Below are 72,089 nucleotides of genomic sequence, written 5' to 3'. Positions count from 1 at the left end.
CTTTAAACCCTACCTTCTATCCTACCTTCATACCCTACTGTCACCCTACCTTCAAACCCTACCTTCTATCCTACCTTCATACCCTACTGTCACCCTACCTTCATACCCTACTGTCACCGTACCTTCAAACCCTACTGTCACCCTACCTTCATACCCTACTGTCACCCTACCTTGTACCCTACTGTCACCCTACCTTCATACCCTACTGTCACCCTACCTTCATAAGCTACTGTCACCCTACCTACATACCCTACTGTCACCCTACCTTCAAACCCTACTGTCACCCTACCTTCATACCCTACTGTCACCCTACCTTCATACCCTACTGTCACCCTACCTTCATACGCTACTGTCACCCTACCTACATACCCTACTGTCACCCTACCTTCAAACCCTACTGTCACCCTACCTTCCACCCTACTGTCACCCTACAGTACCTTCATACCCTATTGTCACCCTACCTTCATACCCTACTGTCACCCTACCTTGTACCCTACTGTCACCCTGCAGTCACCCTGCTGTCACCCTACTGTCACCCTACCTTCTACCCTACTGTTACCCTACAGTACCTTCTACCTTACTGTCACCCTACCTTCATACCTACTGCCACCCTACCTTCATACCTACTGTCACCCTACCTTGTACCCTACTGTCACCTTACCTTGTACCCTACTGTCACCCTGCTATCACCCTACCTTGTACCCTACTGTAACCCTTCCTTCTACCCTACTGTCACCCTACCTTCATACCCTACTGTCACCCTGCAGTCACCCTGCTGTCACCCTACTGTTACCCTACCTTCCACCCTACTGACACCCTAATGTCACCCTTCCTTCTACCCTATTGTTACCCTACAGTACCTTCTACCCTACTGTCACCCTACCTTCATACCTACTGTCACCCTACCTTCATACCTACTGTCACCCTACCTTGTACCCTACTGTCACCCTGCTGTCACCCTGCGGTCACCCTACCTTCTACCCTATTGTTAACCTACAGTACCTACATACCCTACTGTCACCCTACCTTCATACCCTATTGTCACCCTACCTTCATACCCTACTGTCACCCTACCTTGTACCCTACTGTCACCCTGCAGTCACCCTGCTGTCACCCTACTGTCAACCTACCTTCTACCCTACTGTTACCCTACAGTACCTTCTACCTTACTGTCACCCTACCTTCATACCTACTGCCACCCTACCTTCATACCTACTGTCACCCTACCTTGTACCCTACTGTCACCTTACCTTGTACCCTACTGTCACCCTGCTATCACCCTACCTTGTACCCTACTGTAACCCTTCCTTCTACCCTACTGTCACCCTACCTTCATACCCTACTGTCACCCTGCAGTCACCCTGCTGTCACCCTACTGTCACCCTATCTTCCACCCTACTGACACCCTAATGTCCCCCTTCCTTCTACCCTATTGTTACCCTACAGTACCTTCTACCCTACTGTCACCCTACCTTCATACCTACTGTCACCCTACCTTCATACCTACTGTCACCCTACCTTGTACCCTACTGTCACCCTGCTGTCACCCTGCGGTCACCCTACCTTCTACCCTATTGTTAACCTACAGTACCTACATACCCTACTGTCACCCTACCTTCAGACCCTAATGTCACCCTACCTTCAAACCCTACCTTCTATCCTACCTTCATACCCTACTGTCACCCTACCTTCAAACCCTACCTTCTATCCTACCTTCATACCCTACGGTCACCCTACCTTCATACCCTACTGTCACCCTACCTTCAAACCCTACTGTCACCCCACCTTCTGCCCTACTGTCACCCTACCTTCTGCCCTACTGTCACCCTACCATCATACCCTACTGTCACCCTACCTTCTGCCCTACTGTCACCCTACCTTCTACCCTACTGTCACCCTTCCTTCTACCCTACTGTCACCCTATAGTAACTTCTACCCCACTGTCACCCTACCTTCTACCATATCTTCATACCCTACTGTCACCCTTCCTTCTACCCTACTGCCACCCTACCTTCTACCCTACTGCCACCCTACCTTCTACCCCACTGTCACCTTACCTTCATACCCTACTGTCACCCTACCTTCATACCCTACTGTCACCCTATAGTAACTTCTACCCCACTGTCACCCTACCTTCATACCCTGCTGTCACCCTACCTTCATACCCCACTGTCACCCTATAGTACCTTCTACCCTACTGTCACCCTACCTTCATACCCTACTGTCACCCTACATTCAGCCCCACTGTCACCCTACCTTCATGCCCTACTGCCACCCTACCTTCTACCCTACTGCCACCCTACCTTCTACCCTATCTTCATACCCTACTGTCACCCTACCTTCATACCCTACTGTCACCCTACCTTCTACCCTACCTTTACACCCTACTGGCACCCTTCCTTCGTACCCTACTGTCACCCTTCCTTTGTACCCTACTGTCACCCTACCTTCATACCCTACTGTCACCCTACCTTCATACCCTACTGCCACCCTACCTTCTACCCTATCTGCATACCCTACTGTCACCCTTCCTTCTACCCTACTGTCAACCTACCTTCTACCCTACCTTTACACCCTACTGTCACCCTTCCTTCTATTCTACTGCCACCCTACCTTCTATCCTACCTCCATACCCTACTGTCACCCTACCTTCCACCCTACTGTCACCCTACAGTACCTTCATACCCTACTGTCACCCTACCTTCTACCCTACTGTCACCCTACCTTCATACCCTACTGTCACCCTACCTTGTACCCTACTGTCACCCTGCAGTCACCCTGCTGTCACCCTACTGTCACCCTACCTTCTACCCTATTGTTACCCTACAGTACCTTCTACCTTACTGTCACCCCACCTTCATACCTACTGTCACCCTACCTTCATACCTACTGTCACCCTACCTTGTACCCTACTGTCACCCTGCTATCACCCTACCTTGTACCCTACTGTAACCCTTCCTTCTACCCTACTGTCACCCTACCTTCATACCCTACTGTCACCCTGCTGTCACCCTACTGTCACCCTACCTTCCACCCTACTGACACCCTAATGTCACCCTTCCTTCTACCCTATTGTTACCCTACAGTACCTTCTACCCTACTGTCACCCTACCTTCATACCTACTGTCACCCTACCTTGTACCCTACTGTCACCCTGCTATCACCCTACCTTGTACCCTACTGTAACCCTTCCTTCTACCCTACTGTCACCCTACCTTCATACCCTACTGTCACCCTGCTGTCACCCTACTGTCACCCTACCTTCCACCCTACTGACACCCTAATGTCACCCTTCCTTCTACCCTATTGTTACCCTACAGTACCTTCTACCCTACTGTCACCCTACCTTCATACCTACTGTCACCCTTCCTTCATACCTACTGTCACCCTACCTTGTACCCTACTGTCACCCTGCTGTCACCCTGCGGTCACCCTACCTTCTACCCTATTGTTAACCTGAAGTACCTACATACCCTACTGTCACCCTACCTTCATACCCTATTGTCACCCTACCTTCATACCCTACTGTCACCCTACCTTGTACCCTACTGTCACCCTGCAGTCACCCTGCTGTCACCCTACTGTCACCCTACCTTCTACCCTACTGTTACCCTACAGTACCTTCTACCTTACTGTCACCCTACCTTCATACCTACTGCCACCCTACCTTCATACCTACTGTCACCCTACCTTGTACCCTACTGTCACCTTACCTTGTACCCTACTGTCACCCTGCTATCACCCTACCTTGTACCCTACTGTAACCCTTCCTTCTACCCTACTGTCACCCTACCTTCATACCCTACTGTCACCCTGCAGTCACCCTGCTGTCACCCTACTGTCACCCTACCTTCCACCCTACTGACACCCTAATGTCACCCTTCCTTCTACCCTATTGTTACCCTACAGTACCTTCTACCCTACTGTCACCCTACCTTCATACCTACTGTCACCCTACCTTCATACCTACTGTCACCCTACCTTGTACCCTACTGTCACCCTGCTGTCACCCTGCGGTCACCCTACCTTCTACCCTATTGTTAACCTACAGTACCTACATACCCTACTGTCACCCTACCTTCATACCCTACTGTCACCCTACCTTCAAACGCTACCTTCTATCCTACCTTCATACTCTACGGTCACCCTACCTTCATACCCTACTGTCACCCTACCTTCAAACCCTACTGTCACCCCACCTTCTGCCCTACTGTCACCCTACCTTCTGCCCTACTGTCACCCTACCTTCATACCCTACTGTCACCCTACCTTCTGCCCTACTGTCACCCTACCTTCTACCCTACTGTCACCCTTCCTTCTACCCTACTGTCACCCTATAGTAACTTCTACCCCACTGTCACCCTACCTTCTACCATATCTTCATACCCTACTGTCACCCTTCCTTCTACCCTACTGCCACCCTACCTTCTACCCTACTGCCACCCTACCTTCTACCCCACTGTCACCTTACCTTCATACCCTACTGTCACCCTACCTTCATACCCTACTGTCACCCTATAGTAACTTCTACCCCACTGTCACCCTACTTTCATACCCTGCTGTCACCCTACCTTCATACCCCACTGTCACCCTATAGTACCTTCTACCCTACTGTCACCCTACCTTCATACCCTACTGTCACCCTACATTCAGCCCCACTGTCACCCTACCTTCATGCCCTACTGCCACCCTACCTTCTACCCTACTGCCACCCTACCTTCTACCCTATCTTCATACCCTACTGTCACCCTACCTTCTACCCTACCTTTACACCCTACTGGCACCCTTCCTTCGTACCCTACTGTCACCCTTCCTTTGTACCCTACTGTCACCCTACCTTCATACCCTACTGTCACCCTACCTTCATACCCTACTGCCACCCTACCTTCTACCCTATCTGCATACCCGACTGTCACCCTTCCTTCTACCCTACTGTCAACCTACCTTCTACCCTACCTTTACACCCTACTGTCACCCTTCCTTCTATTCTACTGCCACCCTACCTTCTATCCTACCTCCATACCCTACTGTCACCCTACCTTGTACCCTACTGTCACCCTACCTTCATACCCTACTGTCACCCTACCTTCATACGCTACTGTCACCCTACCCACATACCCTACTGTCACCCTACCTTCAAACCCTACTGTCACCCTACCTTCCACCCTACTGTCACCCTACAGTACCTTCATACCCTACTGTCACCCTACCTTCTACCCTACTGTCACCCTACCTTCATACCCTACTGTCACCCTACCTTGTACCCTACTGTCACCCTGCAGTCACCCTGCTGTCACCCTACTGTCACCCTACCTTCTACCCTATTGTTACCCTACAGTACCTTCTACCTTACTGTCACCCCACCTTCATACCTACTGTCACCCTACCTTCATACCTACTGTCACCCTACCTTGTACCCTACTGTCACCCTGCTATCACCCTACCTTGTACCCTACTGTAACCCTTCCTTCTACCCTACTGTCACCCTACCTTCATACCCTACTGTCACCCTGCTGTCACCCTACTGTCACCCTACCTTCCACCCTACTGACACCCTAATGTCACCCTTCCTTCTACCCTATTGTTACCCTACAGTACCTTCTACCCTACTGTCACCCTACCTTCATACCTACTGTCACCCTACCTTCATGCCTACTGTCACCCTACCTTGTACCCTACTGTCACCCTACTTTGTACCCTACTGTCACCCTGCTGTCACCCTGCGGTCACCCTACCTTCTACCCTATTGTTACCCTACAGTACCTACATACCCTACTGTCACCCTACCTTCAAACCCTACCTTCTATCCTACCTTCATACCCTACTGTCACCCTACCTTCAAACCCTACCTTCTATCCTACCTTCATACCCTACGGTCACCCTACCTTCATACCCTACTGTCACCCTACCTTCAAACCCTACTGTCACCCCACCTTCTGCCCCACTGTCACCCTACCTTCTGCCCTACTGTCACCCTACCTTCATACCCTACTGTCACCCTACCTTCTGCCCTACTGTCACCCTATCTTCTACCCTACTGTCACCCTTCCTTCTACCCTACTGTCACCATATAGTAACTTCTACCCCACTGTCACCCTACCTTCTACCATATCTTCATACCCTACTGTCACCCTTCCTTCTACCCTACTGCCACCCTACCTTCTACCCTACTGCCACCCTACCTTCTACCCCACTGTCACCTTACCTTCATACCCTACTGTCACCCTACCTTCATACCCTACTGTCGCCCTATAGTAACTTCTACCCCACTGTCACCCTACATTCATACCCTGCTGTCACCCTACCTTCATTCCCCCACTGTCACCCTATAGTACCTTCTACCCTACTGTCACCCTACCTTCATTTTTTTTATTTTTTTTATTTTACCTTTATTTAACCAGGCAAGTCAGTTAAGAACACATTCTTATTTTCAATGACGGCCTGGGAACAGTGGGTTAACTGCCTGTTCAGGGGCAGAACGGCAGATTTGTACCTTGTCAGCTCGGGGGTTTGAACTCGCAACCTTCCGGATACTAGTCCAACGCTAGTGACAGTAGGGTATGAAGGTAGGGTGACAGTAGGGTATGAAGATAGGGTAGAAGGTAGGGTGGCAGTAGGGTAGAAGGTAGGGTGACAGCCCCACTGTCACCCTACCTTCATGCCCTACTGCCACCCTACCTTCTACCCTACTGCCACCCTACCTTCTACCCTATCTTCATACCCTACTGTCACCCTACCTTCATACCCTACTGTCACCCTACCTTCTACCCTACCTTTACACCCTACTGTCACCCTTCCTTCGTACCCTACTGTCACCCTTCCTTTGTACCCTACTGTCACCCTACCTTCATACCCTACTGTCACCCTACCTTCATACCCTACTGCCACCCTACCTTCTACCCTATCTTCATACCCTACTGTCACCCTTCCTTCTACCCTACTGTCAACCTACCTTCTACCCTACCTTTACACCCTACTGTCACCCTTCCTTCTACCCTACTGCCACCCTACCTTCTATCCTACCTTCATACCCTACTGTCACCCTACCTTCATACCCTAGTGTCATCCTACCTTCATGGGCAGTCTGTCAGGGTGCATCTTCAAGCAGTAGATGTCAAATCAAATCAATAAAATTATTTGGAAATATACACATGGTTAACAGATGTTAATGTGAGTGTAGCGAAATGCTTGTGCTTCTAGTTCTGACCGTGCAGTAATATCTAACAAGTAATCTAACAATTTCACAACAACTACTACTTTACACACAAGTGTAAAGGAATGGATAAGAATATGTACATATAAATATATGGATGAGCAATGGCCATGCGGCATAGGCAAAGTGCAGTAGATGGTATAGAATACAGTATAGAGTATGTTGCCCTGCTGCGCCGAGCGAAGAGGGAGCAATCCCTTTATACTAGACAGAGGAATCCACCATCCGGTGCATCGAACACCTGTTGAAGGAGGTGATGTTGGAGAAGGGTAAAGACTTTCTCGCCGTTCCCCTGCTGGACAGGGTTAGGCTGGAGAACATCTGTCCAGAGGCGGCATGTGAAGTGCATCCAGCAGGCTTGGGCTGTATACTGTATACCGGGGTATTTGGAAATAGCCACGGGATGGTTTTTCAACCGTCAATACTTTGTAATAATTTGTAGCTATTCTTTAAGTAAATACCAGCAGTAACTTGTGCAATACGTTAGGAGATAAAGCAGATTGCGCTCTTAATTTCACTGGTCACATTATTTTACATTATAAAGCTCACCGTAGTTCCCCAGAACAGTCACGTGTTTGTTTGAAAACATCACAACAGGAGAAAGCGGGAGCAGGTGAGTCCAGCTGTGTATTGACAGAAGTCGTGTTTTATATTGATTATTCTAATGTTTATCATCGTATAAATAACGTAGCTAGCTAGATTTCCTAATATTTATCTTAAAGTTAATCTTGCAATTTACTGGAGAAAAATAGGCTGGCTACACTGAGGAACATACCAGAGAAAAGTAGCTACACATCAGTCAAAGTGCTGTCTTCTCATCCAAGTTTACATGTGCAACTGAAGCACAAAATTGCTCTGATCCCAAGCAGAAATGACAACAAGAAGCATTTTAGATCTGCGTTCACACAACGCAGCAAGATATTTCGTGTGTGTTTTATATTTTTTCCCTGAGTGAAAAACAGAGAATTCTGCTTTAACATGACCCCTAAGTTTAACTTGCTATCTAAGTAAGTGGCTGAATTAATAAGGTGATGGAGCATCATATTGTGTAAGCTTTCTGACATATTTAAGTCAAAGTTTAAGTTTAAGTCATATTTAAGTCAAAGCCCTTTGGATGAGTTATTTGTACATCTGACTATCTTGACTTTTCTCTCGGTTCTCTGCCCGTCTGCTCCTTATCCCTGTTCCCCTCTTCTCCGAGCAGAGCAGGCAGGCCCTGTAGCCTAGCGACTCCAACCTCCACACAGACACTGCGTGGAGACATTCTGCTTCAGAGCCAGTGCTGTTCTTCCTTCAGACAAAGAATGAGTCAAAACGTTGTTCATTTGCACGTCTCTCGTTCACATTTGCTTGTAAATGTCCAAACTCACCAAAAATTACATTTGGTAGTTCCTTCCTATATACACTACATGAACAAAAATATGTGAACACCTGCTAGTCGAACATCTCATTCCAAAATTGGCTACTTAATGTAATGCATTAATATGGAGTTGGTCCCCCCTATGCTGCTATAACATCCTCCCCTCTTCTGGGAAGACTTTCCAGTAGATGTTGGAACATTGCTGCGGGGACTTGCTTCCATTCAGCCACAAGTGCATCAGTGAGGTCAGCACTGATGTTGGGCGATTATGTCTGGCTCACAGTCAGCGTTCCAATTTATCCCACAGGTGTTAGATGGAGTTGAGGTCAGGGCTCTGTTCAGGCCAGTCAAGTTCTTACACAATGATCTCGAAAACCATTTCTATATGGACCTTGCTTTGTGCATGGGGCTTTGTCATGCTGAAACAGGAAAGTGCCTTCCCCAAACTGTTGCCACAATGTTGGAAAAACAGAATAATCTAGAGTGTCAGTGTATGCTGTAGCATTAAGATTCCCCTTCACTGGAACTAAGGGGCCTAGCCCGAACCATGAAAAACAGCCCCCGGCCATTATTCCTCCTCCACCAAACTTTACAGTTGGCACTATGCATTGGGGCAGGCAGCTTTCCTCCTGGCATCCGCTAAACCCAAATTTGTCCGTCGGACGGCCAGATGGCGAAGCATGATTCATCATTCCAGAGAATGCGTTTTCACTGCTCTAGAGTCCAATGGTGGTGAGCTTTACACCTCTCCAGCCGACGCTTGGCATTGCGCAAGGTGATCTTAGGCTTGTGTGCGCCTTCTCGGCCATGGAAACCCATTTCATGGAAACCCATTCCACAAACAGTTATTGTGCTGACGTTACTTCCAGAGGCAGTATGGAACTCGGTAGTGAGTGTTGCAACGCTTCAGCACTCATGGTCTCGTTCTGTGAGCTTGTGTAACCTACCACTTCGCGGCTGAGCTGTTGTTGCTCCTAGATGTTTCCACTTTGCAGTAACAGCACTTACAGTTGACTGGGGCAGCTCTAGCAGCATCCTATGACAGTGCCACGTTGAAAGTCACTGAGCTCAACAGTAAGGCCATTCTACTGCCAATGTTTCTCTGTGGAGATTGCATGGCTGTTTTCTCGATTCTATACACTTGTCAGCAAGCGGTGTGGCTGAAATCGCCGAATCCACTATTTTGAAGGGGTGTCCACAAACTCCCTTTCCTAAATACGTATATACAAAAATAAGTGTCTGTTTCACCTGCCTTCTGCTTGTCTCTACCCCCTCCAGGTGTCGCCCATTTCCCCCCGTTATTCCCTGTGCATTTATACCTGTGTTTCTGTTTGTCTGTTGCCAGTTCATCTTGTTAAGCCTACCAGCATTTTCCCCTCTAGTCCCTGTTTTCTAGTTTTGCCGGTTTTGACCATTCTGCCTGCCGTTCTGTACCCTGTGACACTGCCCTGGATTACTGAACTCTGCCTACCCTGACCCTGAGCCTGCCTGCCTGCCGTTCTGTACCCTGTGACACTGCCCTGGATTACTGAACTCTGCCTGCCCTGACCCTGAGCCTGCCTGCCTGCCGTTCTGTACCTTTCAGACTCTGCCCTGGATTACTGACCTCTGCCTGACCCTTGACCTGTTGTTTGCCTGCCCCGTTTTTGTAATACACTTTTGTAACTTCGAACTGATAGTAAGAGAGGAAAATAATAGTTCAGGTGCAAACTGTAGGGAATGGTGGATAATTAGAACGGTCTGTTATAGCAACCCACAATCTGAAAATATTATAGAGAACCTGACTGAATATCTACATATATTAATTGTAACAGAAGTAGATAACGTTAGTGTTTACAACCGGACAGGGAGGGCTAGCTAGCTAGTTAGCTGACAGCTACTAGGAGAGCTAAACAACTTTCTGAAGCATTATTAAACCTGGTCAGAGATATTTCACGTTGTGATGATTATTAGCCAGAGACAGCTAGCTACTCCTACAGAGAACACATTCACGTTACCTGTAATGAAGTACTGCAAATGTTCAACGTGTTTTAATATGCCTAAATACCTCCCTGCACGTTCTCATTCTCCCTCTAAAAAAGCTGCAGATTAGGAGCAACGTTCAAAGGGGTGGGTGTGTCCTCAACATGCAGCAGGCAGCCAAGTTTACTGTCGCTCAGTCAGAATGTACATTAGCGTTTCACCTTTTTTTCCCCTACCCTTGCCACACGTGTTAGATATTATGCACATTGATAGCATTTATCATAGTAGCAATCTAAATGATCAAACTGAAAAGATGCGAGGAAAAGAGGCTATTTGTCAACTATAGCGGTCAACAATACGCGCGGCCACGCATCAGGTAGTGGTCAGGGGCCAATAGTCAACCATTTTAAAACATTATTTAAAAAAAAAATCATTGCCAACTACAAATTTAACCTGCCACATGAGTGTGTCTACGCCACATAGCGGCAAACATGACAAAACTATTTAAATTATTTCAATTTTGTTAAAAAATACTTTTAAAGGAGTGCTGTACTGTACATGTATGCACTGAATGTCATCATGTGGTTCTACGTACCTATCTTGACTCAATGACTAGCATTAAGGTAGCATTAATGCACAGTCTTGCTACTGGTACGTAGGCCAGCATCCCATAGTCGCCTCTTCACTGTTGACGTTGAGACTGGTGTGCAGGTGGTGTGCAGGTACTATTTAATGTGTGCAGGTACTATTTAATGATGCTGCCAGTTGAGGACGTATGAGGCGTCTGTTTCTCAAACTAGACACTCTAATATACTTGTCTTCTTGCTCAGTTGTTCACCGGGGCCTTCCACTCTTTCTATTCTGGTTAGAGCCTGTTTGTGCTGTTCTGTGAAGGGAGTAGTACACAGCGTTGTACGAGATCTTCAGCTTCTTGGCAACTTCTTTCATGGAATAGCCATTTCTCAGAACAAGAATAGACAAGTTTCACAAGAAAGTTATTTGTTTCTGGCCATTTTGAGCCTGTAATCGAACCCCAAAAATTCTGATGCTCCAGATACTCAATTAGTCTAAAGAAGACCAGTATTATTGCTTCTTTAATCAGGACAACTGCTAACATAATTGTAAAAGGGTTTTCTAATGATCAATTAGCCTTTTAAAATGATCAACTTGGATTAGCTAGCACCACATGCATTTGGAACACAGTGAGTGATGGTTGCTGATAATGGGCCTCTGTTCGCCTATGTAGATATACATTTAAAAAATCTGCCGTATCCAGCTACAATAGTACTTTACAACATTAACAATGTTGACACTGTATTTCTGATCAATTTGAAGTTATTTTAAGGGACAAAAAATGTGTTTCCCTTTCAAAAGCAAAGACATTTCGAAGTAGCCCCAAACCTTTGAACGGTAGTGTAATTTTAACAGCTAACATTTTGATGGCAATAATAAATAGATATGCCGATAGTGGACAACCTTGTCTTATTTTCTATTTCTGAGATGTAGCCATTATTTACTATTTTACAGCTAGAGTTACTATACATAACTTTAACCCATTTTATAAGAGATTCTCCAAAATGGAAATATTCTTGGCATTTATATATAAACTCCAGTCGTACTTTATCAAAAGCCTTTTCAAAGTCATCTTTGAAAACCGGGACTGGTTTCTCTGATATTTCATAGTGTTCCAATACTTGTCTTATCTCCAGTGTATCATCCATGTAAAAAGCCTGTCTGATTAGGATGAATAATATCTGACAAAACCTTTTTAATTCTATGCGCTCAGCAGCTAGCTAGAATCTTTGCATCACAACACTGAAGTGTAAGAGGCCTACAGTTTTTTCAATGGACTGGATCTTTATACTGTATATACCTCTCACAAGAATTATGTTCTCAATGTTCATTCAGTTAACTACTCAGCCTGAAACACAGAATTTGTAAGAAACTGGTTGAAATGAATCAGACGGAGGCCCAGCTACAATAGTCAGAAAGTTTATTTACGAGAGCGCTCCTCTGTTGTACAAAACCAGTCATTTTATACTGGCTTCTCACGCAAACACATTCACACTAACATTAGCACACAATGTCCTGCTACCCAGCCGACAAAGATTAGGGATTGTGAGAATCACTCCACGTTCTTTCCCAAATCTCTCAGTGGCCCCTAACGAATTCTGTTTTCTGTCTGTTTTTAAGACACTATAAAGACATAAACATTAGCTATATTGTTTTACCCTAATTCTGACTAGAACTACACATTTATTGGTTATAATTTTATACATTCTAATCAATTCCATACAATTATATGGTTTCAGGGTGGAATACTCTAGTCATTCAATTAACAGATAAATCCCATTAACAATACCACTTGGATCCTGTTTCAGTAATAATGAAATTGAACACTGTGTCCGATAATCTACCATTTATATATGTCATGTGTCAGTGTGCAGCAGGTAGGACGGAGTGAGGCGCAGGACACAGAACTGAGTAAAAACCTACTTTACTTGCAAATAATCACAAACTAATTCCATACAGGGAATAATAATCCAGCTCAACACAAAAGAGCGACCACATAACAAAGAACAAACACTCACAAAACCATGTGGGAACCAGAGGGTTAACTAGGGAATAAATGATGACATAATGGAAACCAGGTGTGTGCAATCAAGACAAAACACATAGAAAGAGAAACGTAGATCGGTGGTGGCTAGAAAGCCGGTGACTTCAACCACCGAACATCGCCTGAACAAGGAGAGGCACCAACTTTGGCGGAAGTCGGACAATATAGGAGTGGTTAAAACATGCTAATAATAATCCTCTGAGTATATAAAAGTGGTATTCCTCCACTGGTTTGCCATGTTGTTTATTAATCAGGGTCTTGATATGCCACACCTGTCAGGTGCATGGATTATCTTGGTAAAGGAGAAATGCTCTGTAAAAGAGATGTAAACTAATTTCTGCACAAAATTTGAGAGAAATAAGCGTTTTATGCGTGTGGAACATTTCTGGGATCTTTTATTTCAGCTCATGAAACATGGAACCAACCCTTTACATGTTGCATTGATATTTCTGTTCAGTATAGAAATTCTCAAGATAATTGATTCAACAACCATCTACCAATGTTGTTTTGGTTTAATTAATTACTTTCATTGTGCTTTAACCAGAAAATGAAGAGCTATATATGGAAGTGTATTTAAGTAAGCTGACCGGTCTGGGTGATGGTGGACTAGCCGACAGGCCTGGTGGTGGTGGACTAGCCGACAGGCCTGGTGGTGGAGGACTAGCCGACAGGCCTGGTGGTGGAGGACTAGCCAACAGGCCTGGTGGTGGAGGACTAGCCGACAGGCCTGGTGGTGGAGGACTAGTCGACAGGCCTGGTGGAGGAGGACTAGCCGACAGGCCTGGTGGAGGAGGACTAGCCGACAGGCCTGGTGGTGGTGGACTAGCCGACAGGCCTGGTGGTGGTGGACTAGCCGACAGGCCTGGTGGTGGTGGACTAGCCGACAGGCCTGGTGGTGGAGGACTAGCCGACAGGCCTGGTGGTGGTGGACTAGCCGACAGGCCTGGTGGTGGTGGACTAGCCGACAGGCCTGGTGGTGGTGGTGGACTAGCCGACAGGCCTGGTGGTGGTGGTGGACTAGCCGACAGGCCTGGTGGTGGTGGTGGACTAGCCGACAGGCCTGGTGCTGGTGGACTAGCCGACAGGCCTGGTGGTGTATAACAGGTGTTGTATAACCTTTTTATTATCATCAATAGTGCTGAACATATGCAGAAATGTTCAGATCTGTTCTACACAACACAACTTATGTCCTAAACTTTGTCAATTGTCTTTCATTTGTTTCCTGTATATGTGATTGTACAGGTGGCCCAAGGTCCTTCAACTCTGTTCTGATTCTTCTTTAAACCAAGAGACGGAGGGGAGGGACTTTGGATCTTCTCTGATACATTCTGGGACAATCACAAACATCAATTGGATTTCCTTGTTTCCTTACATGCTCTCTCCTCACCCCTTTCTTAAACCTATTGGATGAGAAGGACCGTGAAAAAAACAGGGATAAAAAGGTTGAGAAAGAGCCCTGAGTTGTGTTTAGTGTGGGCACAATGCTGCATCATGTAGAACAGATGAGTGTCTGTAGAATTATGGAAGGTGTCAGTTCAATTTATTCTAGTTCTTGCGCTCAAAAAACAGCACCCCAGAATCTTCACACAGACAAGTGCAGCCCATCACCTGTAATGTAAGAGTGAGAACAGAGCGAACAACAGCTGTATCTCGATCGAATTTCCTTGATTACTCGCTTCCTCTCTCCTCCTTCTCACAAAACACATTGGAGGAAGCTCAGATAGTCTGCTCCAATGTGCTTTGAGAAGGAGATAAGGAGGGGAGATATCAAGGATATTACAATTGAGATTCATTACCACACACAAGAGAGGGTCAGCTGGGAGCACATTAAAGAGGCCCACTGATTATGTAGGGATTTTACATTTGAGTCATTTACGAGACGCTCAAATCCAGAGCAACTAACAGTCGTGAGTGCATACCCCCCCCCCCCCCGTGTCCCTGCTGGGTTAGAAGTACATGTGATGTAAAACACGTAAACAACAATTCTCTGAATTTACCATGTTCCTGTTTTGCCCTTGTAACATCAAATATAGTTCAGCATCAAAATTCACCATAATAAGTCAACTCACTTGAATTGCTACATGGTTGTTATGGTGTTATCAATATCTAACTATATAGAGACACAGGGAACAGTGGATCATGTTAACCCTTGCTTAATTACAATTGAACCATTTCAACTTTAAAATGTAACTTTAAAACCCTAACTCACATCTCTCTCAAAACTCTCACACCTTATCTACACATTTCCCAAAAAGAGAGAGGAACTTGTAACCTCTCTTGGCAGCCTCTTCCTCCCTCTTCTCCTCTTTCTCCCGAGCCTCATTGTCCCTCTTCTCCTGTCTCTCTGAGGAAATGCAGAAGGTCATTGTTCCTCTTCTTTGGCACAGGGCTAGCTTTCTCCCTAGCCTCCTGAGCCAAAGGGGAGACCACCACACCACCTCTGAATTAATGGTTGAGGCGACCAGAACGGGAGGTGCAATAGAGGGCCTCTCCCAATAGTCTCATCCATTTATATATAAAGCTCCCCCTTAGAAGTTCCTGTCCCAGTCGGTGGGATTCTCAATGTCTAAAAACACAGTAGTGTTAAGATACACTACACTTTTATCCCTGTCCATATTTCATGAAATTTGATATCCTTTGAACACGTAGTATGTAGAGCTCAGACATCATGTAAGCAATAGCTAAATCCATACCTTGTACTTTTTATTTAAATGTTCCCATTGTTTTCCTTTGCCCAGGCAGCAGTCAGCTTCCCTCCCAGATGGAATTTGCTCAAACTCTGAAACAGATAAAGCACATGATACACAAGAGCAACTTATTAATGTGATAATCAGTATTAACACAATTTAACAGTATTGTATATTTGGAATTGACTGAGTCATTGATCACACATCACCTCTCCACTCACCGGACCCTTTTGATCACTCGACTAAGCATGCCTCTCCTTAATGTCAATATGTCTTGTCCATTTCTGTTCTGGTTAGTGTTTATTGGCTTATTTCACTGTAGAGCCTCTAGTCCTGCTCACTATACCTTATCCAACCTATTAGTTCCACCACCCACACATGCAATGACATCTCCTGGTTTCAACGATGTTTCTAGAGACAATATCTCTCTCTTCATCACTCAATACCTAGGTTTACCTCCACTGTATTCACATCCTACCATTCATTTGTCTGTACATTATACCTTGATGCTATTTTATCGCCCCCAGAAACCTCCTTTTACTCTATGTTCCAGACGTTCTAGACGACCAATTCTCATAGCTTTTAGCCGTACCCTTATTCTACTCCTCCTATGTTCCTCTGGCGATGTAGAGGTGAATCCAGGCCCTGCAGTGCCTAGCTCCACTCCTATTCCCCAGGCGCTCTCTTTTGACGACTTCTGTAACCGTAATAGCCTTGGTTTCATGCATGTTAACATTAGAAGCCTCCTCCCTAAGTTTGTTCTATTCACTGCTTTAGCACACTCTGCCAACCCGGATGTTCTAGCTGTGTCTGAATCCTGGCTTAGGAAGACCACCAAAAACTCAGACATTTTAATTCCAAACTACAACATTTTCAGACAAGATAGAACTGCCAAAGGGGGCGGTGTTGCAATCTACTGCAAAGATAGCCTGCAGAGTTCTGTCCTACTATCCAGGTCTGTACCCAAACAATTTGAACTTCTACTTTTAAAAATCCACCTCTCTAAAAACAAGTCTCTCACCGTTGCCGCCTGCTATAGACCACCCTCTGCCCCCAGCTGTGCTCTGGACACCATATGTGAACTGATTGCCCCCCATCTATCTTCAGAGTTCGTGCTGCTAGGCGACCTAAACTGGAACATGCTTAACACCCCAGCCATCCTACAATCTAAACTTGATGCCCTCAATCTCACACAAATAATCAATGAACCTACCAGGTACCTCCCCAAAACCTTAAACACGGGCACCCTCATAGATATCATCCTAACCAACTTCCCCTCTAAATACACCTCTGCTGTCTTCAACCAAGATCTCAGCGATCACTGCCTCATTGCCTGCATCCGTAATGGGTCAGCGGTCAAATGACCTCCACTCATCACTGTAAAACGCTCCCTGAAACACTTCTGCGAGCAGGCCTTTCTAATCGACCTGGCCGGGGTATCCTGGAAGGATATTGATCTCATCCCGTCAGTAGAGGAAGCCTGGATATTTTTTAAAAATGCCTTCCTAACCATCTTAAATAAACATGCCCCATTTAAGGAATTTAGAACCAGGAACAGATATAGCCCTTGGTTCTCCCCAGACCTGACTGCCCTTAACCAACACAAAAACATCCTATGGCGTTCTGCATTAGCATCGAACAGCCCCCGTGATATGCAGCTGTTCAGGGAAGCTAGAAATCATTATACACAGGCAGTTAGAAAAGCCAAGGCTAGCTTTTTCAAGCAGAAATTTGCTTCCTGCAACACTAACTCAAAAAAGTTCTGGGACACTGTAAAGTCCATGGAGAATAAGAACACCTCCTCCCAGCTGCCCACTGCACTGAAGATAGGAAACACTGTCACCACTGATAAATCCACCATAATTGAGAATTTCAATAAGCATTTTTCTACGGCTGGCCATGCTTTCCACCTGGCTACTCCTACCCCGGACAACAGCACTGCACCCCCAACAGCAACTCGCCCAAGCCTTCCCCATTTCTCCTTCTCCCAAATCCATTCAGCTGATGTTCTGAAAGAGCTGCAAAATCTGGACCCCTACAAATCAGCCGGGCTAGACAATCTGGACCCTTTCTTTCTAAAATTATCTGCCGAAATTGTTGCCACCCCTATTACTAGCCTGTTCAACCTCTCTTTCGTGTCGTCTGAGATTCCCAAAGATTGGAAAGCAGCTGCGGTCATCCCCCTCTTCAAAGGGGGGGACACTCTTGACCCAAACTGCTACAGACCTATATCTATCCTACCGTGCCTTTCTAAGGTCTTCGAAAGCCAAGTCAACAAACAGATTACCGACCATTTCGAATCTCACCATACCTTCTCTGCTATGCAATCCGGTTTCAGAGCTGGTCATGGGTGCACCTCAGCCACGCTCAAGGTCCTAAACGATATCTTAACCGCCATCGATAAGAAACATTACTGTGCAGCCGTATTCATTGATCTGGCCAAGGCTTTCGACTCTGTCAATCACCATATCCTCATCGGCAGACTCGACAGCCTTGGTTTCTCAAATGATTGCCTCGCCTGGTTCACCAACTACTTCTCTGATAGAGTTCAGTGTGTCAAATCGGAGGGTCTGCTGTCCGGACCTCTGGCAGTCTCTATGGGGGTGCCACAGGGTTCAATTCTTGGACCGACTCTCTTCTCTGTATACATCAATGAGGTCGCTCTTGCTGCTGGTGAGTCCCTGATCCACCTCTACGCAGACGACACCATTCTGTATACTTCCGGCCCTTCTTTGGACACTGTGTTAACAACCCTCCAGGCAAGCTTCAATGCCATACAACTCTCCTTCCGTGGCCTCCAATTGCTCTTAAATACAAGTAAAACTAAATGCATGCTCTTCAACCGATCGCTACCTGCACCTACCCGCCTGTCCAACATCACTACTCTGGACGGCTCTGACTTAGAATACGTGGACAACTACAAATACTTAGGTGTCTGGTTAGACTGTAAACTCTCCTTCCAGACCCATATCAAACATCTCCAATCCAAAGTTAAATCTAGAATTGGCTTCCTATTTCGCAACAAAGCATCCTTCACTCATGCTGCCAAACATACCCTTGTAAAACTGACCATCCTACCAATCCTCGACTTTGGCGATGTCATTTACAAAATAGCCTCCAATACCCTACTCAACAAATTGGATGCAGTCTATCACAGTGCAATCCGTTTTATCACCAAAGCCCCATATACTACCCACCATTGCGACCTGTACGCTCTCGTTGGCTGGCCCTCGCTTCATACTCGTCGCCAAACCCACTGGCTCCATGTCATCTACAAGACCCTGCTAGGTAAAGTCCCCCCTTATCTCAGCTCGCTGGTCACCATAGCATCTCCCACCTGTAGCACACGCTCCAGCAGGTATATCTCTCTAGTCACCCCCAAAACCAATTCTTTCTTTGGCCGCCTCTCCTTCCAGTTCTCTGCTGCCAATGACTGGAACGAACTACAAAAATCTCTGAAACTGGAAACACTTATCTCCCTCACTAGCTTTAAGCACCAACTGTCAGAGCAGCTCACAGATTACTGCACCTGTACATAGCCCACCTATAATTTAGCCCAAACAACTACCTCTTTCCCAACTGTATTTAATTTTTATTTATTTATTTATTTTGCTGCTTTGCACCCCATTATTTTTTATTTCTACTTTGCACATTCTTCCATTGCAAAACTACCATTCCAGTATTTTACTTGCTATATTGTACTTACTTTGCCATCATGGCCTTTTTTGCCTTTACCTCCCTTCTCACCTCATTTGCTCACATTGTATATAGACTTGTTTATACTGCATTATTGACTGTATGTTTGTTTTTACTCCATGTGTAACTCTGTGTCGTTTTATCTGTCGAACTGCTTTGCTTTATCTTGGCCAGGTCGCAATTGTAAATGAGAACTTGTTCTCAACTAGCCTACCTGGTTAAATAAAGGTAAAATAAAAATAAAATAAATAAAATAAAACATGTCAGAAACAATTTCCTCAGATCGTTAATTTGAATGTGTTAGCTAGCTATAAAACTTGGTTAGCTATTTGTTAAGCACATGTAAAAACATAGTTACTTACATTTGAAATACACTGTCAAGTTAGAGTTCTGCACTTGTTGTCATCACTTCTCTCTGTCAGGTCATCTTTTTGAAGTGAGAGGACGGGAGTCGGTAGACGAGAATCACCTCAGCTATGTAAACAGGAAGCTCTTTTCTCATCTCCAACTACAGACGAGAATCACCTCAGCTATGTAAACAGGAAGCTCTTTCCTCCTCTCCAACTACAGATGAGGATCATCTCAGCTATGTAAACAGGAAGCTCTTTCCTCCTCTCCAACTACAGACGAGAATCACCTCAGCTATGTAAACAGGAAGCTCTTTCCTTCTCTCCAACTACAGACGAGGATCATCTCAGCTATGTAAACAGGAAGCTCTTTCCTCCTCTCCAACTACAGACGAGAATCACCTCAGCCCTCCTAGCTATGGTAGTCACTCATCACTAATAAGCTGCCAGGAGGCTAATGGCGATACAGAAGAGACACAAAATAATGACATAAAGCAAACTTTATAATTATAACTTAGCTATATGTGAATCGTAATCTAGCTAGACCAGCTAGTTGAACATGCAAACTACCTAAAAACTAATGTTATGCAAAGGCAACTACCTAAAACTAATGTCAGCTCCTTATGTAATAATGCCTTATGACAAAAACTACACAATCTGTCCAACTAAAACGATGAATCACATGTGCATACATTTTGTAGGTTTCTAAAAAATTGTATAAATTCACTTAGTCCACTATAACAACAGGTTCAAGTGTAGCCAGAGAAACTAGCTTGGAAGATAAAACTGCTTTGAACATGCATCAACCCCCTGACCCTGTTTCTAGAGTTCTGACTTCATCTAGCTAAGGCTGCTATCTATTGGAAAGCAATGGTAACTACACCAAGCAGCTAGTTGGAGATCTTAGACCAGTCTCTAACCTTTTCCAGCATGAGAGCTACGTTTAACACTTCCACTTTTTATATTTGTGGGTCATTAAGATGCATAACCCATTTATTTCGAAGCAGACAAGCATTGCATTTATCTTCACACCATATTGTCAACTATCTGTGTCTATATGTGTTGTTTTTGTCGCACTGCTTTGCTTTGTTTTGGCCAGGTTGCAGTTGTAAATAAGAAGTTATTCTCAACTGGCCTACCTGGTTAAATAAAGGTGAAATATATATATATATATATTTTAAATAACACCTATGTACCATTGATTGGTACAACGCTGGTCAACGTTGCCATGTAGGAGCTTAGATCAGAAACACCACAGCCGTGTTCAAATATTCATACTAACAGTACTATTTGTGACATGAGTATATAGTATGCTTATTGGTCATAGTATGGATATAGTTAGTATGCCAAAAGTTCCCAGATGTCGTACTAAATTAGCCAAAATATGAAGTATACAAGCAGTGGACACTATTTTCGTGCTTTTAGGGCCCATAATGCAATTATAAAGAAAATGGGTGTGGCTTCACACCGTTTTCAGTTTTGAAGAAAATGGCGGAAAAATATGCAGCTGAAGTCTGACGAGAGCGGATACAAATTCATTGCTTTAACTAATTATGACAAATGTTCAGAAAATGTTGAGCAATGTAATAAAGTAATGACTTTTCAAATCAGTTACATTACATGTTATGTTGACTGACAATTTGTTAGCTACGCTATCCTTACGAACCGCATAGCAATAGAGCAGTATGTACTGGCATGTTAGCTAGTTACCTAACGCTAGTTGGCTACTAATACATCGAACTTGCCAGGCAGTATATTAACTATCTGCTACCTAACTACCCAACGTTAATTGACTTGATTATTCACATCATTCTTAGCTAAGTGGTATAGTCATTGTGCTTTTAAATGGACATTGTTAATTCTGGCTATCTACTCCCATTTCAGAGCACTCTCGTCTGTGTGCCAGAGCTCGGCCAAAAAAAGTGTAATTAAATTGTTGCCAGCAGCACAATTACAGTCTCCAATGCTCTGGATAACATGAAGACAGCCTAACATGCTCTGCTTGGGTGAATAAAATGGTCAGAGTGGGGTGTTCTGTCATTTGTGTCTGGAAGTAGCTAGTCAACTTTAGCCAGTTAGCTTGGGTGCTTGACTGCCATTGAACGCTCGGATCAAATCAAATCATATTTTATTGGTCACATACACATATTTAGCAGATGTTGTTGCGGTTGTAGCGAAATGCTTGTGTTCATAGCTCCAACAGTGCGGTAGTATCAAACAATTCACAACAATACACACAAATCTAAAAGTAAAATAATGGAATTAATATATAAATTATAGGACGAGCAATGTTGGAGTGGCATTGACTAAAATACAGTAGAATAGAATACCGTATATACATATGAAATGAGTGAAACAGTATGTAAACATGATTAAAAGTGACTAGTGTTCCATTATTAAAATGACCAGTGATTCCATGTCTATGTATATAGGGCAGCAGCCTCAAAGGTGCGGGGTTGGGTAACCGGGTGGTAGCCAGCTAGTAATGGCCATTTAACAGTCTGATGGCCTTGAGATGGCCTCAAAGTCTGATGTCCTTGAGATAGAAGCTCCACACTGTCTGAATGGGTCGAGGTACTTCAAGCTTTCCACCTTCTCCACTGCAGTCCCGTCAATGTGGATAGGGAGGTGCTCCATCTGCTTTTTCCTGAAGTCCACGATCAGCTCCTTCGTTTTGTTGACATTGACGGAGAGGGCCCTCACCCCCTCCCTGTAGACTGTCTCGTTGTTGTTGGTAATCAGGCCTACTATGGTTGATTGATGATGAGCTTGGAGGATACTATGGTGTTGAAGGCTGAGCTGTAGTCAATGATCAGCGTTCTTACATACTGTAGGTATTCCTATTGTCCAAGTGGGATAGGGCAGTGTGCAGTGTAATGTCGATTGCATCGTCTATGTGTCTATTGGGGCGGTAAGCAAATTGAAGTGGGTCTAGGGTGTCAGGTAAGGTAGAAGTGAAATGGTCCTTAATAACTAGCCTCTCAAAGCACTTCATGATGACTGAAGTGAGTGCTACGGGGCGATAGTCATTTAGTTCAGTTACCTTTGCTTCATGGGTACAGGAACAATGGTGGACATCTTGAAGTAAGTGGGGACAGCAGACTGTGATAGGTTGAGGTCACGGCTAGGGATGCCTCCTGGGCCAGCAGCCTTGTGAGGGTTAGCACGCTTAAATATCTTACTCACGTCAGCCACGAAGAATGAGAGGCCACAATCCTTGGGAGCGGACCGCGTCAATGGCACTGTGTTATCCTCAAATCGGGCGAAGAAGGTGTTTAGCTTGTCTAGGAGCAAGATGTCGTTGTCTGCGGCGTGGCTGGTTTTCCCTTTGTAAACCTTGATTGTCCGTAGACCTGCCACATATGTCTCATATCTGAGCCCTTGAATTGCAACTTCACTTTGTCTCTGTACTGACGTTTTGCCTGTTTGATTGCCTTACAGAAGGAAGGCATATTCCCAGTCACCTTGCCGTGGTTAAATGCGGTGGTTCACACTTTCAGTTTAGCGTGAATGCTGCCATCTATCCATAGTTTTTGGTTTGGGTAGGTTTTAATAGTCACACTGGGAACAACATCCTCTATACACTTCCTGATGAACTCATTCACCGTGTCCGTGTATACATCAATGTTATTATCCGAGGTTACCCGGGAACATATCCCAGTCCACGTGATCAAAACAATCTGGAAGCATGGATTCTGATTGGTCAGACCAACGTTGAATAGACCTTAGCATACTTCCTGTATAAGTTTCTGCCTATAGGAAGGAAGGAGCAAAATAGAGTCGTGATCTCATTTGCCAAAGGGAGGCCGGGGTAGGGCCTTATAGGCATCCCGTAAAAGAGAATAGCAGTGGTCGAGTGGATTCCCAGCGCGAGTACTACAGTCAATGTGTAGGTAGAACTTCGGTAGTGTTTCCCTCAAATCTGCTTTGTTAAAATCCCCAGCTATAATAAATGCTGCCAGTGTAGTTCCGTGAGGGCCGCCGTGGTATCGGCTTGAGGGGGAATATACACGGCTGTGACTATAACACTGGTGTAGAGAGAAGTAGGCAGTCGCAGGTTTATAACTACCGAGTTTATTGAAGCACCATAGATCAAAGCGGGACAACACCCAAACACAGTTGTGATGAAAACATGTCTTCATAAACAAAAAGGCCCAGGGACCCAAAGTGTAAAATATAAAGTACTCAGGAAATAGTAGGAGAAATTCCTCAAGAAAACAAGTAACATTTGCAACGACCGATAAAGACAAATGGCAGAGGGGGTATATATATACAGTGGGGATTGGAACTAGGTGTGTATAGTGAAGAGTGAAGGGCGTTTGCCAGCAGTAGGTTCGGCAACAGCTAGAAGGACGGCGATGCCGAACGCCTGAGCTAGATAGGAGGTGGAGCCAAAGCAAAGGCTGATGTGACAAGAATAGCATTTTCTTTGGAGGTAATACTGTCTGCATTTGATTGTGCGGTGTTCTAGGTCGGGTGAGTTTCTGTACATTACCACAATCACACCATGAGTGGTTAATCATGAAACAACTCCAGATTGTATTTACACACTCAAAATTGTTAAATGTCTAGCTAGTCATTTGGTATGCTAACAAGCTAGCAAGAGGTTGCATAGCAACAGCATTTACTTCCGGTAGACAGGCAAAGCGCTAGTATGCTGAACTGAAATGATACCGTTTGTTTATAGTATACTAAAATAAAGGAAATGTTTACAGTATGTACAGTGGGGCAAAAACGTATTAAGTCAGCCACCAATTGTGCAAGTTCTCCCACTTAAAAAGATGAGAGGCCTGTAATCATAGGTACACTTCAACTATGACAGACCAAAAAAAATTATAATATTTTTTTAAATCCAGAAAATCACATTGTAGGATTTTTAATGAATTTATTTGCAAATTATGGTGGAAAATAAGTATTTGGTCACCTACAAACAAGCAAGATTTCTGGCTCTCACAGACCTGTAACTTCTTCTTAAAGAGGCTCCTCTGTCCTCCACTCGTTACCTGTATTAATGGCACCTGTTTGAACTTGTTATCAGTATAAAAGACACCTGTCCACAACCTCAAACAGTCACACTCCAAACTCCACTATGGCCAAGACCAAAGAGCTGTCACAGAACACCAGAAACAAAATTGTAGACCTGCACCAGGCTGGGAAGACTGAATCTGCAATAGGTACGCAGCTTGGTTTGAAGAAATCAACTGTGGGAGCAATTATTAGGAATTGGAAGACATACAAGACCACTGATAATCTCCCTTGATCTGGGGCTCCACGCAAGATCTCACCCCGTGGGGTCAAAGAACGGTGAGCAAAAATCCCAGAACCACACGGGGGGACATAGTGAATGACCTGCAGAGAGCTGGGACCAAAGTAACAAAGCCTAATCAGTAACACACTATGTCGCAAGGGACTCAAATCCTGCAGTGCCAGACGTGTCCTCCTGCTTAAGCCAGTACATGTCCAGGCCCGTCTGAAGTTTGCTAAAGAGCATTTGGATGATCCAGAAGAAGATTGTGAGAATGTCATATGGTCAGATGAAACCAAAATATAACTTTTTGGTAAAAACTCAACTCGTCGTGTTTGGAGGACAAAGAATGCTGAGTTGCATCCAAAAAACACCATACCTACTGTGAAGCACGGGGGTGGAAACATCATGCTTTGGGGCTGTTTTTCTGCAAAGTGACCAGGATGACTGATCCGTGTAAAGGAAAGCATGAATGGGGCCATGTATCATGAGATTGAGTGAAAACCTCCTTCCATCAGCAAGGGCATTGAAGATGAAACGTGGCCGGGTCTTTCAGCATGACAATGATGTCAAACACACCGCCCGGGCAACGAAGGAGTGGCTTCGTAAGAAGCATTTCAAGGTCCTGGAGTGGCCTAGCCAGTCTGCAGATCTCAACCCCACAGAAAATCTTTGGAGGGAGTTGAAAGTCCGTGTTGCCCAGCAACAGCCCCAAAACATCACTGCTCTAGAGGAGATCTGCATGGAGGAATGGGCCAAAATACCAGCAACAGTGTGTGAAAACCTTGTGAAGACTTACAGAAAACGTTTGACCTCTGTCATTGCCAACAATGGGTATATAACAAAGTATTGAGCTAAACTTTTGTTATTGACCAAATACTTATTTTCCACCATAATCAGCAAATTAATTCATTAAAAATCCTACAATGTGATTTTCTGGATTTTTTTTCTCATTTTGTCTGTCATAGTTGAAGTGTACCTATGATAAATTACAGGGCTCTCTCATCTTTTTAAGTGGGAGAACTTGCACAATTGGTGGCTGACGAAATACTTTTTTGCCCCACTGAGTTACATTTTGCCTAGTTAAATAAAGGTTAATTAAATGTAGTATATACTCATTAAGTATGTGGTATACAGTATGTTAGTATGGGTATTTGAAAACAACTCACATCTTTTCCTCCTTGATGGATTTCACCATGAATGCCTTTGCAGCCTTGAAGAATTATTGTTTGAATCTGAGCACTCCCTCCTTTGTTGTAGCCTGATGTCTTTTCCCCGAATGATTGTGGTCCAAGGCAGCCCCTTGGAGTCTTACAACCATCCCCTTGCTGGTTGAACTTGTTCCTCTTGGGCACTTATTTAGTGTACAGGGCATGAACACTCATGTTCACCTATGAATGAAAATATATATTAAATATAACTAGAGATTAATAAATAGGCTACTATGATTATACCGTTACTCAGATGAGAAATAAACAAAACATTTTTTTTTTAAAGTTTGTGCTTATTAATTTATTTAAAATGTTGTGATATATACTTTATATGGGGCGGCAGGTAGCCTAGTGACCGAAAGGTTGCTAGATCGAATCCCCGAGCTGATAAGGTAAAAATCTGTAGTTCTGTGCCTGAACAAGGCAGTTAACCCACTGTTCCTAGGCCGTCATTGTAAATAAGAATTTGTTATTAAACTGACTTGCCTAGTTAAATAAAGGTTAACTAAAAATATACAAAAGTATGTGGACACCGCTTCAGATGAGTGGATTCAGCCATTTCAGCCACACCTGTTGCTGACAGGTGTATAAAAATGAGCACACAGCCATGCAATCTCCATAGACAAACAATTGGCAGTAGAACGGTCTTACTGAACAGCTCAGTGACCTTCAATGTGGCATCGTCATAGGTTTGTCAAATTTCTGCCCTGCTAGAGCTGCCCCGGTGCTATTATTGTGAAGTGGAAACTTCTAGGAGTAACAACGGCTCAGCCATGAAATGATCGGCCACACAAGCTCAAAGAACGGGACCACCGGGTGCTGAAGCGCATAAAAATCATCTGTCCTCAGTTGCAACACTCACTACCGAGATCCAAACTGCCTCTGGAAGCAATGTCAGCACAAGAACTGTTCGTCGGGAGCTTCATGAAATGGGTTTAAATGGCTGAGCAGCCGCACACCAGCCAAAGATTACCATGCATAATGCAGAGTGTTTTAAAGCTCACCTCCATTGGACTCTGGAACATTGGAAACATGTTCCTTGGAATGATGACTCATGCGTCACCATCTGATGAATCTGGGTTAGCGGATGCCAGGAGAATGCTACCTGCCCGAATGCGTCGTGCCAACTGTAAAGTTTGGTATAATGGTCTGGGGTTGTTTTTCTTGGTTCGTGCCCCTTAGTTCCAGTGAAGGGAAATCTTAACACTACAGCATACAATGACATTCTAGACGATTCTGTGCTTCCAACTTTGTGGCAACAGTTTTGGGAAGGCCCTTTCCTGATTCAGCATGACAATGCCCCCGTGCACAAAGTGAGGTCCATACAGAAATAGTTTGCCGAGATTGGTGTGTAAGAACTTGACTGGCCTGTACAGAGCCCTGACCTCAACCCCATCAAACACCATTGGTATGAAATGGAACACAGACTGCGAGCCAGACCTAATCGCCCAACATCATTGCCCGACCTCACTAATGTTCTTGTGGCTGAATGGAAGCAAGTCCCTGCAGCGATGTTTCAACATCTAGTGGAAAGCCTTCCCAGAAGAATGGAGGCTGTTATAGCAGCAAAAGGGAGACCAACTCTATATTGATGCCCATGTCTTTGGAAGGAGATGTTCGACAAGCAGGTGTCCACATACTCTTGGACATGTAGTGTATTTACAGAGATCCTTTAGCAATCTCAAGTTGGGGATGATGTTTCTCACTTTCTCAAAAGCTGGTGATGCTGTGATCAGCCAGGGTCGTGTTTCTTCCTCTTCAGGTGTGTAGGGGGAGAGGTCTGTTGCGGGTGCTCATATGTGATGTGGTGAACTACAGTGATCCCCTTTTCCTTCGCCAGCTGGACTCTTACACCAGCAGTGGTGGCACAGTATCCCAAGTGGTGTGTGATTGCCCTCACCCATGGCAGTACCTGAGACAGACCAGGAACAAATGAGACACCCAAGTCATTGACTTGAACTATCGCCTCTGCCTGAAAATTAATTTGTAAAAAACAAATAGAACCAAATTAATTTCTACAGTATATTGTGACAAGTTGGGGGGTTCTGAGCTTACTATAATATATTTCAAAGTACCTCTGGCTTCGCGATGGCCAACAGCTGTTTCCTCACACCTTTCGCATTGTGCCACAGGTAGTACTCATGCCAGATATGAGGATTGGAGTCCCTCAAGAACACCCTCACACTTGGATGCCTGTCAGGTGGTCAGAGTTTAAACTACGCATCCATGGGCCTGTTAGGATGATAATAAAAAGCATTGTTACTAAAGGTACCTAATGTAGGCCTACACATTGCATAACGATATACATTTTTTTAAATAAAGAACATGCTTATAGCTTACCTCAATATGTTGCAGGCATCTCTCTAAACCCTCTGTCTCCAACCAGTAGCTGTTCTTCACATCGGTCCCATGTCTCCTGGGTGAGGATCAGATGAGAAGCAGTCCAGGATGGTGTAGGAGCCACTGTGTAGGAGGCACAGTGGCCTCGCGCATCTCAGCGTGCGTCTCCGGATACAATCAGTGGTCTGTCACCAATTGAAGCCAGAATAGCCTCCGTCTGCAGGGTCCACATGTGGTTTTAACCTCTGGCACAAAGTAGAGGTGATGTATGTTGGTGAACTGTCACCACGACATGGACACCAGGCTGAGGAGGTGACACGTTTCTACAAATGTGGCATGGGACCAGCCAGTAAGGAAAACTGCTGATGGCACCAAAATATTCCCTGCGAACAACTTTCCCACTCTGGTCTGGGACTCCCACTTCCCCCATTGGCTCACAACACACTGTTTCCATGGTGATGGCTTCTAAACAGCTTCTACCCCAAGCCATAAGACTCCTGAACAGCTAATCAAATGGCTACACAGACTATTTGTATCCCCCCCCCCCCCCCCCCCACACACACAGACTTCTACGCTGTTGCTACTCTGTTATTATCTATGCAAAGTCACTTTAATAACTCTACCTACATGTACATATTGCCTCAATTACCTCAACACCGGTACCCCCCCACATTGACTCTGTACCGGTACCCCCTGTATATAGCCTCCACATTGACTTTGTACCGGTACCCCCTGTATATAGCCTCCACATTGACTCTGTACCGGTACCCCCTGTATATAGCCTCCACATTGACTCTGTACCGGTACCCCCTGTATATAGCCTCCACATTGACTCTGTACCGGTACCCCCTGTATATAGCCTCCACATTGACTCTGTACCGGTACCCCCAGTATATAGCCTCAACATTTACTCTGTACCAGTACCCCCTGTATATAGCCTCCACATTGACTCTGTACCGGTACCCCCTGTATATAGCCTCCACATTGACTCTGTACCAGTACCCCCTGTATATAGCCTCCACATTGACTCTGTACCGGTACCCCCTGTATATAGCCTCCACATTGACTCTGTACCGGTACCCCCTGTATATAGCCTCCACATTGACTTTGTACCGGTACCCCCTGTATATAGCCTCCACATTGACTCTGTACCGGTACCCCCTGTATATAGCCTCCACATTGACTCTGTACCGGTACCCCCTGTATATAGCCTCCACATTGACTCTGTACCGGTACCCCCTGTATATAGCCTCCACATTGACTCTGTACCGGTACCCCCAGTATATAGCCTCAACATTTACTCTGTACCAGTACCCCCTGTATATAGCCTCCACATTGACTCTGTACCGGTACCCCCTGTATATTAGCCTCCACATTGACTCTGTACCAGTACCCCCTGTATATAGCCTCCACATTGACTCTGTACCGGTACCCCCTGTATATAGCCTCCACATTGACTCTGTACCGGTACCCCCTGTATATAGCCTCCACATTGACTCTGTACCGGTACCCCCTGTATATAGCCTCCACATTGACTCTGTACCGTACCCCCTGTATATAGCCTCCACATTGACTCTGTACCGGTACCCCCTGTATATAGCCTCCACATTGACTCTGTACCGGTACCCCCTGTATATAGCCTCCACATTGACTCTGTACCGGTACCCCCTGTATATAGCCTCCACATTGACTCTGTACCGGTACCCCCTGTATATAGCCTCCACATTGACTCTGTACCGGTACCCCTGTATATAACCTCCACATTGACTCTGTACCGGTACCCCTGTATATAGCCTCCACATTGACTCTGTACCGGTACCCCCTGTATATAACCTCCACATTGACTCTGTACCGGTACCCCCTGTATATAGCCTCCACATTGACTCTGTACGGTACCCCTGTATATAGCCTCCACATTGACTCTGTACCGGTACCCCCTGTATATAGCCTCCACATTGACTCTGTACCGGTACCCCCTGTATATAGCCTCCACATTGACTCTGTACCGGTACCCCCTGTATATAGCCTCCACATTGACTCTGTACCGGTACCCCCTGTATATAGCCTCCACATTGACTCTGTACCGGTACCCCCTGTATATAGCCTCCACATTGACTCTGTACCGGTACCCCTGTATATAGCCTCCACATTGACTCTGTACCGGTACCCCCTGTATATAGCCTCCACATTGACTCTGTACCGGTACCCCCTGTATATAGCCTCCACATTGACTCTGTACCGGTACCCCCTGTATATAGCCTCCACATTGACTCTGTACCGGTACCCCCTGTATATAGCCTCCACATTGACTCTGTACCGGTACCCCCTGTATATAGCCTCCACATTGACTCTGTACCGGTACCCCCTGTATATAGCCTCCACATTGACTCTGTACCGGTACCCCCTGTATATAGCCTCCACATTGACTCTGTACCGGTACCCCCTGTATATAGCCTCCACATTGACTCTGTACCGGTACCCCCTGTATATAGCCTCCACATTGACTCTGTACCGGTACCCCCTGTATATAGCCTCCACATTGACTCTGTACCGGTACCCCCTGTATATAGCCTCCACATTGACTCTGTACCGGTACCCCTGTATATAGCCTCCACATTGACTCTGTACCGGTACCCCCTGTATATAGCCTCCACATTGACTCTGTACCGGTACCCCCTGTATATAGCCTCCACATTGACTCTGTACCGGTACCCCCTGTATATAGCCTCCACATTGACTCTGTACCGGTACCCCCGGTATATAGCCTCCACATTTGAACTCTGTACCATGTACCCCCCGGTATATTAGCCTCCACATTGACTCTGTACCGGTACCCCCTGTATATAGCCTCCACATTGACTCTGTACCGGTACCCCCTGTATATAGCCTCACATTGACTCTGTACCGGTACCCCCTGTATATAGCCTCCACATTGACTCTGTACCGGTACCTCCCTGTATAATAGCACCTCCACTTGACTCTGTACCGGTACCCCTGTATATAGCCTCCACATTGACTCTGTACCGGTACCCCGCTGTATATAGCCTCACATTGACTCTGTACCGGTACCCCCTGTATATAGCCGCCACATTGACTCTGTACCGGGTACCCCCTGTAATATAGCCTCCACATTGACTCTGTACCGGTACCCCCGGTATATAAGCCTCCACAATTGACTCTGTACCGGTACCCCCTGTATATAACCCTCCACATTGAACTCTGTACCGGTACCCCCTTGTATATAAGCCGCCAACATTGACTCTGTAACCGGTACCCCTGTATATGGCCCTCCACATTGACTCTGTACCGGTACCCCCTGTATATAGCCTCCACATTGACTCTGTACCGGTACCCCCTGTATATAGCCTCCACATTGACTCTGTAACCGGTACCCCTGTATATACCTCCACATTGACTCTGTAGCCGGTACCCCCTGTAATAGCCTCCACATTGACTCTGTACCGGTACCCCCTGTATATAGCCTCCACATTGACTCTGTACCGGTACCCCCTGTATATAGCCTCCACATTGACTCTGTACCGGTACCCCCTGTATATAGGCCTCCACATTGACTCTGTACCGGTACCCCCTGTATATACCTCCACATTGACTCTGTACCGGTACCACCCTGTATATAGCCTCCACATTGACTCTGACCGGTACCCCCTGTATATAGCCTCCACATTGACTCTGTACCGGTACCCCCTGTATATAGCCTCCACATTGACTCTGTACCGGTACCCCCTGTATATAGCCTCCACATTGACTCTGTACCGGTACCCCTGTATATAGCCTCCACATTGACTCTGTACCGGTACCCCTGTATATAGCCTCCACATTGACTCTGTACCGGTACCCCCTGTATATAGCCTCCACATTGACTCTGTACCGGTACCCCTGTATATAACCTCCACATTGACTCTGTACCGGTACCCCCTGTATATACCTCCACATTGACTCTGTACCGTACCCCCTGTATATAGCCTCCACATTGACTCTGTACCGGTACCCCCTGTATATAGCCTCCACATTGACTCTGTACCGGTACCCCCTGTATATAGCCTCCACATTGACTCTCGCTACCGGTACCCCCTGTATTATAGCCTCACACATTGACTCTGTACCGGTACCCCCTGTATATAGCCTCCACATTGACTCTAGTACGGTACCCCCTGTATATAGCCTCCACATTGACTCTGTACTGGTACCCCTGTATATAGCCTCCACATTGACTCTGTACGTACCCCCTGTATATAGCCTCCCCATTGACTCTGTACCGGTACCCCCTGTATATAGCCTCCACATTGACTCTGTACGGTACCCCCTGTATTGCCTCCACATTGACTCTGGTAACGGCATGTATATAGCCTCCACATTGACTCTGTACCGGTACCCCCTGTATATAGCCTCCACATTGACTCTGTACCCCCCTGTATATAGCCTCCACATTGACTCTGTACCGGTACCCCCTGTATATAGCCTCCACATTGACTCTGTACCGGTTACCCCTGTATATAGCCTCCACATTGACTCTGTAACAGGTACCCCCTGTATATAGCCTCCACATTGACTCTGTAACCGTACCCCTGTATATAGCCTCCACATATGTACCGGTACCCCTGTATATAGCCTCCACATTGACTCTGTACCGGTACCCCCTGGATATAGCCTCCACATTGAACTCTGTACCTGGTACCCCCTGTATATAGCCTCCACATTGACTCTGTACTGGTACCCCCTGTATATAGCCTCCACATTGACTCTGTACTGGTACCCCCTGTATATAGCCTCCACATTGACTCTGTACCGGTACCCCCAGTATATAGCCTCAACATTTACTCTGTACCAGTACCCCCTTATATAAGCCTCCACATTGACTCTGTACCGGTAACCCCCTGTATATAGCCTCCACATTGACGCTGTACCAGGTACCCCCTGTATATAGCCTCCACATTGACTCTGTACCGGTACCCCCTGTATATAGCCTCCACATTGACTCTGTACCGGTACCCCCTGTATATAGCCTCACATTGACTCTGTAACCGGTACCCCCTGTATATAGCCTCCACATTGACTCTGTACCGGTACCCCCTGTATATAGCCTCCACATTGACTCTGTACCGTACCCCTGTATATAGCCTCCACATTGACTCTGTACCGGTACCCCCTGTATATAGCCTCCACATTGACTCTGTACCGGTACCCCTGTATATAGCCTCCACATTGACTCTGTCCGGTACCCCCTGTATATAGCCTCCACATTGACTCTGTACCGGTACCCCCTGTATATAGCCTCCACATTGACTCTGTACCGGTACCCCCTGTATATAAGCCTCCACATGACTCTGTACCGGTACCCCCGTAGATAGCACTCCACATTGACTCTGTACCGTACCCCCTGTATATAGCCTCCACATTGACTCTGTACCGGTACCCCCTGTATATAGCCTCCACATTGACTCTGTACCGTACCCCCTGTATATAGCCTCCACTTGACTCTGTACCGGTACCCCCTGTATATAGCCTCCACATATGACTCTGTACCGGTACCCCTGTATATAGCCTCCACATTGACTCTTGTACCGGTACCCCCTGTATAAGCCTCCACATTGACTCTGTACCGGTACCCCTGTATATAGCCTCCACATTGACTCTGTACCGGTACCCCCTGTATATAGCCTCCACATTGACTCTGTACCGGTACCCCCTGTATATAGCCTCCACATTGACTCTGTACCGGTACCCCCTGTATATAGCCTCCACATTGACTCTGTACCGGTACCCCCTGTATATAGCCTCCACCATTGGACTCTGTACCGGTACCCCCTGTATATAGCCTCCACATTGACTCTGTACCGGTACCCCCTGTATACCTCACTAACCCCCTGTATATAGCCTCCACATTGACTCTGTACCGGTACCCCCTGTATATAGCCTCCACATTGACTCTGTACCGGTACCCCCTGTATATAGCCTCCACATTGACTCTGTACCGGTACCCCCTGTATATAGCCTCCACATTGACTCTGTACCGGTACCCCCTGTATATAGCCTCCACATTGACTCTGTACCGGTACCCCCTGTATATAGCCTCCACATTGACTCTGTACCGGTACCCCCTGTATATAGCCTCCACATTGACTCTGTACCGGTACCCCCTGTATATAGCCTCCACATTGACTCTGTACCGGTACCCCCTGTATATAGCCTCCACATTGACTCTGTACCGGTACCCCCTGTATATAGCCTCCACATTGACTCTGTACCGGTACCCCCTGTATATAGCCTCACATTGACTCTGTACCGGTACCCCCTGTATATAGCCTCCACATTGACTCTGTACCGGACCCCTGTATATAGCCTCCACATTGACTCTGTACCGGTACCCCCCTGTATATAGCCTCCACATTGACTCTGTACCGGGTACCCCCCTGGATATAACCTCCACAAGTTGACTCTGTACCGTACCCCCTGTATATAAGCCTCCACATTGACTCTGTACCGTACCCCCCTGTATATAGCCTCCACATTGACTCTGTACCGTACCCCCTGTATATAGCCTCCACATTGACTCTGTACCGGTACCCCCTGTATATAGCCTCCCATTTACTACGTACGGTACCCCCTGTAATATAGCCTCCACATTGACTCTGTACAGGTACCCCCCCTGTATATAGCCTCCACATTGACTCTGTACCGGTAACCCCTGTATATAGCCTCCACATTGACTCTGTACCGGTACCCCCTGTATATAGCCTCCACATTGACTCTGTACCGGTACCCCCTGTATAGAGCCTCCACATTGACTCTGTACCGGTACCCCCTGTATATAGCCTCCACATTGACTCTGTACCGGTACCCCCTGTATATAGCCTCCACATTGACTCTGTACCGGTACCCCTGTATATAGCCTCCACATTGACTCTGTACCGGTACCCCCTGTATATAGCCTCCACATTGACTCTGTACGGTACCCCCTTGTATATAGCCTCCACATTGACTCTGTACCGGTAACCCCTGTATATAGCCTCCACATTGACTCTGTACCGGTACAACACCCTGTGATATAGCCTCCACATTGACTCTGTACCGGTACCCCTGTATATAGCCTCCACATTGACTCTGTACCGGTACCCCCTGTATATAGCCTCCACATGACTCTGTACCGGTACCCCCTGTATATAGCCTCCACATTGACTCTGTACGGTACCCCCTGTATATAGCCTCCACATTGACTCTGTACCGGTACCCCCTGTATATAGCCGTCCACATTACTCTGTACCTGGTACCCACTGTATATAGCCTCCCATTGACATTGACTCTGTACTGGTACCCCTGTATATAGCCTCCACATTGACTCTGTACTCGTACCCCTGTATATAGCCTCCACTTGACTCTTAACCGGTAACCCCCTGTATATAGCCTCCACATTGACTCTGTACCGGTACCCCCTGTATATAGCCTCCACATTGACTCTGTACCAGTACCCCCTGTATATAGGCCTCCACATTGACTCTGTACCGGTACCCCTGTATATGCCTCCACATTGACTCTGTACCGGTACCCCCTGTATATAGCCTCCACATTGACTCTGTACCGGTACCCCCTGTATATAGCCTCCACATTGACTCTGTACGGTACCCCTGTATTATAGCCCACATTGACTCGGTACCGGTACCCCCTGTATATAGCCTCCACATTGACTCTGTACCGGTACCCCCTGTATATAGCCTCCACATTGAACTCTGTAACCGGTACCCCCCTGTATATAGCCTCCACATTGACTCTGTACCGGTACCCCCTGTATATAGCCTCCACATTGACTCTGTACTGGTACCCCCTGTATATAGCCTCCACATTGACTCTGTACTGGTACCCCCTGTATATAGCCTCCACATTGACTCTGTACCGGTACCCCCTGTATATAGCCTCCACATTGACTCTGTACCGGTACCCCCTGTATATAGCCTCCACATTGACTCTGTACCGGTACCCCCTGTATATAGCCTCCACATTGACTCTGTACCGGTACCCCCTGTATATAGCCTCCACATTGACTCTGTACCGGTACCCCCTGTATATAGCCTCCACATTGACTCTGTACCGGTACCCCCTGTATATAGCCTCCACATTGACTCTGTACCGGTACCCCCTGTATATAGCCTCCACATTGACTCTGTACCGGTACCCCCTGTATATAGCCTCCACATTGACTCTGTACCGGTACCCCCTGTATATAGCCTCCACATTGACTCTGTACCGGTACCCCCTGTATATAGCCTCCACATTGACTCTGTACCGGTACCCCCTGTATATAGCCTCCACATTGACTCTGTACCGGTACCCCCTGTATATAGCCTCCACATTGACTCTGTAACCGGTACCCCCTGTATATAGCCTCCACATTGACTCTGTACCGTACCCCCTTATATAACCTCCACATTGACTCTGTACGGTACCCCCTGTATATAGCCTCCACATTGACTCTGTACAGTTACCCCCTGTATATAGCCTCCACATTGACTCTGTACCGGTACCCCTGTATATAGCCTCCACATTGACTCTGTACCGGTACCCCCTGTATATAGCCTCCACATTGACTCTGTACCGGTATACCCCCTGTATAAGCCTCCACATTGACTCTGTACCGGTACCCCCTGTATATAGCCTCCACATTGACTCTGTACCGGTACCCCCTGTATATAGCCTCCACATTGACTCTGTACCGGTACCCCCTGTAGATAGCCTCCACATTGACTCTGTACGCGGTACCCCCTGTATATAGCCCTCCACATTGACACGTACCCCCCCTGTAAATAGCCTCCACATTGACTCTGTAACCGGTACCCCCTGTATATAGCCTCCACATTGACTCTGTACCGGTACCCCCTGTATATAGCCTCCACATTGACTCTGTACCGGTACCCCCTGTATATAGCCTCCACATTGACTCTGTACCGGTACCCCCTGTATATAGCCTCCACATTGACTCTGTACCGGTACCCCCTGTATATAGCCTCCACATTGACTCTGTACCGGTACCCCCTGTATATAGCCTCCACATTGACTCTGTACCGGTACCCCTGTATATAGCCTCCACATTGACTCTGTACCGGTACCCCCTGTATATAGCCTCCACATTGACTCTGTACCGGTACCCCCTGTATATAGCCTCCACATTGACTCTGTACCGGTACCCCCTGTATATAGCCTCCACATTGACTCTGTACCGGTACCCCCTGTATATAGCCTCCACATTGACTCTGTACCGGTACCCCCTGTATATAGCCTCCACATTGACTCTGTACCGGTACCCCCTGTATATAGCCTCCACATTGACTCTGTACCGGTACCCCCTGTATATAGCCTCCACATTGACTCTGTACCGGTACCCCCTGTATATAGCCTCCACATTGACTCTGTACCGGTACCCCTGTATATAGCCTCCACATTGACTCTGTACCGGTACCCCCTGTATATAGCCTCCACATTGACTCTGTACCGGTACCCCCTGTATATAGCCTCCACATTGACTCTGTACCGGTACCCCCTGTATATAGCCTCCACATTGACTCTGTACCGGTACCCCCTGTATATAGCCTCCACATTGACTCTGTACCGGTACCCCCTGTATATAGCCTCCACATTGACTCTGTACCGGTACCCCCTGTATATAGCCTCCACATTGACTCTGTACCGGTACCCCCTGTATATAGCCTCCACATTGACTCTGTACCGGTACCCCCTGTATATAGCCTCCACATTGACTCTGTACCGGTACCCCCTGTATATAGCCTCCACATTGACTCTGTACCGGTACCCCCTGTATATAGCCTCCACATTGACTCTGTACCGGTACCCCCTGTATATAGCCTCCACATTGACTCTGTACCGGTACCCCCTGTATATAGCCTCCACATTGACTCTGTACCGGTACCCCCTGTATATAGCCTCCACATTGACTCTGTACCGGTACCCCCTGTATATAGCCTCCACATTGACTCTGTACCGGTACCCCCTGTATATAGCCTCCACATTGACTCTGTACCGGTACCCCCTGTATATAGCCTCCACATTGACTCTGTACCGGTACCCCCTGTATATAGCCTCCACATTGACTCTGTACCGGTACCCCCTGTATATAGCCTCCACATTGACTCTGTACCGGTACCCCCTGTATATAGCCTCCACATTGACTCTGTACCGGTACCCCCTGTATATAGCCTCCACATTGACTCTGTACCGGTACCCCCTGTATATAGCCTCCACATTGACTCTGTACCGGTACCCCCTGTATATAGCCTCCACATTGACTCTGTACCGGTACCCCCTGTATATAGCCTCCACATTGACTCTGTACCGGTACCCCCTGTATATAGCCTCCACATTGACTCTGTACCGGTACCCCCTGTATATAGCCTCCACATTGACTCTGTACCGGTACCCCCTGTATATAGCCTCCACATTGACTCTGTACCGGTACCCCCTGTATATAGCCTCCACATTGACTCTGTACCGGTACCCCCTGTATATAGCCTCCACATTGACTCTGTACCGGTACCCCCTGTATATAGCCTCCACATTGACTCTGTACCGGTACCCCCTGTATATAGCCTCCACATTGACTCTGTACCGGTACCCCCTGTATATAGCCTCCACATTGACTCTGTACCGGTACCCCCTGTATATAGCCTCCACATTGACTCTGTACCGGTACCCCCTGTATATAGCCTCCACATTGACTCTGTACCGGTACCCCCTGTATATAGCCTCCACATTGACTCTGTACCGGTACCCCCTGTATATAGCCTCCACATTGACTCTGTACCGGTACCCCCTGTATATAGCCTCCACATTGACTCTGTACCGGTACCCCCTGTATATAGCCTCCACATTGACTCTGTACCGGTACCCCCTGTATATAAGCCTCCAGCATTGAACTCTGTACCGGTACCCCCTGTATATAGCCTCCACATTGACTCTGTACCGTACCCCCTGTATATAGCCTCCACATTGACTCTGTACGGTACCCCCTGTATATAGCCTCCACATGACTCGTACCGGTACCCCCTGTATATAGCCTCCACATGACTCTGTACCGGTACCCCCTTAGATAGCCTCCACATGACTCTGTACCGGTACCCCCTGTATATAGCCTCCACATTGACTCTGTACCGGTACCCCCTGTATATAGCCTCCACATTGACTCTGTACCGTACCCCCTGTATATAGCCTCCACATTGACTCTGTATCGTACCCCTGTATATAGCCTCCACCATTGACTCTGTACCGGTACCCCCTGTATATAGCCTCCACATTGACTCTGTACCGGTACCCCCTGTATATAGCCTCCACATTGACTCTGTACGGTACCCCCCTGTATATAGCCTCCACATTGACTCTGTACCGGTACCCCCTGTATATAGCCTCCACATTGACTCTGTACCGGTACCCCCTGTATATAGCCTCCACATTGACTCTGTACCGGTACCCCCTGTATATAGCCTCCACATTGACTCTGTACCGGTACCCCCTGTATATAGCCTCCACATTGACTCTGTACCGGTACCCCCTGTATATAGCCTCCACATTGACTCTGTACCGGTACCCCCTGTATATAGCCTCCACATTGACTCTGTACCGGTACCCCCTGTATATAGCCTCCACATTGACTCTGTACCGGTACCCCCTGTATATAGCCTCCACATTGACTCTGTACCGGTACCCCCTGTATATAGCCTCCACATTGACTCTGTACCGGTACCCCCTGTATATAGCCTCCACATTGACTCTGTACCGGTACCCCCTGTATATAGCCTCCACATTGACTCTGTACCGGTACCCCCTGTATATAGCCTCCACATTGACTCTGTACCGGTACCCCTGTATATAGCCTCCACATTGACTCTGTACCGGTACCCCTGTATATAGCCTCCACATTGACTCTGTACCGGTACCCCCTGTATATAGCCTCCACATTGACTCTGTTACCTGTACCCCCTGTATATAGCCTCCACATTGACTCTGTACCGGTAACCCCTGTATATAGCCTCCACATTGACTCTGTACCGGTACCCCCTGTATATAGCCTCCACATTGACTCTGTACCGTACCCCTGTATATAGCCTCCACATTGACTCTGTACCGGTACCCCCTGTATATAGCCTCACATTGACTCTGTACCGGTACCCCTGTATATAGCCTCCACATTGACTCTGTTACCGGTACCCCCTGTATATAGCCTCCACAGTTGACTCTGTACCGGTACCCCTGTATATAGCCTCCACATTGACTCTGTACCAGTACCCCCTGTATATAGCCTCCACATTGACTCTGTACCGGTACCCCCTGTATATAGCCTCCACATGACTCTGTACTGGTACCCACTGTATAGAGGTCCTCCACATTACCTGTACGGTACACCCTGTATATAGCCTCCACATGACTCTGTACCGGTACCACCCTGTATATAGCCTCCACATTGACTCTGTACCGGTACCCCCTGTATATAGCCTCCACATTGACTCTGTACCGGTACCCCCTGTATATAGCCTCCACATTGACTCTGTACCGGTACCCCCTGTATATAGCCTCCACATTGACTCTGTACCGGTACCCCCTGTATATAGCCTCCACATTGACTCTGTACCGGTACCCCCTGTATATAGCCTCCACATTGACTCTGTACCGGTACCCCCTGTATATAGCCTCCACATTGACTCTGTACCGGTACCCCCTGTATATAGCCTCCACATTGACTCTGTACCGGTACCCCCTGTATATAGCCTCCACATTGACTCTGTACCGGTACCCCCTGTATATAGCCTCCACATTGACTCTGTACCGGTACCCCCTGTATATAGCCTCCACATTGACTCTGTACCGGTACCCCCTGTATATAGCCTCCACATTGACTCTGTACCGGTACCCCCTGTATATAGCCTCCACATTGACTCTGTACCGGTACCCCATGTATATAGCCTCCACATTGACTCTGTACCGTACCCCCTGTATATAGCCTCCACATTGACTCTGTACCGGTACCCCCTGTATATAGCCTTCCACATTGACTCTGTACCGGTACCCCCTGTATATAGCCTCCACATTGACTCTGTACCGGTACCCCCCTGTATATAGCCTCCACATTGACTCTGTACCGGTACCCCCTTGTATATAGCCTCCACATTGACTCTGTACCAGGTACCCCCTGTATATAGCCTCCACATTGACTCTGTACCGGTACCCGCATGTATATAAGCCTCCACATTGACTCTGTACCGGTACCCCCTGGTATATAGCCTCCACATTGACTCTGTACCAGTACCCCTGTATATAGCCTCCACATTGACTCTGGTACCAGTACCCCCTGTATATAGCCTCCACATTGACTCTGTACGGTACCCCCTGATATAGCCTCCACATTGACTCTGTACCGGTACCCCCTGTATATAGCCTGCCACATTGACCTCTGTACCGGTACCCCCTGTATATAGCCTCCACATTGACTCTGTACCGGTACCCCCTGTATATAGCCTCCACATTGACTCTGTACCGGTACCCCCTGTATATAGCCTCCACATTGACTCTGTACCGGTACCCCCTGTATATAGCCTCCACATTGACTCTGTACCGGTACCCCTGTATATAGCCTCCACATTGACTCTGTACCGGTACCCCCTGTATATAGCCTCCACATTGACTCTGTACCGGTACCCCCTGTATATAGCCTCCACATTGACTCTGTACCGGTACCCCCTGTATATAGCCTCCACATTGACTCTGTACCGGTACCCCCTGTATATAGCCTCCACATTGACTCTGTACCGGTACCCCCTGTATATAGCCTCCACATTGACTCTGTACCGGTACCCCCTGTATATAGCCTCCACATTGACTCTGTACCGGTACCCCCTGTATATAGCCTCCACATTGACTCTGTACCGGTACCCCCTGTATATAGCCTCCACATTGACTCTGTACCGGTACCCCCTGTATATAGCCTCCACATTGACTCTGTACCGGTACCCCCTGTATATAGCCTCCACATTCCCATTGACTCTCTTACCGGTACCCCCTGTATATAGCCTCCACACTGACTCTGTTTACCGGTACCCCCGTATATAGCCTCCACATTGACTCTGTACAGTACACCCTGTATATAGCCTCCACAGTTGACTCTGTTACCTGGTTACCCCCGTTTATATAGCCTCCAACATTGACTCTGTACCAGTTACCCTATGTATGATAGCCTCCACATTGACTCTGTACCGGTACCCCTGTTATATAGCCTCCACATTACTCTGTTACCGGTACCCCCTGTATATTAGCCTACCACATTGCCCTCTGTACCAGTACCCCCTTGTATATAGGCCTCCACATGACTCACTTTGTACTCAGGTACCCCCTGTATATAAGCCTCCACATTACGACTTCGTACCGGATACCCCCTGTATATTAGCCTCCACATTGACTCTGTACGGTACCCCCTGTATATAGCCTCCACATTGACTCTGTACCGGTACCCCCTGTATATAGCCTCCACATTGACTCTGTACCGGTACCCCCTGTATATAGCCTCCACATTGACTCTGTACCAGTACCCCCCTGTATATAGCCTCCACATTGACTCTGTACCGGTACCCCCTGTATATAGCCTCCACATTGACTCTGTACCGGTACCCCCTGTATATAGCCTCCACATTGACTCTGTACCGGTACCCCCTGTATATAGCCTCCACATTGACTCTGTACCGGTACCCCCTGTATATAGCCTCCACATTGACTCTGTACCGGTACCCCCTGTATATAGCCTCCACATTGACTCTGTACCGGTACCCCCTGTATATAGCCTCCACATTGACTCTGTACCGGTACCCCCTGTATATAGCCTCCACATTGACTCTGTACCGGTACCCCCTGTATATAGCCTCCACATTGACTCTGTACCGGTACCCCCTGTATATAGCCTCCACATTGACTCTGTACCGGTACCCCCTGTATATAGCCTCCACATTGACTCTGTACCGGTACCCCCTGTATTATAGCCTCCAAATGACTTCGTAACAGGGTACCCCCTTTGTAATTAGCATTTCCCACATTGACTCATGTACAACGGTTACCCCCGTGATATAGCCTTCTCCCACATTGACTCCCCCTGTACCGGTACCCCCTGTAGTAATGCTCTCCCACTGACTCTGTACCGTACCCCCTGTAATAAGCCTCCCACACTGCTTCTGTACCGGTACCCCCCGTTATATAGCCTCCCCATTGACTCTGTACCGGTTACCCACTGTATATAGCCTCCACATTGACTTTTTCTGTACCGGTACCCCCTGTATTAAAGCCTCCACATGACTCTGTACCGGGTACCCCCTTGTATATAGCGCTCCACACTGACTCTGTACCGGTACCCCCTGTATATAGCCTCCACACTTGACTCTGTACCGGTAACCCCTGTATATAAGCTCCACATTGGACTTCCTGTCCCGGCTACCCCCTGTTATATAGCCTACCACACTTGACTCTGTACCGGTACCCCCATGTATTATTGCCTCCCACACTGACTCTGTTACCGGTTTACCCCCCTGTATATAGCCTTCCACACTTGACTCTGTACCGGTACCCCCTGTATATAAGCCCTCCACCTTGACTCTGTACCAGTTACCCCCTGCTATAATAAGGCCTCCACATTGACTCTGTACCGGTACCCCCTGTATATAGCCTCCACATTGACTCTGTACCGGTACCCCCTGTATATAGCCTCCACATTGACTCTGTACCAGTACCCCCTGTATATAGCCTCCACATTGACTCTGTACCGGTACCCCCTGTATATAGCCTCCGCATTGACTCTGTACCAGTACCCCCTGTATATAGCCTCCACATTGACTCTGTACCAGTACCCCCTGTATATAGCCTCCGCATTGACTCTGTACCGGTACCCCCTGTATAAAGCCTCCACATTGACTCTGTACCGGTACCCCCTGTATAAAGCCTCGCTACAGTTATTTTACTAGTGATCTTTAATTATTTGTTACTTTTATTTTCATATTTTAATTAACACTTATTTTTCTTAACTGCATTGTCTTAAGGATCTGCCCCTTTTTTTACATGTTCGCCTCCTAAAATGACATCCCCAAATCTAACTGCCTGTAGCTCAGGACCTGAAGCAAAGGATATGCATATTCTTGCTTGTGGAAAAGTGAAATGAATGTAGGAGAATATAACACATTAGATCTGGTCAAAGAGAATACAAAAGAAAAAAACATACGTTTAAAAAATAATAACTGTAGCGTAATATTTGAAATGCAAGAGAAAGGCCATAATGAATTATTCCAGCCCATGCACAATTTAGACTGGCCACTAGATGGCAGCAGTGTATGTGCAACGTTTTAGACTGATCCAATGAACTATTGCATATCTATTCAAAATGTTGTATCAAGACTGCCCAAATGTGCCTAATTGGTTTATTCATACATTTTCAAGTTCATAACTGTGCACTCTCCTCAAACAATAGCAAGGTATTATTTCACTGTAATAGCTACTGTAAATTGGACAGTGCAGTTAGATTAACAAGAATATAAGCTTTCTGCCCATATCAGATATGTCTCTGTCCTGGGATTTTTTTTGTTTCTTACATCCTCATGCTAATCACATTAGCGTACGTTAGCTCCCAAGCACGGGACACCGGTCCTGTAGAGGTTTTAAGGGGTTGTAAGTAAGCATTTCACTATAAGGTCTACACTTGTTGTACTTGGCGCATGTGATTTTTTTTTTGTTGATGTGACCCTAGATCAGCTAGATGCAGGCAAGAGTGTGCCAGGCGGTATTGAATGTGTCACTGACTGTTTCTTTGATTACTCAAAATTATATTTTTTATTTAACCAGGCATGTCAGTTAATAGCAAATTCTTATTTACAATGACACCCTACCCCGGCAAACCCAGACGACGCTGGACCAATTGTGCGCCGCCCTATGGGACAACCAATCACGGCCTTATGTGATACAGCCTGGATTCAAACCAGGGACTGTAGTGATGCTTCTTGCACTGAGATGCAGTGCCTTAGACCACTGCTGTGCAACTCATGGAGCCCTCTTGATCTGCGCACCTACTTTGTAAACTTTCATTCATAAGCCAGGTTGTAGCAACCTCATGATGGGTATAGGGAAAATTTGAGTATCATGTAGTAGCCGAAACCTATGGATGTTACATAGAGCTGGGTGAATGGAATATGAACGACAGTAACCTAAACCTATGGATGTTACTTAGAGCTGGGTGAATGGAATATGAACGACAGTAACCTAAACCTATGGATGTTACATTGAACTGGGTGAATGGAATATGAATGACAGTAACCTAAACCTATGGATGTTACTTAGAGCTGGGTGAATGGAATATGAACGACAGTAACCTAAACCTATGGATGTTACATTGAACTGGGTGAATGGAATATGAATGACAGTAACCTAAACCTATGGATGTTACTTAGAGCTGGGTGAATGGAATATGAACGACAGTAACCTAAACCTATGGATGTTACATTGAACTGGGTGAATGGAATATGAATGACAGTAACCTAAACCTATGGATGTTACTTAGAGCTGGGTGAATGGAATATGAACGACAGTAACCTAAACCTATGGATGTTACATTGAACTGGGTGAATGGAATATGAATGACAGTAACCTAAACCTATGGATGTTACTTAGAGCTGGGTGAATGGAATATGAACGACAGTAACCTAAACCTATGGATGTTACATTGAACTGGGTGAATGGAATATGAATGACAGTAACCTAAACCTATGGATGTTACTTAGAGCTGGGTGAATGGAATATGAACGACAGTAACCTAAACCTATGGATGTTACATTGAACTGGGTGAATGGAATATGAATGACAGTAACCTAAACCTATGGATGTTACTTAGAGCTGGGTGAATGGAATATGAACGACAGTAACCTAAACCTATGGATGTTACATTGAACTGGGTGAATGGAATATGAATGACAGTAACCTAAACCTATGGATGTTACTTAGAGCTGGGTGAATGGAATATGAACGACAGTAACCTAAACCTATGGATGTTACATTGAACTGGGTGAATGGAATATGAATGACAGTAACCTAAACCTGATGTTACTTAGAGCTGGGTGAATGGAATATGAACGACGGTAACCTAAACCTGATGTTACACAGAGCTGGGTGAATGGAATATGAATGACAGTAACCTAAACCTGATGTTACTTAGAGCTGGGTGAATGGAATATGAATGACAGTAACCTAAACCTGATGTTACTTAGAGCTGGGTGAATGGAATATGAATGACAGTAACCTAAACCTGATGTTACTTAGAGCTGGGTGAATGGAATATGAATGACAGTAACCTAAACCTATGGATGTTACTTAGAGCTGGGTGAATGGAATATGAATGACAGTAACCTAAACCTGATGTTACACAGAGCTGGGTGAATGGAATATGAACGACAGTAACCTAAACCTGATGTTACTTAGAGCTGGGTGAATGGAATATGAATGACAGTAACCTAAACCTGATGTTACTTAGAGCTGGGTGAATGGAATATGAATGACAGTAACCTAAACCTGATGTTACACAGAGCTGGGTGAATGGAATATGAATGACAGTAACCTAAACCTGATGTTACTTAGAGCTGGGTGAATGGAATATGAATGACAGTAACCTAAACCTGATGTTACATAGAGCTGGGTGAATGGAATATGAATGACAGTAACCTAAACCTATGGATGTTACATTGAACTGGGTGAATGGAATATGAACGACAGTAACCTAAACCTATGGATGTTACATTGAACTGGGTGAATGGAATATGAACGACAGTCATCCAATTCGCTGTAAGAGAAATAAGGCCTCTCTAAAAACATGACATCATCCTTCCTCATGTTAACGACCGCCGCTGATGTAAAGTGTTCTTCAATCAAATACATTTTGAATAATTAATCTTCAATTAAGATTTATAAATATTAATCTAGATAATTGTTTCGTTTTTCATGATTTCGTGGGCACTAATCAGACTATTTTATTTTCCTCGTGAAAGGTCAATTAAGTCCATCTGAATGTGCAAAAGCCTGTTGTGTATTACTGTGTTTATAATGTGTATTACCGTAATTTCACCACTAGAGGGCTGGAGGGAAACACTAATCATTATGGAACTTTTGTATTTCTGACAAAAATCGGATATTCAAATTTTCTGATGATAAATCCAAATCAAATCAAATCAAATTTTATTTGTCACATACACATGGTTAGCAGATGTTAATGCGAGTGTAGCGAAATGCTTGTGCTTCTAGTTCCGACAATGCAGTAATAACGAACAAGTATTCTAACTAACAATTCCAAAAAACTACTGTCTTATACACAGTGTAAGGGGATAAAGAATATGTACATAAGGATATATGAATGAGTGATGGTACAGAGCAGCATAGGCAAGATACAGTAGGTGATATCGAGTACAGTATATACATATGAGATGAGTATGTAAACCAAGTGGCATAGTTAAAGTGGCTAGTGATACATGTATTACATAAGGATGCAGTCGATGATATAGAGTACAGTATCTACGTATGCATATGAGATGAATAATGTAGGGTAAGTAACATTATATAAGGTAGCATTGTTTAAAGTGGCTAGTGATATATTTACATCATTTCCCATCAATTCCCATGATTAAAGTGGCTGGAGTAGAGTCAGTGGCATTGACAGTGTGTTGGCAGTAGCCACTCAATGTTAGTGGTGGCTGTTTAACAGTCTGATGGCCTTGAGATAGAAGCTGTTTTTCAGTCTCTCGGTCCCAGCTTTGATGCACCTGTACTGACCTCGCCTTCTGGATGACAGCGGGGTGAACAGGCAGTGGGCCTGTTGGCCTTCCTGTAGCATCGGGTGGTGTAGGTGTCCTGGAGGGCAGGTAGTTTGCCCCCGGTGATGCATTGTGCAGACCTCACTACCCTCTGGAGAGCCTTACGGTTGAGGGCGGTGCAGTTGCCATACCAGGCGGTGATACAGCCCGCCAGGATGCTCTCGATTGTGCATCTGTAGAAGTTTGTGAGTGCTTTTGGTGACAAGCCAAATTTCTTCAGCCTCCTGAGGTTGAAGAGGCGCTGCTGCGCCTTCCTCACGATGCTGTCTGTGTGAGTGGACCAATTCAGTTTGTCTGTGATGTGTATGCCGAGGAACTTAAAACTTGCTACCCTCTCCACTACTGTTCCATCGATGTGGATGGGGGGGTGTTCCCTCTGCTGTTTCCTGAAGTCCACAATCATCTCCTTAGTTTTGTTGACGTTGAGTGTGAGGTTATTTTCCTGACACCACACTCCGAGGGCCCTCACCTCCTCCCTGTAGGCCGTCTCGTCGTTGTTGGTAATCAAGCCTACCACTGTTGTGTCGTCCGCAAACTTGATGATTGAGTTGGAGGCGTGCGTGGCCACGCAGTCGTGGGTGAACAGGGAGTACAGGAGAGGGCTCAGAACGCACCCTTGTGGGGCCCCAGTGTTGAGGATCAGCGGGGAGGAGATGTTGTTGCCTACCCTCACCACCTGGGGGCGGCCCGTCAGGAAGTCCAGTACCCAGTTGCACAGGGCGGGGTCGAGACCCAGGGTCTCGAGCTTGATGACGAGCTTGGAGGGTACTATGGTGTTGAATGCCGAGCTGTAGTCGATGAACAGCATTCTCACATAGGTATTCCTCTTGTCCAGATGGGTTAGGGCAGTGTGCAGTGTGGTTGAGATTGCATCGTCTGTGGACCTATTTGGGCGGTAATCAAATTGGAGTGGGTCTAGGGTGTCAGGTAGGGTGGAGGTGATATGGTCCTTGACTAGTCTCTCAAAGCACTTCATGATGACGGATGTGAGTGCTACGGGGCGGTAGTCGTTTAGCTCAGTTACCTTAGCTTTCTTGGGAACAGGAACAATGGTGGCCCTCTTGAAGCATGTGGGAACGGCAGACTGGTATAGGGATTGATTGAATATGTCCGTAAACACACCGGCCAGCTGGTCTGCGCATGCTCTGAGGGCGCGGCTGGGGATGCCGTCTGGGCCTGCAGCCTTGCGAGGGTTAACACGTTTAAATGTCTTACTCACTTCGGCTGCAGTGAAGGAGAGACCGCATGTTGTCGTTGCAGGCCGTGTCAGTGGCACTGTATTGTCCTCAAAGCGGGCCAAAAAGTTATTTAGTCTGCCTGGGAGCAAGACATCATGGTCCGTGACTGGGCTGGGTTTCTTCCTGTAGTCCTTGATTGACTGTAGACCCTGCCACATGCCTCTTGTGTCTGAGCCGTTGAATTGAGATTCTACTTTGTCTCTGTACTGGCGCTTAGCTTGTTTGATAGCCTTGCGGAGGGAATAGCTGCACTGTTTGTATTCCGTCATGTTACCAGACACCTTGCCCTGATTAAAAGCAGTGGTTCGCGCCTTCAGTTTCACACGAATGCTGCCATCAATCCACGGTTTCTGGTTAGGGAATGTTTTAATCGTTGCTATGGGAACGACATCTTCAACGCACGTTCTAATGAACTCGCACACCGAATCAGCGTATTCGTCAATGTTGTTGTCTGACGCAATACGAAACATCTCCCAGTCCACGTGATGGAAGCAGTCTTGGAGTGTGGAGTCAGCTTGGTCAGACCAGCGTTGGACAGACCTCAGCGTGGGAGCTTCTTGTTTTAGTTTCTGTCTGTAGGCAGGGATCAACAAAATGGAGTCGTGGTCAGCTTTTCCGAAAGGGGGGCGGGGCAGGGCCTTATATACGTCGCGGAAGTTAGAGTAACAATGATCCAGGGTCTTTCCACCCCTGGTTGCGCAATCGATATGCTGATAAAATTTAGGGAGTCTTGTTTTCAGATTAGCCTTGTTAAAATCCCCAGCTACAATGAATGCAGCCTCCGGATAAATCGTTTCCAGTTTGCAGAGAGTTAAATAAAGTTCGTTCAGAGCCATCGATGTGTCTGCTTGGGGGGGGGATATATACGGCTGTGATTATAATCGAAGAGAATTCTCTTGGTAGATAATGCGGTCTACATTTGATTGTGAGGAATTCTAAATCAGGTGAACAGAAGGATTTGAGTTCCTGTATGTTTCTTTCATCACACCATGTCACGTTGGTCATAAGGCATACGGTATCCCAATTGTCAGTGTTTATCCATTTATGTGCATCTGGGTTTTAGTTAACCCAGAACTAAAATCTTGTGTAATTGAGTCAGATGCACGATTACCATTTATAAATGTTTACATTTTCTGTCCACACCAGGTTATTGTATGCATAATCTGTGACAAAATTCAAATGCAGTTGTCTCTGGAGAACTTGTTCTAAGAATTTCCGCTCAATCTCCCAAAAATGTTTTCGCTCAATTAGTTACCATGGTTGCGCATATATTCCTCCCATTTGTTTATTTTCAAAACATTCCATTTTGGTCCATATAGGTCAATTCCCCAGAGTGTAAAAGGTTATACCTATAACTATAATTATAACTATAATTCTTTGATGTAATGGATTTTGAAAGTGATTACATTTCTCCTCAATCCTCAGCTCTTAACCAAAACAAGTGTTGTGGTTTGAATCCCAGATTGCTCCTTTAGTTAAAGTACGGTATTTTTTATGGTATGAAAAGCTGTTTTCTGAGAAATAAGTCCACAGTCACAAAGGAAGTGTATGTAGGCCGACATGTTTTTAATCATTGCTCAACATTTCACCATGAAAATCATATTTTATGAAACACAGGAAATTGACGAGACTTTGGTCTTGTTTATTCAGATTCTTTTCCCTGTAAGAAGAAAGAAATAACAGAATGGATCAGTATTAATAATGAACATGATGAATATATCAACACTTGGTAATAACAGAATGGATCAGTATTAATAATGAACATGATGAATATATCAACACTTGGAAATAACAGAATGCATCAAGTATTTAAGACTCTGTACTCAGCTTGATTTTTGATTAACCTTTTATAAAGAAAAATGTATTTTTCCCTGTCCTGAAAATGTTATCTCAGAGATCTTAAATACATTTGAATGATTGTTAATCATCAGTATTGACCTCTGTGAAGAATGAATCATAGGTGGTGTTGATGTGGTCATGTTTGAACATCAGTCAGGTGTAGGTTTAGCAGCAGTTCTGTACCTTTCCAGAGTCACGGGTCTTGGCTCTGAGCTTGTTGACCTGAGTCTCAGCGATGTCAGCACGCTCCTCAGCCTCTTCCAGCTCATTCTGAACCTTCCGGAACTTAGACATGTGCTGGTTGGATGCTTCCTCCTGGGTGAGGAAAAGAGACGAGACCATAACATCAGTATTGAAAGTTTGGAGCTTCAGGTACCAAATTAATATTTTAAAAAAATTGTATTTTAACGTTTTTTTTATTGAGAGATTTAGGACAGCATTGTACAGTATATATAGGGAGATAGATGATACAGAAGAGAAAGTGAGTGGTGGAACAGAGGATCAATCTGCTGCTTCCAGGGCCATGTGATCCAGGAGAGTCAGCACCACCACCAGACCAGCCCCCGGCACAAAGCTAAATAATATTCAACCCTCTCTACTTTAAATTGTTACACATAGGAAGAGGAGTCACTGTGCGTACATTTCTTCAGAAATTACTTGCACTATCAACTGAGTCAATGTTGACGTTGTGCAGTAACAACACTTCAACTAATCTCACAAAATGTTTTGTAATGTCTACTAAGGACTGTAACCTTTCAGAGGATTTGACTAAGTCTGTGACTCACCGCTTCCTCAGCCTGCCTCTTGTAGGCCTTCACTTTCATCTGCAGCTTATCTACTAGGTCCTGAAGTCTGGCAACATTCTTCTTATCCTCCTCAGTCTGTGGGAGAAGTTACAAGAATCAATAGTCCATAGTTTAACACACAAACCAGTGTGCTTTAGTGTGTGAAGAATGCACCTTTTTTTACCTGGTAAGTGAGCTCCTTGACTCTGCGCTCATACTTGCGGACTCCCTTGACCGCGTCTACACCTCTTCTCTGCTCGGCCTCCACCTCAGTCTCGAGCTCACGCACCTTTGTGGAAGAAATAAACGTTGGCATTTATGTGAGGTGGTGAAGTCAGACGTAACAAATCTTTGTAAAACAGGAATGTTCTTCAGCTAGTCGCGGAGGCACAAGTGTTCCTATGTACTTTTACGATTTTAATTAAAGGGGTCTATAATAAAAAAACTACTCATTTTCATTATGTAGGTGGGTTATTGAGAGAACTCATCATTACACAATAGCCCTGTGTATAACAGAACTGATTTGGCAGGTCGAAAACCTGAGAAAAATCCATTCAGGAAGTATTTTTTTTGTTGGGTTTGTAGTTTTCTATTCAATGCCATTACAGTATCCATTGACTTAGAACTCAATTTGCAGTTCATATGCCTTCCACTAGATGTCAACAGTCTTTAGAAATGGTTTCAGGCTTGTATTCTTATAAATGAGGGAGTAAGACCAGACCAATGAGTGGGCCCTGAGCTTTTTCATGCGCAATCCCAAGAGAGTGCATTTCTTGTTTACCTTTTTATATTGACAACCTTATTGTCCGGTTGAAATATTATAGATCATTTCGGCTAAAAACAACATGAGGATTGAATATAAACATCGTTTGACATGTTTCTATGAACTTTACGGATACAATTTGGATTTTTTTGTCTGCCTGTTTTGACTGCGTTTGAGCCTGTGGATTACTGAAGAAAACGTGCAAACAAAATGGATGTTTTTGGATATAAAGAGACTTTATCAAAAATGAATGTAAATGAATGTCTAAATGAATGTCTTCTGAGTGCCACCATATGAAGATCATCAAAGGTAAGGGATTCATTTTATCTCTATTTCTGAGTTTTGTAATGCTTCTGCTTGGCTGGTTACTGTTTGTAATAATTTGTCAACTGGGCTATGTTCTCAAATAATTGTAAGGTATGCTTTCACCGTAAAGCATTTTTTAAATCTGACACCTTGGTTGGATTCATAAGAAGTTAATCTTTAAACCTATGTAAAATATGTTTTGTTTTCTGAATTTTTATCATGAGTATTTCTCTATTTGAATTTGGCGCTCTGCAATCTCACTGGATGTTGGCTAGATGGGACGCTAGCTTCCCACATACCCTAGAGAGGTTAAATCATTCAACAACTTTTATTAATGCAATTGCAGACAGAACAACAGGAACATAGCACGCATGTTTCCGAGTAAGTTCTGCAAAATACTCAAGGGTCCAAGATATTTTATAAAACCTGAAGTCCAGCCTTAGTGATGTCACTACCTACATCATTACCTTCTACTCATGATACCAAGCCAATGCATCCACAGCTACACAAACAAATAGTTTCAGTGTTATCTAAAAGCTTAGCAGTAAATGTCCACACCCCAATTTGATTTATAATGGAATGTTTGACTAGTCTCTTAACTCTTACACTCCCTGGGAGTTCTGTGTCTCTGCATCTCTTTTATATTTTAGGCTCTTCTCACAGACAGCCTGAACTCACACATTTCTCAGACAGTTTCTTTATAAGAGCCAGAGACTAGAAATGTACTGTGGAACAATATTAAACCTCATAATGTATATTGTTAATCTGTAGTCTAGGACCCTATACATGTAAGGAGGGAGGGGGTATTATAAACCTCTCCTCTTTAATTAGTACAACATAGGCATAATCAATTATTATAATACATCGAACATTTGGTACAGCCCCTATCATAACCCCTAGGTGAACCCCTGACATGCTTATACCTTACTGCTGAAAGACTTTAGCTTTTAAGAGTTAATTACTCCAAATTGTAATAATAAAACATAAAAACAGTAATCTCTTCTCTTATTAAACATGTATTTTCCTACAAAATACCCAGAATGCCATATTCAAATCTTACCAAAAGTAGATTTCTTTGTGTGAGAAAATATAAATGTTCGTCAAAGTGAGGCATTTTCCCCCAACATACCTTATTTTCATATGATCAAATACACTTCCAGCAATCTGTTTTTCAATCCACCCTGCTGTTAACTCACCCTGGACTCCAGTTTCTGGAGCTGCTTCTTGCCTCCCTTCATGGCCAGATTCTCAGCCTCATCCAGACGGTGCTGCAGGTCCTTGACTGTGACCTCCAGGTTCTTCTTCATCCTCTCCAGGTGAGAGCTGGTGTCCTGCTCCTTCTTCAGCTCCTCGGCCATCATGGCCGCCTGGAATGGTAGTTAGTTTCATTTATGCACCAACTGGCACCAATCATAAAGCTCCTTTGGGATCTTTGGTGTGGTTAAACCAGCCCAGCGACTGCTGGCCCTTGGGGACAAATCAAGTTGATGTAATTCAAGGACTCACGTCAGTGATGGCCTTCTTGGCCTTCTCCTCTGCATTCCTGGCCTCCTGGACGATGTCGTCCACCTCTCCCTGCACCTGAACCAGGTCAGTCTCCAGCTTCTTCTTGGTGTTCGCAAGGCTGGTGTTCTGAAGGAGGAAACAAGGCGATTTGTTTGACTCTCACAAGATCTTACACAAGGCTGAAATTATGAAAATCTAAAAGCAAGCACTGTTGAATTATATATGTGCGTGAACAGTTTGCTTGGTTGAGTTTCATTAGAAATGTCTTTGACCCGTACCTGGGAGTGCAGCAGTCCAACACGCTCGCTGGCGTCCACCAGCTCAGTCTCAGCCACTTTGCGGCCTCTCTCTGTCTGCTCCAGAGCAACTCTCAGCTCCTCGATTTCAGCCATCATCAGACCGTTTCTGCGCTCCACCATGGCTGCCTGCTCCTTCATATCTTCTGCGGCTCGGACGGCATCATCAAGGTGCAATTGGGCATCCTGGGGTTCACAATGAATTAGGCATTGTGGAAGTCGGGCAATACAATCGGTGAGAGAAATGTTAATGGGTAAAAATGTCCCTAATATCCCTACCTTTCTACACTCCTAGAATTAGTGGTGACTAGAGGAACCCTGGAGATTCTCAAGGAACCCCTAGAGTTCCTCAAGGAACTATTGCTAGTCAATGGTTCATATTTTCACGTTTGGTTAGTTGAGGGGTTCTTGGGTAAACCGTTAATTGTTAAATGTAGCAAGGGTTCATGGAGGATCCCTGGAGTGGAGGCATGGCTTAGTAGGGGCATGGCTTTAAGATAGATATTCTTTGGGCCGACCGTTAGAGTCAATTTAATTCCTGTTCATCTGTTCTGTTGTATTGTCATCACATGTTCAGGTTGAACACTGACAGTTTTGTTGCTTCAATGAGGCCAGTGGAGGTGTATGAATTCTTCAAAAGCAAATCCCAAAGTTGGAATATTTACAACGTTCTTATTGTATGTAATCAGCAATTAAAAATGATTATATTAGAAAACTCAATATGCAAAAATATTGAAGGAACATTTCAATTTGCAGTATACTAACTTAACATGATGAACAGGTTTAACATTTATGCTAATGCTTGACAAAAAATAACCCTCCAATAAGCAGAGGTGTGGACTCGAGTCACATGTCTTGGATTCGAGTGACAAATATGATGACTTCCAACTCAACTTTGACTTTAACACCAATGACTTGTGACTTAACTTGGACTTGAGCCTTTTGACTCGAAGAGCACATTATGACTTGTTTAGGACTCTAAACTCAAGACTTGAAACTTGTCGGTCTTGACTTGAGACTTGACTCGGACTTGCCTGTCTTGACTTTGGACTTGACTGGGACTTGCCTGTCTTTGACTTGGGACTTGAGTGCTAAGACTTGAGACTTACTTGTGACTTGTAAAACAATGACTTGGTCCCACCTCTGCCAAAAAGCCACACCTCCAATCTGATAGAATGAGACCTCTATAATATATTATTGAAAAGGTTCAACATTTAACCCCTCCCATCACAAAAAAAGGTAACAGTTTGAAACTTAACACAGAGGTTTCTCAAAGGTCCGTTTCAGAGGGGTTCCTCTTGGAACCTTTTTCAACTGGGAAGGTTCTGCCGGTGCGGCAACCCAAAAGGTTCTTCCAGGCCCCTACTTCTAAGAGTGTACAGTATATTAGTCCAGTCTATTACATTCCTCTGATCTATTCTTTTCTACTGATTCACAAACAAATCCCTTCCCATGTTCAGGTTGTTGAGCCTGATGTCCAAGTCCCTTTACCTTGAACTGTCCCTGGACGTTCCTCAGCTGTTTCTGGGACTCAGCGGCCTGCCTGTTGGCGTGACTCAGCTGGATCTCCATCTCATTCAGGTCTCCCTCCATCTTCTTCTTCACCCTCAGGGTGTCATTCCTGCTCCTGACCTCAGAGTCCAGGGTGCTCTGCATGGAGTCAACCACCCTCTGGTTGTTCCTCTTGATCTGCTCTATCTCCTCGTCCTTCTCAGCGATCTTCCTGTCCACCTCACCCTTGATCTGATTCAGCTCCAGCTGAACACGCAGAATCTTGGATTCCTCGTGCTCCAGTGTGCCCTGGACAAAGAGAAGCAGTCAAGCGAATTGTGCTTAATATATTAGGATGTGTATTCCACAAAGAATTAAATGCTGTGTATATGATGACAATATACACCAATAAAAGGGAGCATTGGATTGTAGTTGGCATTGAGAAGCGTAACACTGCTTTTCCAATCAAACAGCTGTAGTTTGTACCTCAGCCTCCTCCAGAGCGGTCTGGATCTCAGACTTCTCTGTCTCCACGGTCTTCTTGGCCTTCTCCAGCTCATGGATGCTCTTGCCAGTCTCTCCGATCTGCTCAGTCAGGTCAGAGATCTCCTCTGCACACACACACACAGAAGCTGTTTAGACTTGGGAGATATCCAGTGGATATCACCAATGCACTAAAGTTTATAATGAATCAAAATAACAGTTAATTAATGAACAGCACTTCATGCTGTCCTGCAAATCTAATTGCCACCCCACATCATTGGGTTGTTCAAAGGAATACCAATTACAAGTTCCAAATATATATATTTTAAAATGTATATAAAAATTCTGAGATGGTGTAATAGCAAATTGATATAATGTTGATGATTATAATCGATTCCATTTTCAAATACTGGTCAAACATCATGCAAAAATAACTGCTGTCAAATGCTCACGTTGCAGGTTCTTGTTCTCTCTCTTCAGAGTCTCCAGATGATCCAGAGCCTCCTCGTAGGAGTTCTTCATCTTGAAGAGTTCAGTGCTCATAGAGCGAGCCTCCTTCTGTGCTCCTTCCAGCTCAGCCTGGCCCTCCTCATACTTCTGCTTCCACTCTGCCAGAACCTGGGGAAATCCATGGGATTTTCATTACAACTCATTGATAGAGAGTTTTCAATCGGAAATATGCTACAATTATACTACAACTGATCAAATAGCAGACAGAAAATATCACCCTAGAGTGAGGTTTATAAATGTTCACCTTGTCAAAGTTCCTCTGCTTCTTGTCAAGGTTGGCGGCCATGGCGTTGGCTCTCTCAACGTCAATCATGAGGTCCTCCACCTCTCCCTGCAGTCTCTGCTTGGTCTTCTCCAGGGAGGCACACTTTGAGTTGGTCGCCTCAATGGTCTCCTCAGCCTCCTGCAGACGCTGGGCCAGCTTCTTCCTGTTGGACAACAGAGGGTGGTGTTATGGTGAGTAACTTGTTGTGAGACAAATATTGCACTACATATTGAAGAAACATTTTCTCAGATCCCCAACCAGCCTCACCATCCACACCGTTTATTGTAGTTTTTGCTATTGAGTGCAACTCACTTGGCCTCCTCCAGCTCCTCTGTGCGTTGGATGGCATCAGTTTCATACTTAGTCCTCCACTGAGCCACCTCACTGTTGGCCTTGGACATGCCGCGCTGCAGCTCTGCCTTGGCCTCCTGCTCCTCCTCAAACTGCTCTCTCAGGAGATCACAGTCATGGCGGGCAGACTGGACACCATGGGCCAGTGCGTTTTTAGCCTGAGAGAGAAAGAAAGACAAAGGGAGATTAGAGAGAGAGAGTAAAACAGATGACAGTAGAAGTCTCTGAGGGAGGTGTAGAAACAGTCTATGTGTAGATAAAGCTCTAAACTGGAAGGTGGTTCCCATTTAGGATGCCTTACCTTGACCTCCTCCTCAATCAGTCTCTTCAGCTCCTCCACCTGCTGGGTGAAGGCCTGTTTGCCTCTGGTCAGCTGAGACACCAGGCCTTCCTTCTCCTCCAGCTGGCGACCAAACTCACCTTCAGGGAAAGAGGGACATCTTGTTATGGGTACTCTGTTCTCGAAGATTGACATTTTATTTTGAGGAATCGAACTGGACTGAATTTACAGCCCCCAACACATGTTATTGTGTACTACTGAGGTGAACTATATTGGTTTGTTGTTCATTGTTGGAGGTACCATTTTCTGTAAGGAGTCTGGCCCTCTGTCCGCTGATGTCGTTGACCTGGCGAGCATTCTCATCATTCTTAGTCTTGAGCTCGCTCAGCTGGTCCTCAAGAGTACGGCACATCTTCTCCAGATTGCCCTGTTAGTGAAACATATGGGACTGTCAACTTCAGTATATTGAATGGTAATTTAGCTGACCATCCTCAACACTGCTTGACCAAAACATCACTACTCACCTTAGCCTTGGCGACAGCCTCCATGTTGCTGGAGAGGTCATCAATCTCCATCTTGTACTCACTCTTCTCCTTCTCCAGCTTCTGCTTGACGCGCTGCAGGTTGTCGATCTGCTCCCCGAGCTCAGCCACACTATCGGCCTGCTTCTTGCGCAGAGCGGCAGCTGTGGCCTCATGCTGCAGGGTGGACTCTTCAAGATCACGACGCAGCTTCTGGAACTCAGCCTCGCGCTTCTTGTTCATCTCAATCTGGGCAGCAGTGGCGCCTCCGGCCTCCTCAAGTCTCTCGCTGATCTCCTCAAGTTCCCTGGAGAGATCGGCCCTCTGCTTCTCAACCTTGGCCCTGGCAGCACGCTCAGCCTCAATTTCCTCCTCCAGCTCCTCAATACGGGCCTAGAAAAAGGGTCAGGAGCAGGGGGAATGAACACTACAATACAGTTGAAACAATTGAACCTCACTACATAATAATAGCATGTACTGTATATTTAGCATAAATGTGTTTATACATAGCCAGCTACACTAACATATTTACTATATTCATTAGACATTGTCCCATGCAGGAACCAAACTAACAATGGTAAGAAGCAACATCTTTGCATAGATTAGAAGCACCAGCAAGAAGCACCATCTTCCATCTTACTGAGCCATCAGAATCCACCAGGAAGAATGTGTGCTAGTGTAACGCTAGTTAGCGGTGGTGCGCCCTAAATAGCGTTTCAATCTGTGACTTGCTCTGAGACCTTGAAGTAGTTGTTCCCCTTGCTCTGCAAGGGCCGCGGCTTTTGTGGAGCGATGGGTAACGATGCTTCGTGGGTGACTGTTGTTGATGTGTGCAGAGGGTCCCTGGTTCGTGCCCGGGTATAGGCGAGGGGACGGTCTAAAGTCATACTGTTACACTACCAGAAGAAATGCAGATCCTGAACTGTACCTGCAGTTCCTTGATCTTCTTCTGCAGCTGAGCTCCCAGAGACTGCTCATCCTCTATCTTGCTGAGGAGCTGGGTGGTCTCAAACTCCTTCCTAACAAATACAAACACGTTGATTGCAAAGTTTGTTTAGGTTAGACAGTGTAAAGGGAGCCTAAGCTACCATTCACTTTGCTTTTAAGAATCACATACAAAGACTATTTCATGATTACAAGAATGAGCCAAGAAGAACCATTATGTTGATCAAGATGGCAGGGAAAACTGTAGTCATGTATTTGTGTTTACTTCTTGATTTTCTCATCAGACTGCTGCTTGTCATTCTCCAGGTCCATTATGGACTCCTGGGCCAGTTTCAGATCTCCCTCCAGCTTTCTCTTGGCTCTCTCAAGGTCCATACGGAGCTTCTTCTCTTGCTCCAGAGAACCCTCAAGCTACAAGATATAAACAGACATGTGTTGGTCAAATCTAAACCACTGTAGATTATATCATCTTGCATACTATCATGGCCAGAATGTCAAACTCCACTCACGTCGTCCACTTGCTGTTCCAGCTTGGTCTTGGCCTTGGTCAGAGTGTTGACTTTGTCCTCCTCTGCCTGCAGGTCATCCAGTGTCTGCTGGTGGGCCTCTTGGAGGGCTTTCTTCTCCTTGGTCAGCTTGGCAACACTCTCATCCATAGACGCCATCTCCTCTGTCAGGTTTTTAACCTGAAAACGGCCACAACAAACGTAGTTTTTGGTCACTTCACCATAAGTGGTTAAATGGATGATAGAAATGTGTCAACAAGTACTGTACTATAGATTCAACACTAGATGGCCCTGTACTCCATGCCAGTGTGCTGAATGGAAATCATAAACGAGGGGGGAGCAGAACATGTGATGAATTTGGGGAGTCCACCACAACTGAAATTCCACTATTTTGTGTCTTAATTTTTACTGCACTCACAAAAAGACTTGAATCACATTTCTGTTTTGAGTTGATTATTCTGTGGATTATTGTTTGGTTGGACTGTCTACAAGACCTTGTTTTCAGTGGCGTGCTTCTCCTTCTCCACTTTGGCCAAGGTGAGCTCCAGGTCATCAATGTCCTTCTTCAGCTCAGAGCATTCGTCCTCCAGCTTCCTCTTCTTGGCAGTCAACTCAGCATTCATCTCCTCCTCATCCTCCAGCCTCTCAGTCGTCTCTTTGAGTTTGGCCTCCAGCTGGATCTTGCTCTTGATGAGCCCCTCACACCTTTCCTCAGCATCATTCAGATTCTCTGAATCCTGGTTTCAGAACAAGAGAAAAAACCTGTGTTTTCACTTTGTGTATCAAAATATAGACTTCATTTTGTCAAATAAGTCAGAGCAAATCTATTTAAATGTTTTAAATATAAATATATACCATGGGCATTTTCTTGAGTTAGCCACATAGCGATAGTGTTAGTGTCTATGTACTTGTGTGTCTAAATGTGCTCTGATGAGGGTTGTTGCTCACTCACAGATGCGACTTGAAGCGCCAGGTCATTCTTCTCCTGCACCATGGACACCATCTTCTCCTCCAACTCCTTCTTCTTGGCCAGAGCCTTGGCCAAGTCCGACGTCATCTTCTCATAGTTCTCCTTCATGTTGGCCAGCTCCTTCTCAGTCTCAGCGCTCTGCAGCAGGGGCTTGATCTTGAAGTACAACTTCATCCATGGCCAGGTTTTCACATTCATGAATGAACGGATGTTGTACTGGATGGTGAAGACGGAATCTCTGGTCCACAGAAAGGATAGAGTGACATGGTGAGTGACATGGTGAGTGACCAGATAAACAGGTAAACAGATAAGGTAGTTAACCTATGGTTGAAACGAAGAAATGAGCTCTGGTGTGTTTTAGATAAGGCAGTGAGTGCATTCCTAGGTTTTCTGTTAGTTAGAACTGTCAGCTAAGTGGTGATCGATAATGGTGAGGAGTCAAAAGTTAATTCAGTTGTGTTGTGTGTCCTGTGTATGTGCTGGGGGGTCAGAATGAACTCAGAATGTACCTTTAAAGTTCCCTTTGTCTCGGTCTGGAGGAGGAGATTAATTTTAGAAGCAATGAAATGGCGTCATGTTATTTTATATAAACTGTTGCTCGTGGTAACGTGGCAGCGCGCTCCGAGAATAAATTCTGTTACCTATTATTGATAAGACTGGTCTCCGTCTATTTTATGCAAACAAGAACCTTACGAATTCTCATTAAAATATATTAAGGGAATTTAATCAATGAAAACACATTGGTATAATTAAATTACAGTAACAATGATCTCCTCCAGTTTTAAAGAGGAGGACTTTAAAACTACATCCTGGGATTTGAGGAATAACAAAAACAGGGACCCTGACATGTTTTGTATACAGCTGAGGAATGGGGCTAGGGAAATGAAACCACTCTTAAATGTATAGATAGACCTACATAGGGAATGACTGACAAGTAACCCTAAGATCATGAGGCATTTCATATTATTCCAGAATTAATGGGTAAAAATCACTTATTTAAATAACAATTGAACAGCTTGCTAAATCCCAACCTGCTGCTTTAATAGAATATTATAACATGTACCTTCTCATCCTGAACAACTCACAGCATATTCAGTACACAAACATTATACATTACATACAGGAGGCTGACAGAATGCTTTGCCAAGATGTCTACTCTTCCTCACCTCCTCTCCATCATCTTGGTGAACTCTCTCCTCATGAGGAATCCACGGCTGAGAGCCTGGACCATGCCGACCAGAGAGGCCAGCTTCTCATCTCTCATCTCCTCCAGGACACCCAGCAGACCGGCTTTGAAGAACACCTGACACAGGTTGACATGGTCAATTATAGAACCAGTAACAGATAGAAAGGTTGAATCCAAAGAGAGGAACAAAACCACTAGATTGATTTGAACAACATAAACATTGTAATGCTTACAAACAAACCACGAGATAGGTGTTTTATGAGTTGTAAGTTATTGTATAGTTGTAGATTAATAATGTACACTGATATAGATAACTGCAGACATACCATTCTGACATAATGCACAAGATAATGAATTGAGTACAATGTTTCTTCACATTTTTAAGAAATATTTACAAGATGGATAGATCAACTGGAGAGACATTTAATGGTTAGAGATTAAGTTATCATTGAAGTTGTGTTTTAGTTGTCATCTTTTGCTGGGGGGGGTTGACTGACCTTGGTGTGTCCAAACTTGTAGTCCTCGTGATTCACATCAATGGACCCAAGCAGCTTCTCAGAAGCCTTCTTGTTGTCCATGAACTGGCCCTCGGGGATGACACTGGCATTCAGTACTTTGTACCTGAATCAGGAGAAATGTCAAGATGTAATAGGTTGGTTATATTATGTAAAATAATAAGGCTATTCTGATGTTGGGAAAACCCTTAGAGATCATATTTCTGTGTGTGTGTGTGTGTGTGTGTGTGTGTGTACCTCTGCTTGAAGTCAGCATAGATGATTCTACTGGGGAAGCCCTTCCTGCAGATCCTGATCCCCTCCAGAACACCATTACACCTGAGCTGGTGGATAACCAGGAAGTTCTCCATCAGACCTGGAAACACAAACCAAGTCTCTATAAATACTCATAAACAGGTTAAAGACTGGTTTGTTAATGTTACTGATACTGTACTGACAAGATGTAATATTTAACTCAACATCTATTGTACCTGGAGTCTTTGACTCGTTGGGGATCAGGCAGCGTACAAAGTGAGGATGAGTGCTCCTCAAGTTGGTCATCAGCTTGCCCAAGTTCTCCTGTAAGAGGGTTACAAACCATGTTCTCAGAAATAATTTCTGATAATCACTACAGCTGAATATCCACATTTTAAAAGCTCACCCTGAACTGGGAGGACACAGTCTGCATGGAACCACCCTTCTTCTTGCCTCCTTTCTTGGTTGTATCTGTTATAATGGAGAAAAGTTCAATATAATTATAAATGAGAGAATCTCATGTTAATTTCACACTTATCTTAATGCAAGTGCTGTCAATGAGATTGTGTAAAATAACACCTATTGTATGAGTAAATGAACCCAGTAAATCACCCTGACAAATGGTGATACATTTAAAGCAGCAATCAGCAGTTGAAACAATAACAAAATATTGTCCCTGCCCCTGTTTTGATAAAACACAGAGAGATATGAATGGAGAAACATAACCACTCAAATTTATAGACTGAGCTATGTATTGAAAGACTGACCATCCATGATATCAAAATGATAGTATTAATAATGTTTTGAGGCTGTAAAGTGCATGTTTCCCTTTACTTTGCTTACAAACATTAAAACAAGCTCATATTTTGGGTTCTGATGGGGTACGACAGGTGAACTAAGCCAATGTTCTTCAAGAAAAAAAATTCAAGAATGAATGGGTACATATCTTTTAAGTCCACAAATGGATGTAGCAACTGCAGACTGAGCCTTTGTAACTTATTTGTAACTAATGTAACTGATTTGTAACTAGTTCTTCATTAAATATTTTGATGTTCTGCTAGTCTTACCCTCAGGTGGGGCAGCGACATACAGGGTCGCCATCAGTTTGACTGAAGACTTCCCGTACAGCTGAAGAACTGAGTCGTTCAGGGGGTCCTTGTTCTTGTCCAGCCAGCCAGTGATGTTGTAGTCCACAGTGCCGGCGTAATGCACCAGGGAGAAGTGGGCCTCTGCCTTGCCTTTGGCTGGCTTGGGCTTCTCAAATGCCTTGTTTTTACCAAGATGCTGGTCATACAGCTTGTTCTTGAAGGAAGTGTCTGAAGCCTTGGGGAACATGCACTCCTCTTCAAGGATGGAGAAGATGCCCAATGGCTTTACGAAAAGAGATGTACATCATATTAGGGATATTTACATTTAAGATCACATTTGTTCTTTTAGCAAATATGCTATTATGAGAGTATCTTCATTTAGGGGCACAAAAGGAAACATATTGAGTTCTCAACAGTCAGATATGTTGTACCATGTGATAATATCTCCATTTGAGCTTTGCTGTTGAGGTCCATTATAATCCTGACAGACAGCTTACCTTCTCAATAAGCTCAATGCAGGCAGCCAAGTCCATGCCGAAGTCAATGAAGGCCCAGACGATTCCCTCCTTCTTGTACTCCTCTTGTTCCAGGACGAACATGGTGTGGTTGAAAAACTGTTGCAGTTTCTCATTGGTGAAGTTGATGCACAGCTGCTCCATGCTGTTGTACTGTTGAAGGAATTTCAGATGGGATCATTTCATCATCATACAAGGCTGTAATCCCTCTCAATCACAACTAATTGTCTTGTTCTGGTCTCAGACTCACGTCAAAGATCTCAAACCCGGCAATGTCGAGCACACCGATGTAGAACTGCCTTGGATTCTTGGTGTCCAACATCTCGTTGATACGGATGACCATCCACAAGAACATCCTCTCATAGATGGACTTGGCCAGAGCCGAGACTGAGTTATTAACCTGCAATGATAATAGCTCAAATGAATACATGAGATATTGACCATGTCTAGTGACAAGGTGAAAAGAGCTCCGGGAAAACATCATCACTATTCAAAACAAGCAATATACTCATCACCAAAATATTTCTGGTGCTCAGAAAATGGTAGATGCGGTGTTTGGCCGCCTTACCTGAGGCACAGTCTGTCCCTTGGTCACATACTCATTGCCGACCTTCACTTTGGGGTAGCACAGAGCCTTCAGCATCTCAGCTGAGTTCAGGCCCAGCAGGTAGCCGATTTTATCAGCCACTGGAGAGAGAACCAACAACAACAGACTCAGAAACACAAGATCACGTGTTTCTGATGTCACACTGACAAAAGGGTTAGGTTTAGATTTGAACCCACAACCATCATTTTAAATCATTTCTGGAGGTTGGAATTTGGTCTCCATAAATGATCTCCTGCCGGACTTTGATGAGGCTCTGTCTATCTTACACGTTGTATATCTATGAGTGGGACCGGGAATGGGACTAATGTTTACATATTGTATATCTATGAGTGGGACAGGGAATGGGACTAATGCTTACATATTGTATATCTATGAGTGGGACTCACCCTCTGTGCCGTCTGGCTCGGCCTGCTCCTCACGCTGCTTCTGCTTGAATTTCAAGTTGCCATGGTGCAGTACAGCTCCTGTCAGCTTGTAGATGCTCATCTTCTCATCATTAGTGAAGCCCAGGATTGTAATTGCATCCTGGCATTAGACAGGAAGTACAATGGTGATGAACGGAACGGTAGTTTGCTCACATACAGTACACTACAGTTCTGTGCTCTCAGCAGAACAAATGAGATGGATACATTTGACTGGGTTCTCAGATCCACGTGATTACACTTGACCAACACTGGTAGATGACAGCACAAGATACATTTGACACAGTTCCACAGGGACTTAGTGACACTCTCTTGTGGATGTCTTATATATACAGTATGGGCCTCAAGGTGAAGTGTGAAGGCATGAAGAGTTCCTTGAGACACATGCCTAACTAACAATAAGGCAGAATAAAACAAAACCAAACACATGAAAATTCCCTGCTGCCACCAAGTTGGAATTGCACAGTGCATTCAGTGTGTATGGTGGTCCTACCCATTCCATGTATAGAATATGATGAACCCTTTGTTTGACTCACGTCTGTGGCATCCAGCTCTTCCTTGTCGTTGATGCTGGCCACAGTGATCTGACCCTGACTGCACATGGGGAAGTCGTAGGGGTTGGTGGTGATGAGTGACATTTCTATGGACAACAGAGGATGTCTTGTCAGTTAAATCTCTTAGAATTCTACTGTCCTACCTTTACAGTATCTCTCCTTTACTCAATAGATGGACTCAAGGATCTAGTATAAAATAAATAGCATCAACTGAGACTCGTGGACTAGTGCATCACAGTCCATTACTTGATAGATATTTCCCAAAGACCTGACCCATATCTAGATGCCTTGTTACCATGGATGTACTCATTGTAATAGTATTTATAATGAAGGTAGGAAACATTCCCCCTGAACCTCTACTTTGCCTCACCAATAATATCAGGTTTGTGATTGGTCATCATCTGGAAGAAGATGTGGTAACCTCTCTCATCGGGAAGCTGGAAGGACACTCTGGACTTCTCTAGCAGGTCTGAGAGAAAAAGAACATTAGATAAAGATTATCTCCCCCCAAAATCTGTGTGAATTTAGTAAAGAATCGAGAAACAATGAAAATCAACTCACAGGTCTCAATGTCAGCTTTAGCCAGTTTGCTACCTTGGAAGTGAATCCTGATGAATTTACCCTAAAGTAGAGCATGGGGGTTAGAAAGAGGTTAACTAAATACATCTAACATTTTACTTTGATAGACCCCTTTAAATGTTACAGTTTGTTGGACATCTATTGAAGTCAGAAGGGAAATACTGAAATACATTTGTCCATACTTACGAAGCGAGACGAGTTGTCGTTCCTCACTGTCTTGGCATTACCGTAAGCCTCCAGCAGAGGGTTAGCAGCAATGATCTGATCCTCAAGAGACCCCTGATTGAGACAAACACAAGTTGCTCAGAAACTGGTTAAGTTAGTTATTCTCAATTGCTTGATCACAGCCCACCAAACTGAAATGTGTTAGAAAGGTTCAACCTACCTGCATTTTGCCTGGTTCTGCTTCCTTCTTGGCACCAGACACTGCAATGGTGGCAAAGTACTGAATGACACGCTTGGTGTTGACAGTCTTTCCTGCACCGGATTCTCCGCTGGTTAATATGACAGAGAAACGGGGGTTTTAGTCACATGTTTGAATGTCAGATTGGCTTTCACTAAGAAATAACATTGAAAAATACACTGTTTTGCTACATAAATTAACAAATATCCCCACTCATTGACTCATTCCTATGCGTAGCCTAATCCATTCATAATGTCATGTATTTTCATCACACCCAAGTGACCCAACATATTGCAGTAGAAACATTTTCTCAAGTGAGATTTTAGTAAACAACTTACGTAATCAGGACAGACTGGTTCTCCTGGTCTGTAACAAAACAACATATTGATTATCATATTCAAGCAACATTATGGGGACATTATTGAATTCATAGCATCATCATGGATTTAAATTAGGAACCTTTTCCATTCAAGGCAAGTGAAATCAGATATTACCAGCAAACTATTCTAACGTAGACTAGAAAACAGTAGATACATCTCTAAAGCATATTTTAACTTCCATCCATCCATCCATCCATCCATCCATCCGAGCTCATACCAATCTGCATGAACTGAAAGGCGTTGTCAGAGACGGAGAAGATATGGGGTGGAGCCTCCATCCTCTTCTTCCCTCTGTAGGCGTTAACAACCTCCATGTCGTACACAGGAAGCCACTTGTAGGGGTTCACCGTGGCACAGAACAGCCCAGAGTAGGTCTGGATGAACGAGAATGAATCCAATTAGGGGATTAGAGCAATCAGATTGACGTTTACCTGGATTTATGTGAGGATGTGGGTGTACTATGGTATAGTAATGTAGGTCTACTGTATTGGTCTGTTTTTGTTTCTACCATGACTTTATGTGTAGTACTGCATGTGTGTGTATGTTTATACAGGTATCTTACATAGATCATCCATGCTGCATAACGCTCTTTGAGGTTATACAACACAGAGGCTTCATTCAGGTAGGTCATCATGGCCATGTCCTCAATCTTGTCGTACTTAGGGGGGTTCATCTGGTAGACGTCTGCTTCCTTGAACTCTTTTCCTGCCTGAAACAGTCAGAAATATAGATTATACGCAGATCAAACTGGGCAAGACTGAATTCTGTTTGCTCATTAAATACAAGTTCAATCTTTACATTTAAAAAAAATAATCTGCATCCAATCCAACTACTTTGTCTTCAACCACTGACACACATGGTGATTAGCATGTTGTTACTTATTTCTATTGGCATGTTTTGATCATTTTGATGTTTATTTCAAGATATGCAGTAATTTGAATACTTTTCAAATCAGGCTTACCTCCTTAGTGCCGTCCGGATGCGCGACTGTCACAGTACACTTTCCTTCAGTCCTGGCAGTGACCAAACCCTTAAGGTAAAGCTCCTTGGTGTCTGCGACATAGCAGGCGTTCTTTGAATCAAAGGGTGCGGTTTGTGCCTCCATCCTCTCCTTCTCAGGCTTACGGAGGTATATGGCAGCCTTGCCGTAGATTTGCATCTCCGCGTCCGTACTCATGGTGACGGATCACTAGGAAAGAGGCGAAACAAGAAATATGATTGACTCTGTGGTGCTTCCTCCACAGTCAACAGAGTTGTGAGGGGTTTCTCTCACAGAACATTTGTCACTTTTCTTATGAAGACTCAAACTATGTCTCACCTTCTTTTTCCCCTTCTACAGATGAATTTGTACTTCTTGGAGAACCCTGGGAAACATTAGGTTGTTGTGAATATGTACAAGTCTAAAGCATTATCATTTAGCCCCCCGAAGAGGTAGAAAACATTTAGAACAGTATAATTCAACACAATCATGACAACCTTGGTGTGAATAAGTCTAAAGCAATATCATTTAGCCCCCGGAGGGCCAGAAAACATCATTCAACTCAATCATTACAGCCTTGTCCAATTAAACTACAGGGGCAACTGGTGACTTTCATTTCCTGGTGACAACTCACTTAACTACACATTCTGACAAGAATTCAAATCAACACCCCTGAAAACCCAGTTACATTATAAACCAACCCGTCCATTTATAAACAGCAGGAGAACCACTTTTGGCAGGAAATAAAAGCTACATGTTTCAAGTAAAACACATTTAAAGTAAAAACATTTCAAATGAATTCCAGTTGATTGCATATTGTAAAATCTGACAATGCAGAAATAATGTAAATAACTAAATGCAGAAGTCAACTGAAACAGGCCATTTAGCCACTGCCTCACATGCTGAGTGCTAAGATGACACAAATGTAAACATGTGAAGAGGTGGAGAGAGTCTTACCACAGAGGAAGAAGGTGTCTGACGTATGGATGCTGGGGTCTCAGCCTGCTTATATCTGGTTGAAACTGACAACCAGGCAAAAGTTAATTATGGACCACTCTGGTAAAGGAAATGGGTGAGAGACCTCTGTGTTTCTGTGTCTCACTAGCGCCACCAACTCCCAGGAGCGCCACACTCCCATTACATTACTTTTTAATGCAATATTTATCTCTAAATTGAATTAAGTTAACATCGATAAGAGATGTCATTAATAATAATTATGACAGTATCAAAAGTTTGCGGTATCAGATTGACTCCAATGTTTCTACCATAGCGCCTCAAATACTGTAATGGAGTTCCTGTGGACCCAATACCACTAAAAACATTACACAATAATCTGACCTTATTTCATTCAATTTTAGTTTACATTCATCTTCATCAACAACTTAATGTGTTTTTTGACCGATTGTTTTATATTTTGCTTGCAAACAAATCTGAACTGTCTCCTCAGTCACCTCATACTTGTGATCTATCATATTAAATACATATTTAAAAGCTATAAAAGTGTTAAATCAACGGTGTAGTTATTTATCTACAGTATGATCTATTGAAGATGCTGCAGGAGATTTTTTTTGTCTCACATTTCAGTTGTCTAAAACGGTCCAGGAGGATTCTTAAGGCTTTACATAACATCAGTACAGTATTTAAATCATCTTATCCACTCCTATTACTGACAGCCATGTAGCTGCCTCAAACTTTTATTACACTCTGAGGTAAACCGTTTAGCAGCTGGCTTCTATAAAACTGCTTTAAAATGACTATATAGTTACAATAAAGTAACAGATTCCTGTGACATTTTAATGAATCCTTTACAAATACAGTTTTAGTTTATTTTTAATATCTTTCTAACAGACAGCTCTAGCAAATCAATTTGTATTGGTCATATACTGTACACGTGTTCAGCAGATGGGGTTAGCAGATGGTGTTGTTGCTGGTGTAGCGAAATGCTTGTGCTTCTAGTTCCGACAGTGCAACAATATCTAACAAGTAATATCTAATAATTTCACAACATATACGTCAATGCAACTTGTGAAGGAGACACCATCAGCAGAGGCATTGCTTTAAATCATGTTGAGTACATGTATTTGATCAAGGTCTTCTTTATGGACAGGCATTTCACATTCTTCAAACTCTATCAAATCTTTTGTGTTTCAAAACCTCTGCATTTAATAGTTGTTTAAATGTTCTTTGTGTCTAATAGAGTTCCAGCTATATTAATGTCCAATAGGGTGACGTTCAGACAGAAATGTATTGTGTAGAACAGATATGACTGTCTGTAAGGTAGCATAGAGAATCACATCAGCTCTATTCAATACATTTCTATCAGCAATGTTCAGAACATTTCACCTGAATACCCCCTGTTTCTTCTGTGAGCAGTGTCCACCCAGGACATCAGTACAAGAAGCCCCATAGAGGGGAGCTGCTGGATGCACTAGTTGAGCAGATGCCACTGTTATTAGACACAAGATATTTACTTGGCGTGTTTGTGGGTGGAGAGAACATCAACACCATGCAGACTAAGAGTTTATGACATTCAAAGTTATTTTAATGTGCAAAGATCTGGCATGATATTCGACCTGTGTTTTGGTATCCGAGGGACATAGTGCTGGTGTGGAATAAGAACCTGCACAACCATGTGGATGGGGGCTGTCCAGAACAGGAGTTTCTGGCTTCTGACACACTGTTAACTGCCAGAAGTCATTAAACCGTTGTGTAAACTGTCATAATAAAACTGTCATTGTACATAGATAACATATTTTGGCAGGACCTTGGGAGGATCAGACAATAACTCTTGATCCAAGACATTTTAATGGTGCCTTCAATGACTTAGGCTCGCAAAGTAGTTTAATCACCACAGACAGGAGTTTGCCTGAGACAACTGAGACACTCAAGAGGCTCTGGCACTTTTAACATGATTCAGCCCATTAAAATGTCACAGTCAAAATGTACATCTGGATATGACATGTCACATGCTGTGGCACAACCAAGCTTATTTCCTTCAG

At 45.0% G+C, this 72,089-nt stretch overlaps 2 protein-coding genes across 2 annotated transcripts; both read right to left on the bottom strand.

Annotated features, from left to right (window-relative positions):
• Nucleotides 1-12,511: 12,511 nt before the first annotated feature.
• On the bottom strand, nt 12,512-27,394 carry LOC116376570 (histidine-rich glycoprotein-like). Its single transcript, XM_031837959.1, has 3 exons — nt 27,343-27,394; nt 15,846-15,931; nt 12,512-14,239 (listed from the first exon to the last, which is right to left on the bottom strand). The coding sequence occupies exons 1-3, from the start codon at nt 27,392-27,394 to the stop codon at nt 13,679-13,681; spliced, it is 699 nt and encodes a 232-aa protein (XP_031693819.1). The 3' UTR covers nt 12,512-13,678.
• A 23,961-nt stretch (nt 27,395-51,355) lies between these two features.
• Nucleotides 51,356-70,074, bottom strand: LOC109887974 (myosin heavy chain, fast skeletal muscle-like). The gene is made up of 41 exons (XM_031836855.1): nt 70,048-70,074; nt 69,430-69,475; nt 69,073-69,300; nt 68,674-68,820; nt 68,329-68,485; nt 68,070-68,097; nt 67,714-67,822; nt 67,515-67,607; nt 67,311-67,371; nt 67,120-67,218; nt 66,732-66,835; nt 66,160-66,298; nt 65,735-65,853; nt 65,417-65,566; nt 65,149-65,319; nt 64,631-64,934; nt 63,970-64,034; nt 63,800-63,887; nt 63,567-63,684; nt 63,312-63,435; nt 62,795-62,931; nt 61,611-61,866; nt 61,153-61,395; nt 60,662-60,838; nt 60,418-60,563; nt 60,136-60,226; nt 59,211-59,600; nt 58,987-59,113; nt 58,708-58,826; nt 58,368-58,564; nt 58,035-58,218; nt 57,733-57,898; nt 57,284-57,408; nt 56,798-57,106; nt 55,289-55,492; nt 55,011-55,136; nt 54,701-54,871; nt 52,620-52,724; nt 52,436-52,531; nt 51,834-51,965; nt 51,356-51,471 (listed from the first exon to the last, which is right to left on the bottom strand). The coding sequence occupies exons 3-41, from the start codon at nt 69,286-69,288 to the stop codon at nt 51,454-51,456; spliced, it is 5,811 nt and encodes a 1,936-aa protein (XP_031692715.1). The 5' UTR covers nt 69,289-69,300; nt 69,430-69,475; nt 70,048-70,074; the 3' UTR covers nt 51,356-51,453.
• Nucleotides 70,075-72,089: the final 2,015 nt, after the last annotated feature.

This window comes from Oncorhynchus kisutch, linkage group LG12 (assembly GCF_002021735.2).
Source record: "Oncorhynchus kisutch isolate 150728-3 linkage group LG12, Okis_V2, whole genome shotgun sequence".
In the NCBI taxonomy this organism is placed as follows: Eukaryota; Metazoa; Chordata; class Actinopteri; order Salmoniformes; family Salmonidae; genus Oncorhynchus; species Oncorhynchus kisutch.
The sequence above is the reverse complement of the archived record's forward strand: the minus strand, read 5'-3'. Positions and strand labels throughout refer to the sequence as shown.

Coding starts and splice junctions, on each gene's coding strand:
- LOC116376570 (XM_031837959.1), bottom strand. CDS start 27,394: ATGAGTCATCATTCCAAGGAACATGTTTCCAATGTTCCAGAGTCCAAT. Junction 15,932..27,342: donor TGTTCCAGAGTCCAATGGAG/GTGAGCTTTAAA, acceptor TATCTGTTTCAG/AGTTTGAGCAAATTCCATCT. Junction 14,240..15,845: donor ATTTAAATAAAAAGTACAAG/GTATGGATTTAG, acceptor ATACACCACCAG/GCCTGTCGGCTAGTCCACCA.
- LOC109887974 (XM_031836855.1), bottom strand. CDS start 69,288: ATGAGTACGGACGCGGAGATGCAAATCTACGGCAAGGCTGCCATATAC. Junction 61,867..62,794: donor ACCAAGATGATGGAGAGGAG/GTGAGGAAGAGT, acceptor TCTGTGGACCAG/AGATTCCGTCTTCACCATCC. Junction 58,219..58,367: donor GAGGAGCTGGAGGAGGCCAA/GTGAGTTGCACT, acceptor GTTGTCCAACAG/GAAGAAGCTGGCCCAGCGTC.